The sequence below is a fragment of the Callithrix jacchus genome, chromosome 13 (genome assembly GCF_049354715.1).
Source record: "Callithrix jacchus isolate 240 chromosome 13, calJac240_pri, whole genome shotgun sequence".
Lineage (NCBI taxonomy): Eukaryota > Metazoa > Chordata > Mammalia > Primates > Cebidae > Callithrix > Callithrix jacchus.
The window spans coordinates 99,332,888-99,404,976 of NC_133514.1; the positions used below are offsets into that span (position 1 = coordinate 99,332,888).

General features: G+C 39.6%; 3 long non-coding RNA genes across 3 annotated transcripts; 1 reads left to right on the forward strand and 2 right to left on the reverse strand.

Annotated features, from left to right (window-relative positions):
- The first annotated feature begins 4,756 nt into the window (after window positions 1–4,756).
- Window positions 4,757–17,708, forward strand: LOC144578880 (uncharacterized). Its single transcript, XR_013525340.1, has 4 exons — window positions 4,757–5,798; window positions 12,949–13,183; window positions 15,049–15,162; window positions 17,458–17,708. It is a non-coding gene; the product is annotated as an uncharacterized LOC144578880 (long non-coding RNA).
- Window positions 11,414–17,494, reverse strand: LOC118146905 (uncharacterized). Its single transcript, XR_004733054.3, has 4 exons — window positions 17,343–17,494; window positions 13,100–13,170; window positions 12,000–12,055; window positions 11,414–11,834 (listed from the first exon to the last, which is right to left on the reverse strand). It is a non-coding gene; the product is annotated as an uncharacterized LOC118146905 (long non-coding RNA).
- Window positions 12,682–13,043, reverse strand: LOC144578881 (uncharacterized). The gene is made up of 2 exons (XR_013525341.1): window positions 12,921–13,043; window positions 12,682–12,795 (listed from the first exon to the last, which is right to left on the reverse strand). It is a non-coding gene; the product is annotated as an uncharacterized LOC144578881 (long non-coding RNA).
- Window positions 17,709–72,089: the final 54,381 nt, after the last annotated feature.

Genomic DNA, 72,089 nt, shown 5'->3' on the forward strand with positions numbered 1-72,089 from the left:
TATTCATGAAAAAGTCTCAAGCTAGAACAAAAATTTGGATTTATTTGTTTCTGTTTCCTTCCAGTGTTGTAGTGATGGCTTTTTAAATTTAAATTTTGTTTCATACTTGTGTAAATTATTTACAAAGATACCAAGTCAAAACAAAAGAAAGAAGGTGTAGTCAGATAAGCCAAACTTCTATCCCTCTTTTACTTTTCTGTTCATTGATATGGTTTGGTTCTGTGTCCTCACCCAAATCTCATGTTATATTCTAATAATCCCCATGTCATAGGAGGGACCTGGTGGGAGGTAATTAAATCATGGGAGCGGGTTTTTCCCATGCTGTTCTTGTGATGGTTTTATAAAGGGCAATTCTCCTGCACATGCTCTCTTGCCTGCTGCCATATAAGTGACTTAGCTCCTTATTCATCTTCAGCCATGATTATGAGGCCTTTCCAGCCTAGTGGAACTGTAAGCCCATTAAACCTCTTTTTTTTAATAAATTACCTAGTCTTGGCAATTTGTTTTATTTTTTATTTTTTTGAGAAGGAGTCTCTGTTTCCAGGCTGGAGTGCAGTGGCGCCATCTCAGCTCAGTGCAAGCTCTGCCTCCTGGGTTCAAGAGATTCTCCTGACTCAGCCTCCTGAGTAGCTGGGATTACAGACATGTGCCACCGAACCCAGCTAATTTTTGTATTTTTGGTAGAGACAGGGTTTCACCATGTTAGCCAGAATGATCTCGATCTCCTGACCTCGTGATCCAGCTGCCTGAACCTCCCAAAGTGCTGGCATTACAGGTTTGAGACACTGTGCCCAGCTGGTAATTCTTTATTAGCTGCCTGAGAACAGATTAATACAGCAATTTAAAAAAATGATTGCCCTTTGTTTTTCAAATAGTTCACTTTACGTGAATATTTATAAATATTACTCTTTTATGTGGATGCACCATACTTTAGTCAATCTAATACTGTTGCTGAACATTTGGGTTGTTTCAAATCTTCACTAGTCCATATGATTCTGGAATCAATAGTCTGTAATAAACATCTCTTCAGTTTTTGACAGTGTATTTTTGTGATAGTTTTCTAAAAGTGATATTTGAGGATCAAAGCTTGTGGGCACATAATTTTTCTAGACATTGTTAAGATTCTCTTCCACAAGTTGGTACCATCTTGCATTCCCATCAGGAGAGGGCTGTTTACCCACAGCCTTCCTAATGCAGTGTGCTTGAATGTCTGGAATTTTGCCAATTTGAGACATGAGAGATAATATCTAAATATTATTTTATTTATTTATTACTTCTTTTTCTTTCCAACTTTTATTTTAGATTCAGGGGAACATGTGCAGGTTTGTACATGTGTAAATTGCATGTCTGAGGGGTTTACTGCACAGATTATTTTGTCACCCAGGTCATAAAAATAGTACCCGATGGGCAGTTTTTCAATTCTCACCCCCTCCCAACCTCCACTCTCAAGTAGGCCCTGGTGTCTGTTGTTCATTTCTTTATGCCCATGTGTGCTCAGTGTTTAGCTCCTACTTATAAGTGAGAACACCTAATGTTTGATTTTCTGTTCCTGTGTTAATTTGCTTAGGATAATGGCCTTTAGCTCCACCCATATTGCTCCAAAGAACATGATCTCATTCTTTTTCATGATTGGGTAGTATTCAATGGTGTTTATCTGCCACATTTTGTCACTTTTTTTATCCAGTCTATGATTGATGGGCATTAAGGTTGATTTCATGCTTTTGCTATTGTAATGAACATATACATGAGTGTGTCTTTATGGTAGAATGACATATTCCTTTGGGTACATATCCAGTAATAGGATTGCTAGGTCAAATGGTAGTTCTGTTTTAAGTTCTTTAAGAAATCTCCAAATTGCTTTCTACAGTGGCAGAACTAATTTCCATGCCCACTAGCAGTATGTAAGCCTTTTCTCTCCAACCTTGGGAGCATTTTTTTACTTTTTAGTAATAGTCACTTAATGTAATTTTATTTTGCATTTCTCTTGTGAAGAGGAAGGTCAAGCACTTTTTCATTAGTTTGAGTCATTTACATCTTTTTCCATGACCTGTTTCTTCATTTTTTTAGCTCATTTTTCTAAGGTTATTTGTTGTTTTGTTCTCTAATTTGAGAAACTATTTCTATATTGGTGATATTAATTGTTTGCAATGTCAGTTGTCAATAGACATGGGTTTTCCCCAAGCCCACAAAAAGGCTGACAGTGGCTACAACCAGGGTCCAAGCAATGGAGGTGGGAACAGTGGTGGAATTCTGGAAAACCTTTGAAAACAAAGCCAAGACAATGCCCTGATAGGTTAAAGGTGGGGTGTGTGTGTGACAGAAAGAAGAGTGAAAAATGACTTCAACATTTTGATTTAAGCATTGAGAAACCTAGAAATGAAATGACGAATGCTGTGGGTGCAGCAGATTTTGCAGGGAGAATTACAAGTTTAATCTTAGGCCTGTGAAGTTTGACATGTTCATCAGACCTCCATGTGGGGGTGTCAAGTAGGTTCAGCTGGAGATTAAAATTTGGGAAATTTCTCAAAACAGAGATGGTATTTAAAATCTTGAGACTGGCTAAAATAACCCATAAAGTAGGGTAGGATAAAAAAGAGAAAGGATCCAAGTACTGAGCTCCAGGGCCTTCCCATGGTTGGAGGCCAGGGAGAAGTGGAAGAGGCATTGAAGGAGACTATGTGCTTGTGGGGGAGGGAGAGAACCAACAGAAGGTGGAACAAGTAAGAAAGTGTGTCCTCATCCGTGTCTCAAAGATATACTCCTACACTATCTCGCATTTACTTTATAGCTTCTCCTTGCACATTTAGATTTTTAACCTATCATGCACCCATCTTTATAAATAGTCTAAGGTAGGGATTCTGGCTTATTTTTTTTTCTGCTGCATATGGCAAGCCAGTGTTGCCAACCCTACTAGATAATCTCTTCTTTGCCCCAGTGATTTACAGCACGAATCATACCATAAAATCCTTTTCTGTATATTCATGGACATGTTTTTGAGCTCTCCACTCTATTCCATTGGTGTATTTGTCTGTTCTTATGCCAGTGCGATGCTGTTTTGATTAACATGGCTTTGTAGTTTATCTTCACATCAGGTGGAGAAAGTTTCCCCTCTTTGTTCTTTTTCAAAGTTGATTTAGGAATTTCTGAATCTTTATTCTTCCAAAGGTTTATGAGGAAGTTTATTGAATTACTCCCAAAAAAATATTCAATTTGAAAATAATTAGCGTCTTTTTATATTTTTGTTTCAACCAAGAGCATGAAATACTGTTATACTGCATAAGATTATCATCTATGTATTTTATTAGTCTTAAGTTTTGGTATACAAAAATTGTTTTGATTAATTCTTGCATATTTTATTCATTTTTTCTACTGCAAATTCTATTTTACTTTTTATAACTTTTTTTGCTTGAATATGTAAGTTGACCTTGTACACGGAAACACTGCTCTTTTTAAAAATTCTGGTAAAAAGCACATATCATAGCATTTACTATCTGAACCACTTTTAAGTATACAATTCAATAGTTTTACTATATTCAAATTGTTGTGCACCATATCTCTAGAACTTTTTCATCTTGCATTCCTGAAACTGTACATCCATTGAACAACTCCCCATTTTCCCCTCCTCCAGACCCTGGCAACTACAACTCCACTTTGTCTCTAAGTGGCTGACTTATTTCACATAGCATAATATTCTCAAAGACATGAATACTAATGTCCAGCAAGTTCATCCATGCTGTGTCATGTTAAGGATAAGGCATGGAAAAACTCCAACCTATTGGCTGGGTCTAACAACACCTGGCTAGCACAGTAACTTATATTTGATGGAAAAGAAGATGACTAGAAAAATGGAAGACACATCTTCTAAAGCAAAGCGGTCTAACAGAACTTTCTGCAATGATGACAGTGATCTGTAGGTGCTGTCCAACATGGTAGCCACTAGCTACAGGTGGCTATCAATCACTTAGTGCATGGTTAGCACAAATGTGAAATTGATTCTTAGTATCAGTTAAGTTTTATTAATTTGTATTTAAGATTAGATAGTCACCCATGTCTGGCATCCAGCATACTGGACAGCGCAGTTCTAGAGACAGCTCTGTATGTTAATGAGTTTCTGTGAGGGCCTGTCTCTGGAAAGGTGGCTGAACACAGGATCACTGCAGGGATCCCCCAGTGAGGCTGCCACAGTTCAAAGAAAAAGTGTGAGTTTACACTTTGTTGATTCCAAAGGAAATAACCCAGAATAGCAAAATTTATTTGGGGGTTGGAATATGAAGCCTGATTTGTCTACCTGTATAGATCAATACCCTAAGTCATAGGAGACGAATTGCACTTAGATCAAAACCGTCTTCTCTCTGGAGCCTTGTATAACTCTCCCAGGTAGAGCTGATTTCTCTCTCCTCTGTGTAGAGGTGCAGACCTCTACAGCTACACCTATTGCAAAGCACCAGAGTAAACAATGTCTTTGGCTGCCTTCCTATAAGTTCCTTGAGGGCAGGGTCTGCTTTTGTATCCCCAAAGATGTACATGTCAATGTACATGACAGTAAAAGGACAGGAAAACATAAAGAAGGAGATATAGATGAAAAGAGGAGCATAGAATGAAAGGAAGGGAGAGATAGATATCTCTGTGGGGTTGAATAAAAATACTCTGGTATTAAAGATAGAATCTCCAGGTCCTTAGCTGTGGTCATTCCTTTACATCACGTTAGAATCTTTAATTATTAAAGATTCTAAAAGGACTTTTAGGACATGACCACAGTGCCACTGTTTCAAGTCATGGAACATCATCTGACCATATTTTTTTTATCTTCAATAGCTCAGATATTTATCTCTAACAGCATACATAGTTGGAATATCAAGAGGTTGTGTCTTAAAACATAGGGGTAGCTAAAGAACAAAGAGATAAAGGAGAGCTCTCTGAAGTGATTAGCCAGTGAACAACGGAAGTGACCCACCATTGAGATAAAAAAGCTGATTACTCAATTGAAAATTAAAGGGTCCAAAGTCTGAAGGACTCCATGAAACTGATGAACAAGTCTAATGATGGTAAAAGACCGGGATGGGAAGACAGACATGCAGAGGTTTCAGAGACGAAACAGCGCTGAGTGTGGCCAGCAAAGTGTGCTATTGAAACAAAAACAGGGCAAACCTCTTTTGGAGTTGTCAAAGTGAGTAAAGACGGCGATTAGATGAATTATTTGAAATACACTGAAGACGCCTATTATGATGGTTAGCAGAAATTAAAGGCACAAGTCAGAAAGCAAAATCTGTGGTGTGGGGATAGAGTGGTGATGACTCACCAGATAACAAGAAGGCATAGTATGGAAGATAATCTGGAAGGACGCAGTACTTCTCCAAACAGATGGAGATTTTCTGCAAGGGTGGAAGAATAATGAGAGTGGCGATGAAGGTCAGAGAACATGCTGCGGTCCTCTCTTTCTCTCTCCTAAGTCACTTGGGCTCCAGGGAGTGAACAACCTCTGCTCTTTTGAGCCCCAGAAGGATCTGTGGCCCCAGGGATAGTGATAGCCAAACTTCAGTTAATGTAAGGAGTGTGGTGAGTATTCTTGAAAGACATCCAGGTAGAGGAGGAGGAAATTGAAGAAAGCACAGTCAAGGCTGGAAATAAGAATGGTGAAGATGGGTTCAAGGAACAAAGGGCAAAGAGTTTTGTAAAGGTAGCAGGAGGAAATGCATCTGGACAGATAGTCTGATGATGGTGCCTGGGCAGCCTTGAACTCTGGAGTTGAATTCTATAGTCAACAATGGGCAGTCATCTGGCAGCCTCCAAGTATACAAGTAAGTGATTAATGTGGCAAAAGCTGATGTTTCAAAAAAAATGTTTGGAGTGCTGGGCAGGATGAAATAAGAACAATATTTGACTCGAGGGTGTCTTGGAGCCCATGAACAACCCATTTGACCTCATACACCAGATTTACGAAATAAGAGCCTATGGAGGCTGTTACCTTTAACATTTTCCATACACTGGGTGTGGCTTGAGAAGGCACTGGTTCAGCTCCTCTGAGTAGAATCAATTGTTTCTGACCATCTGAGTGGTTGAGGGCAGAGCAGTGGATCATCCAGTGAAGTGGCCCATCAGCCCAAACGGCTTAACGTCTGAATTATGATGGATGGCCTGATGGGTCGCTGCAGTCATTGACCAGCATGCAACCTTCACACAGCCAAGTCATCGCAGCACATGGCCATGGCATCTGCCTTAAAAGCCTGGAGTGGAGAAAAGGAATCCTGGCACAGGTCAGTGTCGAGGTGAAACCTTTTGTCTTCATCCTGTCACATTATTTGTCATTTCCATATGGGCCACTGACAGCTGTCAGTCAAGCAAGGCTTACCCTGCCGCTGGCTATCTCAAGGCATGCAAAAAAGAGACTAACGAAAGCCTGTCTTAATTAGGTGATAATTAAACATTCCATCCAGAAACCTCCAATCAATCTGACAGAACACACCCGTTCAAAACACGGGTTTGCAGCAATATTCCAACAGACTGATAAGGTTTTGCCTCTCTGGGAATTAAAAAAAAAAAAAAACCCAAGAAAAAACAAAACGTTTAAGTCCCCATCACGTATTTTGCAGATTTGAGGTGAGGATTAAGCACGAATAAATATACCTAAAGGGAATCAAGAAATGGGGGAGGTCACTGGGGAATTGCATTCCTCTTTTCCTGCAAAGAAAGTCAGGTTATAACGAGCATCCAGAGGCGCAATCTCAAAGGTGGAAAAGAAGCTAGAAAGGCCCTGAGCTCTAACAGTGCTGCGCATGCTCACCCATGCGCATGCTCAGAATGAATTACAATAGGCGTGTTGCTCCCACGTTGCCTCCCTAATGGTGTGGATGGGTACAGGGCGCGCTGCCTGTGTATCTGTGAGCCTCAGTTCCTTCTAATTTAATGACACAGCTACCATTCTCATCTCCACATGGTATCGCCTGTGTAACTGTCCAGATCTCAGGCAGTTCAACTCCCACTAAGCCCCCAAGAGATAGCTTTTCTATTTTTAAAAAAGCAAGCCCCCTAGAAAGGGATAGATGGTGCTTCTTTTAAAGAGCTTTTTAAAACTATTAAACTCGAATTTTCCTATCTAGCAGGTTCATGGTATGCAGAGTTAATATAGAAAGAGCGTTTGCACAAAGCCTGTATTTGATTAGTTCCCTTCTTAACTGATATAATTAAATATTGAATTGACCCAGAGTGCTGAATATGACTTTCTGGTGGGACCTGTGCCACCAAATCCCTAAAAGCCTTTTGTTGTTTCCTTACCGTAGTGGATCAAATAAAGCTGCAGTTCCTAGGCCTCATTTGACCTAAAACAATTTTAATGCTGAAATGCTTTTCCAGGTATTTTGCCAGTTACCATTGATCAAAAACTTAATAAGACATCACTTGGAGTTCCAGCAGCAGCCTGTATGGGGCTGAACAGTGATAGTGTTGGCACTTCTGGAACAAATTCCTAAGTTTAATTTCTATTTTGTAGCTATCATTAATAGACACACACACACACACACACACACACACACACACTACACACACACACAATGCCTAGAGAGAGGCATTACATGTAGTACTGGTGTTATTCCTTAGAAATGTTACTACAAGTAACTTAGACATTTTATCTTTACAGCTAAACTCTAGCATTAAGAGGCACATTGAAAGAGGAAAGCTAAAGCCTCTGATGAGCTGGGAGTCAAGGACATCAGGATAGGAGATCCATTAGACTAAAAGTTGCCCATAACATTCAAATTAGGGAGTTTCTGTAGAACCACTTACAAAAATTTAACAATTTCCACCAACATTCCTTCCTTCCTTCCCTCCTTCCTTCTTCCTTCCTTATGTTTCTTTGACATAGGGTCTTTCTCTATCACCCAGGCTGGAGTGCAGTGATATGAACCACCTAGGTTCACTCTAGCCTCAAACTCCTGGGTTCAAGTGATCCTCCTACCTCCTGAATAGCTCCTTGAGATTACAGTTGTGAACCACTATGCCCAGACTGTTTTGAATTTGTTTTGTATATGGTGTAAGGTATGGGCCTAATTTTAATCTTTTACATGTAGATATCCAGTGTTCACAGCCCCATTTGTTAAAAAGACTGTGCTTCCCAATGAAATGTCCTCAACATCTTGTCAAAAATCACTTGGGCATAACGGTTAGCATTTACTTCTGGGCTCTGTATTTTATATTTTATTCCATTTATCTATATGTCTATTATTATGCCAGTACCACACTGTTTTGATCACTGAATCTGTGTAATAAGTTTTGAAAATAGGAAATGTGAGACATAAAACTATTTTTATTTGTTAAAATTGTTTTGGCTATTCAGTGTTCCTTGAAATTCCATATGAATTTTAGAATGTATTTTCCTATGTCTTCAAAAATACCATTGGGCCCTGCCTTAATTTTAACACTTACTATTAAAATTATTAAACACTGTTCAAAATCCAGCTTTAATCCACCACCTGAAGAAGCTTTTCATGACCTTCCAACGTTCTGAAACTGTGATAATATGTATTAATACATTCTTCCCTAGCTGTTGCACAGGGAAATCAGTGATTTAACACAAAAGTTTATCTCTGGCTCACATCACAGTCTGAGGCAGTGTCTTAGTCCATTTTCTATTGCTATAGCAGAATACCTGACACTGGATAATTTGTAAAGAAAATACTTTGTATAGCTCATGGTTTTGGAGGCTGGGAAGTACAAGATTGGGTGGTTGCATCTGGTCAGCTTCTGGTAAGGGCCTTCTGCTGCATCATAACATGGCAGAAGGCATCACAGGACGTTAAAGGTGTATGAGAGCCAAGCTGGCTTTTATAACAGACCCATTCTAGTGAGAACTAATCCTCTCCCATGATAACCCATTAATCAATCCAGGAATGAGTTAATTCATTAATGAGGGCTCTTCCCAATTATGTGTTAGATGCTCCACCTCTTAAAAGTGTTACAGGGGGAATTAAGTTTTGACATGTGTTTTAGAGGGGACAAACATTCAACCCATAGTAGGTAAGTTGAGTGGCTTTACAGGGCACCACTCCTCAAGTGTTGCCTTAGAGATCCAGGATGCTTCTATCTCATTAGGTATGCAATTAAGAACACATGGTCTCCAAGTTTGCCCAAGCAGAGGAAGAGCAAGATAGAGACACACTGGCTATTAAAGCCTCCACCTGGATGATACACACAAAACTTCATTCACATTTTATTGACTAGCACTAGTCACTTGGCCCCTTAACTGCAAAGGATGCTGAGGAATGTGTAGGAGTGTTTCATTTGGTGAATACTGTTGCTGACACAAGCACAGACTGTGGTACCTTTAATTGGATACTTTCTATACTTTTGAAAGACATCTCTTGTATTATTGGCTTGTCTCCCTATTTAATCTTGTGTCTGTCATGGCTCCCAGTTCTACTGTAAGTACTTTGAGAATAGAAACAATATGTCATGCATCTTTGTGTCTCCCTTCTTATGCAGCAAAATGGCTCTTGTATAATTGGTTCATTCAACATTCAGTCAATAAATACTTATTGAGTTCGCATATTGTGCACTGTTTTAGGAACAAGGAGTACCTTGGTGTGAAAATACAGTGAATTCTCCATACCTAATTTACAGAATCAATCAAATATTCACACAAATGAATGTAAAATTATAACCATGCTGAATGTTTGAAATTAAAAGCACATCACGTTTTAAAAAATGCTCTCATAACTAAATTTGAAAACAATGATGCTGTGGAATAAACTAACAAAGAAAAATCCAAATTCTTATATGGATTGGGAAAAATCCTGCCCTGTGGAGATTCCAATCAGAGAGAGCAATGGAATGGGGAGAAGGCAAATACAATGGTGTCAGGCAATTAGCAGGTGCTTCTGAACTCCCTGGAGGAGTGAGGTTTTCAGACAGCATTCCCCAGTCTCCTGTACTGTGCCTGGTGTGATAGGCAACATGTCAGGAGTAATAAAGAAAAATGGCAGTGTAACTACAAACAGAAGAAACACATCTTTGGTGCATTTCCATCCTGTCAGCAGTTTTCTGTCATACCCTAATGGGATCGTATGAATAATTTTGTTTTCTCTAATCGGAACCAAAAATATGTATATAATCTCATCAGTTTGTTTTTAAATCATACTATGAAAAAATGAATACTAACATGATGAAAAGAAGAGATAAGTAATAGAAATACAAGTAAAATGGAATATTTGTGGACATGATTATTTTAGATATTCATATGGCATCTGTGATAAGAATGTTGTTTCTGCTCACTCCTCTGTACTTGATAAACTATGAGTAGTTATCCGAGAATGGCAGGCATCTTTGTCTTCCTATGTTTTTACACTGGGAAAGGAATGTGTCTCTTCGACTTACATATGTTTATTTATTTATTTATTTTGTTCTATCATGTGCGTATGAGCTTTCAGTCTGCTCCCATGGCATAATCTAAATGACTTGGACAATTTGTTATTGTCGGTTTTGGAGATGAGAACATGATGACATCCTGTGGCCCTAAAAACATATCCATTCGAACTCAAAAGAGAGTCATGTAAAATTATTTCAGCAAAGCCGCCTCCATTTTCCCCAGAATTGTTTGGGCAATTTTATTTGTTTTTTGTCTGAGTTATTAGACAAATTGTTCAACTTCTTATTCATAGGCTACGTTGAAATCCAAAACTGGATCAACCAGAATTCACATACTGCAGTGAATGCACATAATAAGCATTTAATAAACAGTGGTTGAAATTAAGTCAGTTGAATTGAACTGAACTGAACTGAAAAATTAAAGACTTGTGTGGTTCAGCAAATTAGAACATTCTGTTAAAAATGGACAATCCAATCTCTTGCCCTACAGTGGCATGCTCTGCCTCCACAGAGAGTGTAGGTGTATGAATAACCACGTGCTTAGCCAGTCGTGTATTCAAGCACCGAAAGCAGGTTATTTGTGTTGCATGATGTCATTGTGAATTTCCTGTCTTTGTAGCTCAAAAAATATGGTCTGCTACAAACCAAGAAGGAAGAAATGAATTATTCAACAATGGTGTTAGAAAAATTGGCCATTTGAAAAAATAAAATAAAATAAAATCCTCAGGTTAGATTGTCACCTCAGATCATTTAACAAAATAACTTTCAGCTGAAATTAAAAAGTGAAGTGTAAACAGTAGAATTATAAAAACTCGAAAGAGCATATGTAGATAGGAATTGGTGGAAGGTGGCTGGTGGGGCACAAAGCAATTTCTTCTTTTACTTTTTACATCTCTGTTGTCTTTTAAAAACAACAAGCAACAATGTCATGAATACTTTTTTAAATGAGGAGAAAACATAGTATTCTATTGACCAATATTTTATTTATCTCAGGGTAATGAAGACCTTTCAAAAGCGATGGAAGAATCACCCAAAGAAGATAAATACATTTGGACAACTTCTGCAAATCAATAAAAACATCATAATATAAAAGAGATGGATGAAAAATTGGTGGAACATTTGACACACATGTTACAAATGTTAATATCTTTACTGTGTGAAGAACGATTGCACCTTAATAAGAAAAGCATGAACCATGAATTCGAAAAAAGGATAAAATAGGTGTTGCATGGAAAATAATGTTTTAACCTGATAAAGTAGTAAGTAAGCATATGACAATTGTACCAGGATATTCATCAGAGTTTCATTTGTAATATTTTAAAAATGAGGACCAAGCTGGGCACGGTGGTGCGTGCCTGTAATCCCAGCTACTCAGGAGACTGAGGCAGGAGAATTGCCTGAACGCAGGAGGTGGAGGTTGCGGTGAGCCGAGATCGCGCCATTGCACTCCAGCCTGGATAACAAGAGCGAAACTCCATCTCAAAAAAAAAAAAAAAAAAAAAAAATGAGGACCAATCTTAACATATAATAAAAGAATACTAAGTGGGCTATTGTTTAAAGACTGTAATAATGTAAGGATATTACAGGAAATGTATCAAAAGGGATATTGTAGGAAATGTACCAAAAATATCAGTAGTACTTACCACTTGATAGTAAGATTACTGTTGTTTTGTTTTCTTATACTGTCCTTATTGTTTTCCTAAAAGTAGTGTGTAGAATTATTTTACACCGAGAAAAAAAAAAAAGAAACATTTATTTTAAGCAAAGGTCTTCTTAAAAAAAAAAAAAAAAAAAAAAAGCTTACATATTAAGTTTAACATCTTTACCCGGATGAAATGCTGTGGAAACTTTGAATGAAAGACCCAACATTATTTCTGTGCATCTAACTTTCATGGACTGCCAGTTTAATGTAGAGCATAAGAGGCAGTGAATTAATTTAACTTTAACCTGACCCATTTAATATTAATATCTATGCCCACGCTCTCTCTCTCTCTTGTTTCCCTGCCATCTTCTTTCCTACTGGTTATTTTTCACTAATGTGCTAGCTAATATAGGACACCTGAGAGTATAAATTGTACTTTCAAAATAGATCTTGTCTCTGTTCATGTCCCTTGGAAATGTTTAAGTGGAGTAAATGCAACAAATAGCTGAAATGTCGGCCTTTAGGGATGTTTGATGACTTCTTCCTTTCAGAGACTCAGAGTAGGCCCACATTGTGAAGTTTTTCTCATCATTTGGACAAGTCCTTCACTGTCAACTGCATTCTTTCTGCTCCGGGTGCAAAGCATCTAGATTATTCCCAAATAAACACAAGTCATCTTCATGCCTTTAGACATCTAATATCGTTCTTTAAAATGTTCACTTCTTGTCTTCTTGGTCCCTCTTTTCCATTGTTGGCTTCCAGTTGCTTTTTTTGTTGAAACTAGAGCAGAAGTATGGCTGTGAAGGGTCAATAAAAAGGGTGATGGAAAGCACAAAATTAAGAAAAGACACTTCTCAGTCTTAGGCTTCATAGTCGGATTTGTAAGTAAAGCAGTAAGCCATCTAATCAGGCTGGGACCTACCCTGAATAAACATTCTCTCTCTTTGCAGTGCCTGAAATGTGATCATTACAGAATGAACCTTTGCAATCATCATTGGCCTTTCCAGATAGTCTCCTTAAACATGTAAATGCCCCTGAAAAGGACTAAAATTACTAACACTTTAATATGAATAACTTCTAATAAATTCTCTTCCTACTCACACAAGAGATGGGTGTTCTTCAAGATTTCATTTGTCATCAGCAAAACTGTGTGGGCTTGGAAGCTGGGAGTTCTAAAATTGAAAGGTAAGGAAACAAATGAGCAACTTCATAATATTGAACTGGGCAAGCCCCATGTGCATTCTGACCATGTGCCCAGTGAACTCACGTCCACCTGTGTCCCAGCCATCAGGAGGGGGAAAGAGAAGAGCCAGTTCACAGTGACAACTGCAAGGGAGTCAATGGGAACTCTCAATGCCCACAGCTTCTTTACCATTAATTTCAGGGTTATCCCATTGATGCTGGGAACCTACAGAGCAGCCAGACATTCATCTCAGGTTCGACTTCCTTATCAGAACAGGAAAATAATCACAATGAGACACCTAGTGAAAAAGTCATACTGTGACTGCCCTGGCCCTGTCTCAGCTTAAACAATAAAATATGAATTGCAGAACATAACCCAATAACAGGAAACAGGACCAGTGCAGAGGGTGCTTTTGGTAAACAGCAGCAGTTCCCCCGACCACAGTCTTGAATAACGCCCTTCCCAAATCTAGAGAAAGGGATAAAGCTTCCATGTCAGGAGAGCTGAGCACACACTCATGCACGGATTTCCATCTCTCTCTGACATCTCTTCCCAAGCCGTAAACTTTTGCCAGAATCATATACCCTGTCCTAGGACAAGTAATGAAATGTAATGACAGTCTTTCCCCATGCCACTTACAGCTGCTTCACAATGGCTGCTAATAAAGACGTATGACTTTATGTTGTCCATCTGTGTTCCAGAAGCAAACGTGCAATTGTGTTTTCCTCTTAGGTCTGCTCTCAGCCTAGAGGAATGGGGCCTGGGAAAGATGAATCAACCTTGAGCTGACCTCTAACTGCTTTCTAGGCTACAGTTCAATACCTCAACAATGTTTCCAGATCTCTTGCTTCCATATGACGTATTTGTTTGTTTATTTATTTTTTTGTGACAGGGTCTTGCTCTATTGCCCAGGCTGGAATGCAGTGATGCCATCATAGCTCATTGCAGCCTGTTTATTTTTCCAAGAACAACAGAACTGTAGTAGTCCTGTGAGCAATCCAATAGAATCAATTCTTGTTCACAGAAAGCACTTGGATTCCAGTGGGTATGATTTTACTCTGTGCTGTTTATTTTTCATTTAATCCAAGGGACCCCAGAGGGTTGGTCAAAGAATTAAAAGTAGGATTTGAAAAGAACTTGAAGAAGTTTTTCTTTGGAAGCCCAGGCAAAAATGAGAGATTAGAGTACAATGTTATTATTTTGAGCATTTACGAGGGCTGGCGTTTGAACATATTCATTCTCTGGGGTATTCATGGCCTAACAATTTGGCATTCATGTTTTTGGGGACTTTTAAACTAAGTAACAGTACTGACAGCTGCCAAAGCAGACAGTATAGATATATGGGCTTTCTGATTCGTGTTTTCAGAGGCTGTTGAGTCAAGTCAATTTCTACCAAGAATCTTGAACAGAGAAATTTAGAAGATACAGTTGACTCTCAGTAGGTGGCCCCTCTCCCCTATTATGGAGGCAGCTACATGAATAATATTTAAGACAAAATAATCCAGTCACATGTGACACCAGAAGGAGATCCTCAGTGCCTGGTGGGCTGTGGCAAGGCCCTTGCTCAGACAATGATAAAATATAGAACTAAAACTGAAGACAGGGTGGCTGCAATAGACAAGTAGCAGCGATAGGCAAAGTGTGCTGGTTGGCACACAGTACAGACATAAAAAACATGTAGCTGTCCCATCTACAGAAACAGGTGTTGCCAAAAAGCTGAAGAGGTAACTCTTTTAGCTTTTTCAAAGTGGACAAAATATCTAGTTCTCTCTGGAGCCACCAAAGTCATAGACTGTGCTTTAGAAAAGCAATGCAAACACTCCCTCCCCAGGTAAAGGTGGTAAGCTCTTCTCAATTTGCCTTGTAGTTATAAATTCATGAAAATGGCACAGTTCAAAGAGACCATGGATACCTCCAGGCCAGCTTCATGGAGGCACAAAACCAACATCCCAACACCTGAAGTTTTCTCAAGGATGCTTGAGTGAGTCTCATTTGCTTTGATTTCAAACCCTTAGAACTCTACATTTGGCTTATTAAGAGAGAGCCTCCTTTATTTAGGGAAAGTTTTATAATCTTTAAATATTGTCCTATTTTTGGTAGGGCTTTTTGATCCATTTATAATACCTATATACACTTGCAAGTGTACTGGTGTGCACATACATATACACACACATAATCTGTAACATAATATGTACACTTGCATATGCAAATAAGTATTATGAACACTGAATATATGTATAAATATACATATGCACATCTGTACATGTATAGGTTTATCAGCCTGTATCCTATACAGAGAGAGTTTATAAGGAGAGTTCATAAACTTCTGCAGTCATATGTCACCTGTCCTGACCATTTCATTCCTGTTTCTTCAAACCCACCTCTCTCTGTAGCTACTGGAAAGGAATAATAAAGTTCCTTATGATGAGACTCCAGTGCAATTTGCATTGAGCTTTTGTTGCTAAATTACATCAGACAAGGCAGAGGCATTGTCAGTGCCCATGGTACTGTCATTTAATCCCTCTGTGCCTCAGTTTCCTTGTCTTTAAACAGAGGCTAATATAGTATCAAACCTATGTGACAGGCTTGTGGTGAGGATCAAATGAAATAATACATGAAAAAAACTTGAGATAGTGCCTGATACAGACTCAACACTTAAAATATTGTACTATTATTAGTGTACAATGCCATAATTATACAGGTGATGAATTACCAATGAATCAGGTCAGAATTCAAAACAAATCAATAAATATGCATTACCTACTATGTGGAATCACTGTTGTAGAAACTACATGTTTATTAGTGGACCCTCAGTTCATACTCCGTTAAACATTTATTGGTTATCTGAGTGAACCACAGAAAAATATCAGGGATAGCTGATTATTCTGCTTTCTGTAGGCTGGAACTGGGATAATTTCAGCAGGAAAAAATGCCCTCATTCTAATTGGGACCTGTCCAGAACATGCGGCTAAACAAACCTATTAATAAATCGTGACTTCAGTAATTAAAGTTACACACACAGACATCATGCATACTAAAATGACATTTTGTTAATAGACTGTCCTGGCAGGTTGGGGTGTTCTTTTAAGCTTTTCAGCAGCAACAAGCTGCTTCCTAGTCAGGAATCTTAAAATAACTATGTCATTACATAAACATTCGACATCCACCTTATGCCAACCCACGTTCTATTTCTTTTGGAAGAGAATGAAATAAGATGAATTGACATGACCCCAGGAGCCTATGGTATAGAATGCTAATGTTTTTGAGATGGTAGACGTTCTAAAAGTTGTGAAAAAGGGCCATTGTTACAGGTGTGGCTGACCTCTGCAAGATTATTTTATTGCAAGGGTTCTTTGGTTTTATAAGCTGACATGTAAGAGTCAACATAAATAAGGTGCTAGGGGAATATTGCCACAGAGGTAAGAGCATTAACTTATGTAGCTATCTCAGTATAGCCAACTGGGCCCTGGTAAGGGGACCTAAGGACTCCACTCAGCCAATAAATAGCAAATATGGCCTGACTAACAACGTTAAGAGAGCACCAGGTTTATTGTCCTCAGAATTAAACTGTATTAGGAATAAACCAGAAATAGTGATAAACCCACTCAGACAGATACAAGATTTAGGCATCTTCAGCCTCTGAGCAAAGCTCTTGCATTACTGGAACTCAGGTAACAGTGAGACAGGTCAGACTGATGATTGGGTACAAGTCAAATAGATCCCATAGGGAGACATCAGACTTTTTGGTGAATAAGAGGAAGCCCAGCAACTAGGGAGTCAGCATGGGAAGAGACAGGAAAAGAGGAAAATATCCAAAGATGGTTTAGGCTGTTTGCATGAAAGAAAAACCTTGGTGGCACATGGCAATCACCAATTAGTGGTACTAAAGCAAAGGGGCAGAGACCAGCAACTGAATCTGGTATCTAGGAAGGACTGAGTCACAGAAAGCAACTCCAGAGACCAGAGACTGGAACCGACAGACAGACAAACTAAATGCAGAGCCTCTTGAGCAATCTCCTCATAAATTAGGGCTTTATTAGTGGAATAAACTTTATTAGTGGAAGTAAATTTGCTTAATATATTTAATAGCTAGTCCCTGAAGGTGTGCCCTAGTGAACCATAGCCTTACCACATTGAATTTGGGTTGGCCCTATGACTTACTTTGACCAATAGCATTTGGCAGAAGTGACACTTTTTATCTTTGGAGCTGGGCCTTAAGATTTGCAGCTTTCAGTTCTGCTGAATTCCACTTACAGTGCTTTCCCTTGAAACTCAGCTGCCATGCCATAAGAAGCCCAAATTCTCTAATGAAGTCATACAGAAGAGAACAGAGGCATTCTGACCAATGGCTCAACAGAATTCTCAGCAAAGCCAGCACCGACTGCCAGCTATGTAAAGAAGCTGTCCTGGATGTCCAACCAAGTCAAGGCTTCACCTGGCCCACATCACATGAAGCAAAAGAACCACACAGCTGAGCCCAGTCAACTCACAGAATCATAAATGATAATAAAATAAGTATTGCTTCAACCACTAAGTTTGGGGACGTTTATTATATAGCAACAAAAAATGGAATTTGTGAAGTTTACAGGGAATATAAAAGCAATTAAAAAAAACTAAGCCTTAATTCCATCAGAGAACATTTGAAATTATGAACTTTAGCCTTTTTTAAAAAATTTATTTTATTCAGCCTACTCTCTTTAGTAAGATAGGCATTTGTATATTTAAGAGGTTCCATCAAAAATAGTTAAAACATGCAATGTTTTATAATTGAAAGACAAACTTAATTTAACTAAAGAATGTACTTCTTGTGTTGTTACATTGATTCAATTAAAAGTAGTATGGGGTAAAGTAGAGAGCTTTGAAAGAAAATTCCGGATTTCCCAGATTTTTTCAAACACATTATCACAACCACCAACTTTAACTATGAGCATCGTATTTTCTCAAGATGTGGCTGTACTTAAATTTGCTGCTAGAGCTAAACATGATTTTTTGCACTGAACTTCTCAACCTAAAGTAAGCCTTCTGCTTATTATGCTCATGGCTTACATGAAATGACTTCTGTGTTTGCTCCAGAGTCCAAAATCTTACAAAATATCACACTGAGCATGAGTTTCAGAGGATAGACGAAAACCAGAAGAATGGGTCATATTTGAGAAGGAGCTAGAAAGAAGGCCTACGTCCCAAATCAGCACACTGAGCATTAATGTCACAGCATTTGCCAAAACATCAAAATGGGCCACAGCAGGCCAACATTACCAAGTCCTGGAAGACAGAAAATCAAGCAGAGGTTAGCATTTCACTGGTTACCTAAGGTCAATAGCCAAAGGTCAGGAAGCCTTTGTACCAAATAAGGAAAGATTTAACTATCAGGTCTCCGAGACCAAGCCTGCCAGGGTCTGAAATCTAGAAATGATGGAGATCAGTCCAATTACCACAGCAGTCAGAGCTCAAAAGTGACCTCATTGCTTTGAATACGTTTGTAAATGGTGACCAGAAGAGGGCAGTCCATGGCCCATAGATATTTGCAGAACTAAATTCTTTTATCTTTCAATTAAAATAATCAGACTGTTTCTCAAATAGAGGGTGATATGATGTTGAAGTACCATTACTTCTTTCTTCTGTAGGACTTGTAAAGTTTGGAAAGAATACTACTTAAATAATCTCGTTATATTTGTGCTCACTACTTGGCGCTCTCTGAGTAGACAGAGCAATCACAGTTGGCACAGAACACGTAACATCATGAGGGAAGTTGTCTTCCCTTTGTGACATGATCATGACAGACATATTTGGCTACACTGTTGTCTTTGATTGCTTTCAATATTGTGTGATTTCAGGAAGTAGGGTAATTGCCTTGAATTGTGAATTAAATCATGACTTGAATCTTGGATTAAAAGTCTCTTATTCCTTTACTATCTGCTTCTCAAAGGAGCTACTAGCTAAAAATAAACACCCACTTGATGTGCAATATTCTCAAGAATCAAGATCAAAAGGACACTTTGGTTGGACCAAATATTGACTGTGTCAGCATGACAAATTTCCCACTGCAGATCCACACCTCAAGTGACAGCCTCAGGTTTTTCACGGCTGGTATCATTGTGAAGTCTTCTGCGATGAATGGGGCACCCAAATGGACACATTGGTGATCTGTTCCTATGAGGGGATTATGATTTGGTCAAATGCCGAACCATGAATACTTCTGCAGAATATGATGGAACAAACCTGCCCTTCTTTAGAAATGTTATCCAGTGAAACCCAGTTCAGTGGCCAGAACAAGAGCTACCAGGTTTTCAAGAGATCTTCATGCCTGATTACAGGTCTATACATGCCTGATTACAGGTCTATACATGCCTGATTACAGGTCTATACATGCCATGTCTTCAGATGATCGTATCATAAAATGTCTTAAATTCATTCCAAAGGGAAGGATGACCAATTTGCAAAAGCTGGGATATTTTTAAAGAAATTAAGCTTACAGATTTCAAATGCATAGAGTAGCTCTGGTCTAACAAAACACTGACATGTGAAACTCATTAGGGATCTGCTTTAATAAATAGAAGGATTAATTTTTAATTAGTATATTAGGTGTTTTCTTGTAAATGGCAACAACATTCTAGCCCCAAAAAACTCTAAATTAGCATAATCCAAATACAGTTTTAATTTAAATAATTCTATAGTATCCGATTCAACAAACTCATTGAGAATCAACTTTACTAGGCTCTGTGGTAGATGCTACAGCAGCAAAGATTAATCAGACATGGTCTCTGCCTCAAGGAGATGACAGTATAGTGGGTGAGAGAAGGATACAATTGGCTATTCCATAATACGATAAATGCTATGCTTTTGAGATGAAGAGTAAGCTTTCAGAGGACAAGGTGGGGGATGAGATTAACTTCACTTGTGGAATGCATACAAATTTCATGGAGGAAATAATAGTGAATTTGGGCTTTTCCATTTGGTGAAGTTAAGTAACAATTCATCAAACCGAGAAGAGTCAGAAATGCACCATAGTAGAGAATTAGCATGAAAAAAAGCCATGATGGTAGGAAGGGGTAAGGCATCTTTGGGAAATACCATGACTGTAACAAGTAGAGCCTGAGAGAGAGGCAGAAGATGAGGCTGGAAAAGAATTAAGCTAGATCACTATTGCCCTAAATCCATTCTGGAGCTGAGACTTCCTCCTACAGACAATTGGAAGTCAGAGAGTGATTTGAGCCAATATTCATGTGTGCAGATAAAAACTCAAGCAGAGGTCCCTGTTGCTTCAGAGAGAATTAGGGTTTGTATAGCAAGAAAGCAAGAAGAAAGAATCTATTTCAACCTTCAACTTTCAAAACAAGAGTGAAAGTCACTGCTTTTAATTTTCAAAAACCAAGACTTTGAGAAGAAAAAAGCTTTTGCAAGTCACAAGGCAAATCCCTGAGAGAGCTGGCAGAATGTAGGAAAACGCAGTAAATTACTGATTACTGCGTCGTCCCTCAGCCTGTATCCCCACCACTCACATGGCTTAAGACCAATGACTTGCTAGTTCTGCATACCATCCTTTTATCAATCCAAAGTCTCACTGAGATGATTCTGAGATAACAAGGAAGAGATAGAAGCTTGGGTTAAGTCTAGAACTTCTAAAATATTTATAGGGCAACCTCAGGGTTTACCCATAAACAATAGACTAAGAAGAGAATTGATGAATAAGTAGAAGAAAGTACATTGTGTAGCCTACCTAGGCATTTAGCAAAGAATGTAGGGTGCCGGAGAACCAGTAGGGACCCTGCACCTAAAGGAATCTTTTAGAGAAGTGGGCAACACCGAGAGATGGCCGAACCTCTGAGTGAGCCCCTCCAATGGCCAGAGCCAGGGAACTTTAAGGGAGCTCAGCTGGCCTCCTCTATCTCTCTTTGAGCTAGCATCACTAGTATCTACTGCCTGAGATGCCCCTTGAGGTGTCCCTTGAGGACCTCTCATCAACAACTGCCTGTACTCTGAAACAGTGAACCATGCCCTGGCCTTCAGACTGCTCAGCTCAGCCAGATCCCCCCGTGTGGAAGAGGTCTTCTTCAAAGGTTTGGGACATTTGTAAGCCTCAAAAAGGAAGTGTGAGGCCTTAACATCCATAGAAAGTGCCAGTACCATGGAAAAGAAGGTATGTCTGCATTTCAACTTGGAGGAGCAGGGTGGGAGGTGGTAATTGAACAAGGCCAGCTTGTGATTTCCTCTCATCTACAACCGTGGAGAAACCACTTCTGTGCAATATCACATTAATGTATTTTAAGACACATCCCCTTGTATCCCTGTCTTGAGTATATTATAATTCCACGAAGAATTTCTATTTGTCCCTGCTACCACAACAAAGCAGGGATTCTGACTGTAACTAGTTATCCCAGAAGGCCTCTATGGGTACTGACAGTTCACAGTTGTTTGTGGAAAGAACAACTGGGTCATGGGGAAAGTGTTACTTCATCCAGATAGGCATGTACCTCAAGGCAACGGGTAACAACATGCAGGTCATATAAAGGCAGTTCTTTGCACACATTAGCCATCGACATTTGAAGACACTCATTCTATTATTCCCCATGCTCAGTCCTGAAGATCACTGACTCCCTAGCAAAGGTTCAAGGCATGTGGAGTACCAAGTAGTAATAGTTTTAACATTTGGATCAGGGTATGGTCATACACATACACCCTTTACTAGATTTCTTTACTTTTACCAAAATGGAGGAATGTGAAAAAAGCTAATAGTGTCTAATTTCAACTTTATAAAAGAGATGCTCAGTCTGTCAGCAGCAGATGAGCACTGAACACCTACACTTTCTTCCGATATTTTGGGGGGTACAAATGCCTACAAAAAAAGGAAAAACAAGACATAAGCCATGACCCTTGTTCTGTCCTCCAGGACTGTATAATCCCACAGGATTTTCCAAATTAAAGCCTAGGGATGTTGATTTTATGGACTCCTTGATATCTAAGGCAGAGAGGAGTCTGGGAAGAACTCCAAGCTAAGGGAAGGATATTTTTGTCTCCATGAATGGGACATAGATGATGTTTAAGGAGAGTAATAATTTATGAAAAAACTGAATAACTCTTGACCTTTCTGGAGGAAGGCTACAGGTATGGAATATGAAAGTATCTAAATCAAGAGAAAATGTATCATGATACAGTAAGAATGACTGATCACTGCATAATCCCTGGCTTACTAGCTCCATCATCCTCATGGCCAAAAGTCAGTAAGCCTCGAGTCCTACATAACATTCTTTCATCAGTCTGGATCCTATCCGAGATGATGCTTAAAAAAAACAAAAAATAACAAGGGAGAGATGATTGGGCTGTCTAGAAATGTTAGTAGACCCATCGGGTAACCTAAGTTAACAGCCTTTCAAAAACTGGGGTGAGTTTTACTGCTGTCCTCCTAAGGGGATGTCAAACCCCTTCTGCTAAGTACCCCCACCACAAGTAAAGGTGCTGAAGGTCTTTCTCATCCACACTGCCAACTTTAGTCTCTCATATCACAAACACTTACACTCTTTGGGGAGATATGCTTGCCCTGTTAGGAAGAGGGGACACAGAGGGCATTTAGGGTGGGCTCAGAAAAATCTCAAAACATAGGTAGGAATTCAATTCTAATGTCCAGAGAGGGACCTGAGGCTCCTGGCTCTTCTAAACTTGGGATAAAACAAGGGGTAACCAAGAAAAAGATTAGGGCACAGAAAACCTAAGACCATCATGCCCGGAGAAATGGCCTCTAATCTGGCGAGACCATTCATAAGCCCCAAAGCAGGTAGCAAGATACTCACTCGATACCCAGCTTCATTGACCTGCTAGTGTGGGACCCTGGGGAAGACATCACCTGCACCGTCATGCGCAGCCCTGCCTGTGGGAAGGTCCTTTCCGGAAGCAGAGGTGCAAGTTAGACCCCAGTTCTCACTACTCTGGAGACTAGGGGAGAGGGGGCCTCGAGCTCTTTTAGGATTCTGAAGGAAAATAAAAGTTCTTTGTGGGGTCATCAAAGATCTGCATAGGAGATAAATTCAAATATCTGGAACTTTGAATAGTCTTACACCATAAATGGGTTTCATCACAGATCCAGTGGAAGGAAAACTTCAAACTGTCTCTGTTCACACCCCCTTGCTCCAGCAAAATCACTGGGGACTTTCTGTCAACAGCACCTGCATCCCCTCCAGATGTCCCAGGCCTCAAGCTTTGCTTTGTGAGGTTTGCAGATGTCCTGATCATTAACTACAGGCTTTTCCACATGGGAATTTGGCTGGGCTTTCTCTGACCTGGGGTCATGATGGCTGCAAGACCAACAAGGGATGGGCAGATGGGTGTTGATGGGATAAGAAAGCACATTGATCTTTTAAGGCCTCTTCCATATCATTGAGAAAGATGAGTCCACACAGAGCTGAGTAGGGGGTGGATTGGAGGTAGGAGAGGCCAGATACAGGGCAGTACGAGAGTTAGCAGCTTCGACAGGCAATGGAGTGGGAACAGAGAGCACCTCTTACGTGTGGCAGGTTGAGAGTGGGAGACACTAAAATAAGGCAAAAAAGATGAGGGAGGAGACTAGGATGACTTTCAGGTTTTAGCTTGGGTGGTAATAGGTGGCAATGTCATGTTCTAAAATAAGAAATAACTTTGCAAGGAAGAAAATAATATGAGATTCTGGAGACAAAAGCCAGATTGCATTGGAATGAAGAATGAATGTAATTTAAAGAAATGGAGGTTTGCCCTACAAAAGTGAGGCTATGAAGGGAAGGTGAGGGATGTGGCACACTATCCAGAGAAATTGACTCTGGTGCTCTTCAGTCTATTCCCCTCTTCCAGCATCTGACAGTTGGAGAGGCATGCTAAGGTCCAGCAGACCCTTCATTAACCTCCCAAGTTATATCTCAACCCTGTCCTGTGCTCTCATTAAGGGAAGTAGGTTACCTTTCTCCCTCACACACACGCACGCACGCACACACACATGCACACACACACACACACACATTTTGGACTCACTAGATATTTTCTACTGTTGCAATTTTCCTCTTCTACCTTCAGCAGAAAAGAGAAGCAGCTGATCACCATCCTCCACAGAATAACCTTCCTTGAAAATCAAAGTTAATTAACATTTACTGAACCTTTTCTGGACACATGGCACTGTGCCAAATTCTTAAAGGGAAATGAGAATAGATATGTAGGTGTGGTACTAGAAACAAACTAGGAGAGAAAATTTAAGCCAGTGTAACAGGTTAAAACCAAGTTTAGCCCCTTTTCCTGCCATGGCTACAAAATCAATAAGCAAACCCATTCATGATAGAAAGCATTTGCATTCATTAATACATGGCAATTAGATTTCTTAAAATCAGTTCATAATCTCAAGTACTGAGCCATCTCTACTCACCTCCCTGTAAATAATAAAAAAAAAAAATAATAATAATAACTAAAAAATGTAAGTTAAATATTTAAAAGCCTCTCTATACTATCATCTGTAAGTCTGAACTAGTCTTTTAGAGGCCACAGCAGTGGGAGGTGATTCATCTGTAGGTATACCCTAAACAACTGTGCATAAAAGATTTTATCTCACATTCATTGGTTTCCCTTTGCTTTGACACCAGTTCTCAACCCAGGCTTCCAATTAGCATGATGGGGTGCATAAAAATAAATATGTGCCTGGGTTTATATCTATGGACGTTGGGCCCACTTAATGATATCTTAGTTATCTTCCAAGAGGATTCTATTATGCGATCCAGTGGAATATACTATATGTCTAGGACTGTCTGTCAAACTGGACTCCCATCAACTTTTCCAAATCTGCCTCTGACCTCTCCCTACAAAGTCACAAGTCCCCATGCCAATGGCCTGAATATCCCTGCTGCCCTGCTTGCTCATGCTGTGTACCTAGGGCACACCCTTCCTTGTTCCTCATTTTCACAAGTCCCAATTCAACCTAAGCAGAAAAGTGAACCTGCTTCTACACAACTATATCCTGGTGCCCAGGCTGTTTTAGTATTTCTGTTTACTGTCACTTGTGAAGCAAATGGCATGACCAGAGTCACTGCTCAAAGAGTTGTTTCTGATGGGGAAAGAGCACGTTAGTCCATCACTGCCTAGGTTGGGATGTGAGGACGTACTGCCTATGCATATTGCATAGAATTCAAAGACACACAACATGGTTAGTCCCCAAATTTAAGCTGTCTCATAGTCTGAAATTTTATGTTGACATCTGTCTGCACTCAAATTTATTCCCACTGGAAGCATGTTTAAGGCCCTTCAAACTGAATACCTCCCCAGAGGACAGCTTGAATTAATGTATAACCCAAGAGAAGTATCAGTCACTGGTCCTTGGGCCAGATAAAGCAGCAGTGGAGTTGGGACAGAGGAATTAAGCAAAGCCTCAGAAGGGGTCTTCTCATCCGATGGTTTCACCAAAGACCCAGATCTGTGAAGGGTTTCCTCTATTTTTGCATTGTTTTACTTTATTTTTGACTTAAAAAAAAAACGATAGAACAAAAGGGTTATACTTTTATCTGCTCTCTTATCTGAGGAGCATATACAGTAGCTACAGGTGGCCAATTTCCAGCAAAATCTCCTCCTACAGTTTCAGGATCCAGTCTGCTCTCTGGGTGGAGACTGTTCTGGAAAGAATATCTCTGGCTGCTGTCTGCTGAATATCTACCCTGTTACAGTGAACAGCATCTAAGCCAGGTTTTTGCACTGTACTTTGAAGTTCTGGATGAATTAGGCATGGGTAGTTAAGAGAGAGACTCAGGTCCTAAGGTGATCAAGCCCACCTTACCATTTCATGGAATCTCTGTGCTTCATCATGGATGAAACAGAGGAAGGACCTGTTGGAGTCAGAATTCTTGTCAGAAGAGCCTCTGGGTGGGGGTTGGGGCAGGACTTATAAATATAGCCCCTGTCAGAAGAGAGAGGTCTTCTGTCTGCCTCTGTCTCCTCAAGTTCAAATACCAAACTTATAATAGTCAGAACCACCTTGGTAACAAGCATTAATGAAAAAATAATAGAAACGTGTTTCTGATGTCAATTCCTCTCTGGAGATTTTTCTTCTGTCATTGAAATGGCCAAGTGTCTGAACACCTGTATACTGAGTATGGCGTTGCCCTGTGGTAGAAAAACAGTTGTGTTTTAAAAGCTCCCTTTCTGTAAGGCATAGATTAGTCCTCGTGGCATCATTATTCCTGAGGACTTTGGTTATGCAAGGTGACAGCACGTGTTCTCAGAGAGCAGACTTGATTTGGCTCTCCTGATGATTTCAGAAACTTGCTTTGGGGAATGTGAAGAGGGAATGGGGAGAGAAATAAAGGTATCAAGAGCTACAATCTAGAAGCCTAAAAAGCCAATTAAAATGCTCTGCATGAAATTCGAAAGGAAACCATTGCAAGAGGATAGAACTTTATTAGCATCAGACCTTTTGCCTGCGTTTTCTCTCTCTCTCTCTCTCTCTCTCTCTGTCTCTCTGTCTCTCTCTCTCTCTTTCCCAAATCTCATGTTAAATGGTAATCCCCAGTATTGGAGGTGGGGTCTGGTGAGGGTGGGAGGGAATTGGATTGTGAGGCTGAATTTCTCATCAATGGTTTAGTACCATCCTTTTGGTCCTGTCCTTGCAATAGTGAATGAATTCTCTCAAGATCTGGTTGTTGTAAAGTGTGGCCCTTCCCCTGCTCTCTCTCTCTCTCTTGCTGGTGCTCTGGCCTCGTGAGATGCCAGCTCCATCTTTGCCTTTGACCATGACTGAGAGCTCCATGAGACTTCACCAGAAGCTGATAGAAGCTAGCATCATGCTTCCCTTAAAGCCTGCAGAACTATAAGCCAGTAAAACCTCTTTTCTTTATAAATTACCCAGCCTTAGGTATTTCTTTACAGCAATGTAAGAACAGCCTAACACACACACACACACACACACACACACACACACACACACACACACACATTTTATTCACTCTCATTTTTCATCTGAGGAAATTGAAGCCAGACAGACAATGTCAAGATCATAGCTAGTTACCGGCAGAGATAAGATTCCAACCTAGCCATGTGCACATCTGTGCTATCCCTACTTGTAGAATTGCTGACACTTCCTTGATGAGCCTGTGTCTTTCCCCTGCATCAATGCACTCATTGACCCTGTTTAAACCAGGAAGAAGTGGAGTGAGCAAGATAAGGGGGAAGCTTCTAGGGCCAGGAATACCTCAGTTCAACATCCAGCTTCTCCCTTTCTAGCTGTGTGATCTCAGGCAGGTTACTTCATCTCCACACGCTTCGGTTTCCTCATCTGTAAAATGGGGATGATGATAATGCTGTCTACTCCATAAGTTATTAGACATATTACCGAAGATAATACAGGTAAAACACTGAGAGCAGTACCTGGTACAAATAAGCTCTTATTAAATGCTAGCTATTTCCTGTGATGATTAGATTTATTATAGCTTGACTCCTGCCTCATTTTAAGCCTCATACTGGCCTCGACTCCCATTAGCCATCTTCCTACAGATTAATCCCATACACTCTCTCAGCTTTACAGGCTCCTCATTCTGTCTACAATAGCCTCCCCCATATTACACTGCTAGCAAATTCCTATTTCTGCTTTAATCTTTCCTCCTGGAAACCATCCTTGACCCATATTAAAGAGAGCTCATTATTCTCTTAGGTCAAATCACCTTCACAAAGATCACACTTGTATTGTGGATGTTACCATATTCTGTTGCAATTTATTTATCCAATTAGTTCTTCTATATGACATGAGCCACTTGAGGACAAAACAGGGTCACTTGATCTTATTATTCAGTGCACATAACACATTGCCCAGCACAAAGCATGCATGTCATAGATGATGCTATGTGTTCACCAAAACCTGTTTCTAACTCTTCCTTCCTAGGGAGGGGCTACATGACTAATTATTACCAATGAAATTTGCACAGAAATGATGTGTGCTACTTCTAGCCTGGGGCAGTGAGAGAGCCACTGTAATCCTCCAGTTTTTCTAGTCCCTTGTTGCAGAGAATGTGGAGGTGTCATAAAAAAAATGGCAGAGTCACAGGACCCAAGCAGCCAAGATTATTGATTCATTGCATTAAGGGCTGTTGCCCTGGACCATCACCCAAACCCACAGTAGAGTTGTGGCAAGAGAACGGTAGGTAAGAGATAAACGTTTACTGGGTTAAGCCACTTTGATCTTGGAGCTGTCCATTTTTGCAGCATTGCCTAACCTCTCATGACCAATACAGCTCAATAAATGACAGTTAAATTGATTCTGATTGAATCATTATGCATAAAAGTTATATGGCAAGAACTATCACTAAAGAAGGTTGTTTTTTGCTTTTATTGTGTCCCCAAAGTCAACCAACTCTCCTATAAAGGATTATGTTCAGTTGTGCTCTAAAGATTCTTTCTGATGAATAGTGTTATCAATCGGTAAATATGTTATTTTATCATCAATGTATTAACATACCACAGAGCATATAATCAGCTCAAGAAATGATTTTTTTCTCTTATTTCCACTTAGGAATTTTAGTAGCTGATGCCAATTGATCCCATTTTTAAAAATAGTAGTGCACACAAGTCTTTTATTTTTAAACCTTCTTTAAAAATATAATGCCTCTAAAGGCAAGACAATGGAGATATCTGAAACTAAATAAAAAATAAATTCCCAAGAAGTCTATTTTCAATAAAAGATAAGAATACAAAAAGTGAGAAAATCTGTGTTAGGGATTCCCATCTGAACTGACAGCCTCATTTTAATTTCCATGAATGTGCCTTACTTACAAATTCCAACATCCCAAACTAGAAGAGAGACTGCCAGCTCTACCCCTAGGTTTTTATTGTTTCTTGGTTGAATTCAGGGAGTTGAAAGCATAACACTTCCTCTAGCATGCAGTTGGCTGTTATAGATTTATTTCCCTCAGCTCTTTGAAGGAGGGAAAACCTAAATGAGAAATTCACCGGATACTAGACAAGATGAAAAGAGAGACCCACCATGCTGCCTGCAAAAGGATTTGTGACATGGGTCTACCATTGTGGCTCTTTACAAACCATAGTAAGCCTCTGTGAAGATATGACACAATGAACTTTGAAAAATGCATATCAGTTGCCTACCCATCCATTTCACATAAATACATAATTAACTTTCTGAATGTGGGTATTTTTGGCATTTAAAAATGTATATTAATTACTTGATATTCTGCCCATTCAGGCTGTTTATGTAAATATTGAGTTGAGAGAATTCTTAAAATGCACAGAATTTACTTGGCCATCTACAATAGTCATTGACTAACTACATAATTAGAGTATTTTTAAAACAGGTATTATAGACTTAGTAATCTTTAATGACCTCTTGCATCATTCTAACCTAAGGTGTCAAGACTTAATTAGAATTTGAAATTCATGGATCATTGACCAAAGCACCATAATTGGCTCAGGCATCCGCACTATTGCAGATCATCAGTGAATCAACTCCTTCAAACAACTACTCAGAATGCTGTTAAAGGTGCACTGATTCATCCACTTGGAATATTTCTCACAAAGAATTAACCATTTGAAATCCTTAAAGGAGGCAATTTAATTTATCCCCAGTTGATGTGGGGAAGCTCCTGTTTACAAATGATTGCCAGATACTTAATGTAGAAGGAATGATAGAAAAAATTTAAATCATGATTTTTGCAATCTGCACTCTCCCCGCCATCCCTATGAAAGCATTGACTCAGACAAGGATCATCATTGGGAACCAAAATCATTGGTTAAAATGTTGTGGAAAGACCTACATGATTCGTAAGGTGTCATGTGTCATTCCATAGAAAATTTGTTAACCGCAAAGAAAAGCAATCTTTACAATGGAGGAATCTGACTGTCTCATTTTAACATCGCTAATAGCGAACTCTCTGAATAATGTTCTGACTTAAAAGATGCAGTATCCAGCAACACGTAGAAGGTCTTGCTATGAGGCTTCTTGTTAACTAGCTTCTTGTTTAACCTTGTTCTTTCTAATCAATTCTTTAGAGCTAACCTGCACTTTGCAGGAAATAGAAGAACGAAGTTAGTAACTTCAACAGGAAACAATCAGGATGATCCAGGATGATGAACAATCCAAGACAATAGTCTAGTCCCTGCAAAAGGTCAATGTAACAAACTTTAAAAAGTAAGGAGCTGTTACAGATTAAAAGAAACAGGAGAACCAGAAAGCAATGTGTGAATTCTGGATTCTAGTTTGATACAAACATGTAGCAGACATGTTGGGAACACAGGTGGATATTTAAATTTGAATCAGTTATTCAATTCTTTACATAATTATTTTCTTAGATCATAATGATCTTGCAGTTAGAAGCATATCTTCATGATGAATGTAATTAACTTTCTTTTTTTTTGAGACTAAGTCTCATTCGGTCAGCCAGGCTTCGACCTCAGCTGGTACTATCTCAGCTCCCTGCAACCTCTGCTTCCCAGTTTCAAGTGATTCTTCCACCTCAGCTGCCTAAGTAGCTTGGACTGCAGGTGTGCACCACCATGACTGGCTAAGTTTTTGTATTTTTTGGTAGAGACAGAGTTTCACCATGTTGGCTAGGCTGGCCTTGAACTCCTGCCTCAAGTGATTTGCCTGCCTCAGCATCCCAAACTGCTGGCATTACAGGTGTAAGCCACCAAGCCTGGACTGAATGTGACTGACTTTCAAGTTGTGCAGCACACAAAGATAAAAAGATATAAAGCAAATATAGTAAAATGTTAACAGTTGTGATATCTAAGTGGTAAATATACATGAGTTCATGATATAATATTTTCAGTTTTACTGTGTGTTGTGAATCTATCTGTCTAGCTATTTAGCTAGCTAGCTATTCATCTATCTATCTACCTACCTATCTACCTATCTCTAGCACTTTTATCAAGTTGGGAAGAAAATAATTCTTGCCTTCCTTTGCACACATTAGATTTCTTGCGTTGCCAGTAGTTTTTGTAAGTGTGTGTGAGCACTAGGGTGTTTCTCCAGAAGTGTGTGTATTTAATAGAGTGTAACACATGGCCCTTGTTTATTTACTATTTGTGTTTATCTGGATCTTATTGAATCAGAACTGATTTATACTATTTAATGATTCCAAAGATGCATTTCCTTTTGCACTACTTAAAAATTATTTTCAATCATTCCAGCTACAGAATTTTATTGAACAGCTACTAGGGGCCAGGCACAATGCCAGGCCTAAGGAAATAGTGGTAATCTAATTTAAATAGGGCCAAGATCTTATAGTCTAATAGGGATAAGATACTTTATATTACTGTGTAGATAAGCAGTAACAAATTGTTGATAAGTGCCATGAAGAACAATCTTAAGGAACTAGGAAATTAATACAGAAGAATCTGGTTTTAGTGGGAAATTCAGTACAAACTGAATATCCCTTATCTGAAATGCTTGGGACAAGAAATGTTTCAGACTTCAGATTTTTTTTCAAATATTTCATATTTCTAGTAAGATATCTTGGTGATGGGACCCAAGCCTAAGCATAAAGTTCATTTGTGTTTTATAAACACCTTATAAGCATAGCCTGAAGGTAACTGTATATATTTTTGATAGCTTGTGCATGGAACAGTTTGCATACATTGAACTATCAGAAAGTAAAGGTGTCACTGTTTCACATCAATGCTCAAAAAGTTTAGATTGTGGAGCACTTTGGATTATGGATTTTTGGATTAGGCATGTGCAGCCTGTACTGAGAGGTGAAGAAAAAGTAGGCATTTAGCTAGAAGAAAGATGTCAGGAAGGAAATCATGACTCCAAGGTGGAAGAGAACATGGCTGGTTCCAGGAAGAGAAAGGCCAGTGTGGCTGGAACAGAATGAACAAGGGAGACAGTGATGCTGATTTGACTGAGGAGTAAAGAGAGGATCAATCACCCAATGCCATCAGACTGTAAAAGATGCTGATCTTTATCTAAAGAATATTGGCTAGTTATAAGTGTGAAAGTGATATGATCTGATTAACATTGAAAAAGATCTCTCAGGCTATGATACAGTGAATCAACTGGAGGGGACCCAGTGTAGGAGAGTAATTTTTAGGTGATTGTGAAAGTCCAGGGGTGAGACAACCGTGGCTTGAAGCAGAGTGGCGGCAATAGAAATGGAGAAAAGCCAATGGATTCAAAGACCTTAGAGTTAAAATTGACAGGATGCGATTGATCAAATGATTAGAGTGAAAGAGGAATTGAGGATGCTCTTGGGGTTCTGTTTTGAGCTACAGAGTAGAGTAGAGAGCTCTAAAGGGCAAATAAGTTCATTTAGAATGATTACAAGGCTGGGTGCAGTGTTCATCCCTGTAATCCCAACATTTTGGGAGACCAAGGCGGGAGGATTGCTTGAAGCCAGAAGTTTGAGACCTGCCTGGTCAACATAGCAAGACCCTCATCTCTACAAAATAAACAGTTAAAAATTAGCCAGACATGGTGGTATTCACTTGCAGTCACAGATACTTGGAATGCTAAGGAGGGAGGATCGTGTGAGATCAGGAGTTGTAGATTACAGTGAGCTGTGAACTTGTCCCTGCACTCCAGCTGGGGTGACAGGGTGAGACTCTGCCTTAAAGAAGAAGAAAAGAAAAAGAAAAGTAGAATGATTACAAGCTGAGTTTTAGATATGCTGCGTTATAGGGATCTTCAAACTCTCAGTGTTAGCACATCGTCCAATGGGGCATTGCCTAATTTTAGATGTTCAAAATGTAGCATTTCCAAAGGAGGATTCTATTTTGAATAGTTACTCTGAAAAATGATGCACTAGGCCTACAATCCTGTCATTGCTCAAAATGCATCTAAGGTTCCTCCTTGAAAACTTCTCTGAGAGCCAGTTTGCCTCTTACCCACCATTGGCCTTGGATTTAAAAGGTGCTTTGCAGATATTCTCCAGCCTTCTCTGTATATACCAACTACGACACTCACTCTAGGCATTGCATTGTTGTTTTATTTGCTGTATCTCTACAACCTGAGCTCTTTTCGTTTGCTCACCCCTGGATTATGGTGATGTATATAGCAGGCTCTTGATAAATATTCACTAATTAAGCATAGAAAAAGTGATCTCGTTACTTTACCAGCTCACCACAATTTTATCCGATGTGGTCCAGTATCATTGACTAAACTGTTTCCTAAAGTGGCCTCTGAACAACTGGCTTCAGTTTCTAAAATAACAAAATCAACTCACAAACATCCAGGAAAAGAAGAGGAGGAAGGAGAAAGGGAGGATAAATAAAAGAAGAAAGAAAGAAAAAGGAAGAGGAGAAAAAGGAAGAAGGACTGCACCTGAACAAACCATGTTGCAGGCTCTGAGGGTTATTGTTTCAGAGATGTTCACTAAGGGATACTGGGATCATTGTAGAGCCCCCCCAGAGTCACTATTTTGAAAAGGACAAGGCCCACTTAAATACTCAAAGCCTGAGATAGTAAAGATAATTAGTCTACACACATCCCATACACAAAACAGTGAAGATAATAAGTAACGGTCACATTAAATAGCCCAACCCATAGGACACAACTCTGAGAGTTCACCAGAAAAGCTGGACCAGCCATTTTATAAATTTGTTGTGCATCGTCTGCACTTGAGACATTTCTTAAAAGTGCTGATTTCTGAAGCCTACTGAGTCAAAAACTCTGTATATACTCTGATGCCTGCATAGCTGAATGAAACATATGGAAATTTCTGGAAGCCTGTGCTCTCTGAGCTCTGGTCATGGCTCTGTCTCTTAATATTTAACGACCTTGGGAGTGTCACCTAACTCCTCTGGCTTCAGAATCTCTGCAAATATGGAAGTAGTTAGCTGATTTCTAAGGCACTTTCTAGCTTTGTGATTCTATGTTAAACTTCGCTGCTTTTGCTCTTCGTCTGGCGCAGCATGCCAAACACCATTCTTAGTCCTTGTGTGTAGATGCTGAACTTCACAACCGTGCTCTGATTGGCTGGGCAGCCTAGGCTCTCACCTCACATTCATTCTCATGATTAGGATAACCATTAAATGACTAATCTGGTCTAGTTTGCCATCTTGCACTTTGTTGTCCCACACCTCAAAATTTGATAATGATTCCACAAAGTAAAATGTCAGGTCAGCTGGGACCATATGCTTTAGGTGGGTCTCTACAGCTGAGTAGGGGACACATAAGCAGAGAAGGGAAGGGGAACTTGAGGCAAGGACAAGAGCATGAGCAAAAGCATGAAAATAGGAGTGGGAAAAGGATGCCTAGGGGTCGCTTCACCATGATCAGAGTGTTTGTGTCCAAGAGGGGTTGGGTCCAAGAGCAGTATTTCAGACTTAGATCAAAGTTTAGTTTGGCGTATTTCCAAAATCAGAGCCAAACAGGAAAAGAGGGCTCCACAGATAATTTTGCAAGTTTGTAAGTTGGAAACAGTGGGCTACAATAGTGTGTTCGAGTAAGGTTTTCTCATAAAAATATAATAGAAACTGTTAAACTCACACTTTGCATGTGCCATTTAAAAATGAATCTTACACATTGGCAAACATAAACATCCATGAATGCACAAAGGAACAAATCAGGGAAGTGACTGTGTGCTTCCAGAGACCGCTCTTTTTCAGAAGTGAGTAGAGAATTAGATTTTGTAGGCAGGAGACATTTGGTTGGGACAGGGCTTCTCTGCCAACTCAGCTTCTGCCATGTCATGAGTCACAGAACTGGCAGGCTCTGAGTACAAGTGCAGTCTTAAGACCCTTTATGCTCGCCAGTTCTACTGGGTAGATGGTACCCAACCAATGCTCACTTCTTATGGGAGGAGTGTTTTGAGTGGAATTTTTCCCTTGGGAAAAAGAAAGTGTATGCCAACATCCTTCATATTAGATTGATAAAATGTTCCCAATATTCAGAAGGGGAAGAGTCTACTCCATCGATGGCTGGATTTTTCCTTTATGCAAGATAATGTAGACTGAAAGGGAGTTCATCGGCTGCCAAGGCTCCCAGGACAGGCTGCTGGCAGCAGGTTCTTTGAGAAAGGCAGCAGATGGCCTCCGAGGGCCATGAGGAGCTGGCCAAGGTTTCCCTGGAGAATCACTGGATTTATGTCCCAGTTCCTTTGGGTACACATCCCCCTAGGCACTAAGCAAGCTCAACCCTTCTTTAAGATTTCAAAACCTGAACTATGTGTGTGTTGGATGCCACAGAAGACAATGGTTCCACCCATACTAGAGGAAAGAATTCCTCTACCCAAAGTCAGCCTAGAAAATATCACTTCTATGTGAAGCCTTGAGTCAAGCATTAAAACCATTTTAGTCAACCTCGTAAGTGGTTTTAGAGGCCTCAGAAAACTGCCCTCCTCATCTCAAGTTGGTTAATTGGTCTGCTAACTTGAACTACAATATTTGCTAATGTTTACAACATTTGCTAACTTGAACTAAAGTGCCATGAGTTTGATTAAATTGGATAACCTTTCCAGTTGCAGTTTTATAGTTCTAGAGGGCATTCACAAAAAACGAGGAAGGTCTTTAGTAGCTTAGACTTAGGATAAATTCTATTTTAACCTTGAGTGAATTCACATTCATTGGAGACTCATTCCTGTAGGGTACCTACCCTGCTAGGATGAAGCAAAAGCAAACAAACTAGAACAAAAAAGAAGAAGGAGGAGGAGGAGAAGAGAGGAGAGGAGAGGAGAGGAGAGGAGAGGAGAGGAGAGGAGAGGAGAGGAGAGGAGAGGAGAGGAGAGGAGAGGAGAGGAGAGGAGAGGAGGAGAGGAAGCAGCAGCAGCAGCATGGTCTCAAACTCCTTTTTAGAAAGTCACCACTAAATGGATAATGGAAAGTAACAATTCTGCTCAACATTATATGTAAGCTATCAAGTGAGGGGGAAGGGTATGTGCTCAAGGATGCTATAATCTGGCAGGAGAAATAGGACTGACACATGAAGTATTATAATAGGAAACAAGACAAACCACCTTTGGATAGATTGGTTCAATTGCCTTTTAATAAACAAAATATTATTTTGTAAAATTTCCACTATGGTGTATGCGCTTTATTGTGGGATTTTGATTGAGGTTTGGCACAGCTGGCTACGCCTTCAATAAAAGCCTTTCACATCCAACTTAGGTCTACACTCCTCAGGGAGTGTAGACACCTGTTGGAGAGGTTGGATGCCATAGAGGGAATCATTTGTCCCTCCCTCAAGACAGGAACTGTTACTCATCTTAGCTGAGCACTTTGGGAACAGTGCAATGCTGAGATGTTCCAATCTGGGCTGTCAGATCATTCATTTTGGAAAGCCTCAGACGTACTGTTCTTTGCTTGATAAATATGAATACATTTTGCATTTTAAGTTTTTATTTTCTTTATTGCTCTTCTACTTTTTAAAACCTCTTTCTAGAGTAGGTAAAGAGATCACGTAACAAGGACAAGAAGAAAAGAAGGACAAGGACCTGATACCTCCAGCATGTGCCTGGCTCTGTACCTAGTCATATTGTTCTCTCTGCCTCCATTGCCCAAGTGCCCACCTCTGGATATCCAAACCTTATTAATAAGTTAAAGCTTCCATCAGATGCCACTTCTAGGAAGTCCTCCAAAATCTTCATCCTGAGCAAGTGTGATGTCTCCTAGAATAGTTACTGATTCTCTCAAAGTGTTTAGCATTTTCTTCCATATATAAATACTGACATATACCGGTTCCTACTATATAAATATATATATTTACCAGTATACACACACACACACACACACACACACACACACACACACACACACACACACATATATAGAGAGAGAGTAGGAAATACATACATACATATATATAATGCATATCTGACCTATTTTAATATACCCTGCTGCACCTCAAATCTATTACAGTGTCTTATAAGCAGTCCACATTCGGTGAATACTTGTTGGAAATGTTTGCTGGATGAATAAATTAATTAAATGATCAATGCAGAAGAGATTTCTACAAAGAATCTAATACATTTACCCTAACAGAGCACAAAAATGGGGATAAAGTCATGTATACAATTTAGGCAGATATACATTCTAGATAAAAAGTGGTCAACACTTCAAATCATTAGTCAGTTCCATTGACTTAGTCTGTCTCTTTTCAGGCATAGAGATTTGGCTAAAGTCAAACAAGGAATCAACATACAAGCTGAGAGCCTCATTTTGGACAATCCATCTCAAGATTATGCTGTTGTAATGAGCATGTTTTCCTTTATTTCCCTTAAAATTGAGGGGATAACTGGGAAACAGCCCTACATAAAATGTAAACATTTATTGGGAATTAGTGTTGGCAAGACTCTCATTCTTCCCTGACTTGAAAGTGAAACCTCCCTTACTGATATATTTTAAAATGAGAGAATGTAAACTATCAGCAAAGCAGTACTGCCCCATAAAATATTAAAAATAAATAAAAGCATATGTTAGTATATGAGAGAAAAGAAACAAGAACACAATCCACCAGTATATTGGCAGAAGAGCATGAGAGTTCACTGGAATGTTTTTTGAGACGGAGTTTCGCTCTTGTTACCGAGGCTGGAGTGCAATGGCGCGATCTCAGCTCACTGCAACCTCCACCTCCTGGGTTCAGGCAATTCTCCTGCCTCAGCCTCCTGAGTAGCTGGGATTACAGGCACGTGCCACCATGCCCAGCTAATTTTTTTGTATTTTTAGTAGAGACGGGCCTTCATATGTTGACTAGGATGGTCTTGATCTTTTGACCTCGTGATCCACCCTCCTTGGCCTCCCGATAACAATAATATCTTAAGAATCACTTTATACCAGGCAAGTGGAAATTAGATTTAATATGTTATGTAATTAATTTATCACACTCCTTCAAAGTCAATATTAATGTTCCCATTTTACAGATAAGGAAACTCAAGGACTTAAGAGGCTCGGGGAGACTGAAAAAACCCTGCCCAATCTATCATAACTAAGAATGTAACTCACCACCTTTGGCTGTAAAAGCAAATCGTAAGATTCTCCATTTCTTCAACACACACAGGCTTTGACACACACACATAGCCCAGCTCTATCTCACCTAACCCGTTTCTTAATTAGGCCTAACTTCAAAGGACAACTTGTGGAGCTGTAACCAAAAAGTGTAGAAAGGCCTGAGAGCTGCTGAAGCCAATACACAGAGTAAATGACCTTCATCATCAGTGTTCTACTTTGATTACAGTATTTATTAATATTCCTGATTCCAATGATCTCTCCTACCATGACAAAGCTGTTTTTATACTACATGAAAAAGGCAATCAAGGCGTGCATTTACCATCTGTATATTAAGATTTCTCCACTATTCAAGAATGCCTAGACTTTGTTCTTTTCCATCTTCACTGCCCTCAAATTGCCCCTCACTGTGTCCCATCCCATGGCAAAGAGCCCCCAGCATTTGGCCCTGAGTAACTAGGAGGCTTGAGTTGTCTTGTAAAAACCCCAGTTGAGTTTTTAGCCTAAAAAGGAATAAATCTGGAAAAGCTTCAGCTAAGCATTGAAATGTCCTGCTCTTTTATCTGCTCTGAGTTTTTATCTCTCACCCATTGTTCCAGCTGCTTTGAAAATAGCATAATTCATCCTAAATCTCCTTGTTGGGTGACATCCCACACACGAAAGGCTGGTGGGAAGAGTAGCCCCTCTACCCCCTGGATGCTCTGAGCTGCCTGCTGGTTGCTTAAAATGCCCCTGGAGCAAGGGAAGGAGGATTACTTCAGGGATAGCGGCAATCACTTCAGCTTCTGAGATCTCCAGTCTCCAGAACCCAGAGGTTCCTAAATAGGACACTGGGGCGGCTGGTATGGATATGAGCTCCATCATCACAACATTTAAGACTTTGCATTTTGAACCAAGCTACTTTGCAATAATCTGTTTTGCTCAACAATACCACCAAAGCATGTTTCCTTATCTTTCTGGGCTTATATTCATAGCCACTTTCTATGGCCCAAATAGAGTTCTAAATATGGTATTTCAACACAACATCAGCAAAGCAAGAGATAGTACATCTCTGGGTGTTTAACTTTGCCTTTCAACATTAGAAGCAAGATTTATCAGGACTTCAGAGGGCAAGGATTAATAGAATGAATCACCTCATTTCCCCTAAAAGGTTTGACCCAGTGTGTGATTTGCGTCTGCTAAGCTTGTATAATGATGAACAATCCCTTTTATTAATGTAGCTAAAAATGGAAACTGTGTTAAGACCTTACATAACCTGAAATGACACATGGTAACTGAGGGTCGCTTCTTCCACAAGTTCTTGGTGCCTGAGTTACGCTGGCATCAAATGGAAAGAATTGCAAATGTGAAAGCATTTATCCTACTATCTGTACTGTGTCTTCATCTAAGTTACATCTTTCAGCTTTAATCGCATAAGAAAAATATAAGCACAGGTTGAAGTCAGGTTATATTAGATACAAATTTTTAACACAGAAATGCTATGTATTACCTTCACTACTGTTACAAATAATAACAGTTAATTTACAAGATGTTTCTCACTTTCCCCATACTTTTAAAAATTAAATAATATTACTTATAGAAACATTTTAAATACACATTATGCTGTGGGATGTTATTGTTTTAGGTTCCAGATAGTTACAAAAAACAAAGTGAGGAGAAACTATTTATATATCATAAAAAGTTATGGGCTTGTATCTAAGTCTAGGGAAAAATATATTTATGAATATATACGAATCCCATTTCAGTTACCTCTGCTCATTTAGAGGGTAAGATGTCTTTTGTTTTTGAAATCTCTGAATGTGTTGTTTCATTCCATGACATTTTAGAACAGATATTTTTAAAGCCAAAGTCTAGTCAAACAGTTTATTTTGAAACACTTGGAACTTGGTTTTGATGTAGTTGCTTGATTGAATCTGACTGATGATTTTCAAAATATCCGCTTGCTAAATTCAAGCTGTAAATTTTACAAACAAATTTCTCTGTCTGGGCCAAAGGTTGTACATCCAGTCTGTAGTCATGTTTTGCCTGTTCAGCACAATTTTATTTTTATTTTTTTAAGTTAATTAGATGCTAGCTTTTAAAAATCAAGAGGTTTTCATTTTAAAAAACCTAACTTCTTGACTTCTTTGAAAGAAAATCATACATCTGGCAGTCCTGGAACTAGATTTCTGCAACAGGCAGGGTTTGAGGATCACGTTCTTGCTTTAGATGGAACACGGATCTTAAATTTATCATAGCTCCTCCTCAGCCTGTTTGCTAACATATATCTATCCCCTGTTTGGGCCCTCTAGGCAGTTCAGTTCACAGCCCCCCATGTAGACACAGTTTGCACAGCTTGAATGTCTTCCCAGAGTTAGAAGTCTTGCACCAAGAGTCTCTGTCACACCTAGGAAGCATGCATGTATGTGCAGTGCATGAAGATAATCAGCTCTCCTGCAGGTTCCTGTTATCTTTCTGCTATGATTTGCCTGTGTCCCCACCCAAATCCAATCTTGAAGCTTCCACAATTCCCTCATGTTGTTGAAGGGACCCAGTGGGAAATAATTGAATTATGGGGCGGTTTTCCCCACACTGTTCTCATGGTAGTGAATAAGTCTCGGGAGATCTGATGGTTTTATAAGGGGAAAACGCTTTTGCTTGGCTGTCATTCTCTTCTCTTGTCTGCCACCACGTGAGATGTGCCTTTCACTTTCCACAATGATTGTGAGCCACCCTGCCCCCCCAATTCAATAGAACTGTAAGTCTATTAAACCTCTTTCTTTTGCAAATTGCCTGGTATGTCTTTATCAGCAGTGTGAAAATTTTCAAACTAATACATGTTCTCTCTCTCTCTCTCTATTATTGAGCATAAACCTATACTTGATTAGGACCATCACAGAGTACAATTGCAGTGTACAACACATGAGTTGAGTTGATACTATATGGGAAAGACTTTGGAATGAGAAAATATATTCATTCCACAATTACTTTCTGAATGTTCACTTTATACCCAGGCTCTGACTAAGGTACTGGAGACACATCAGTACACTAAACAAGCCAAAAGTTTGTCCTTATGGAACCCGTATTCCAGAATCACCCATGCTTTACCGTGATGTGTTTGCCTTCTCCAATAACCTAAGACAGTCTCTAGGTCCTCTCTTCTTTCACATCGACACAATCTCATCAAATCCCTGGAGGTTAAAATTGTATCTGCAGGATGATGAACAGACTTCCTCTTCTTCAACTGTAAATAATTAATAGGAGATTCTTGGATAACTCCCAGTCCGCATCTTGTCTTGCTGGCAAAGAGTGGCATGGTAGGGCACCCCTGGCCAGTAGGGAACATGGAGACTGACAGGTGTGAATTTTTTTACACTCAGTCTCAACTAACCCCTTTATAAGTGAAAACAGTGAGGTTTAACGAGCTAAGTGACTTGCTCAAGGTCACACCGTTTCAGAACAAATAGGAATACCTTGTCCCGGTTTTCTCTGAGACTTCCTATGCTTCTCTTGTCCCTGAACCCAGTCCAAAGAATAATTTCAGCAAGCCACTTAGCTCTATTAGTGACCCAGAGGGGCTGCAGTCCCAGGAATACTGGGTCTTGAGCCACTTCATGTCTTATTTGAAATGACTTCTTTGATCTTTTCCTCTGGAAGCAAACAGAGTTAACAATCCTTTAAGAATTAATTATTTGTTTAAACCATGCTAATTATACACTAATAACAGTAAAACTCAAATTTAAAAAATAGCAGGATAAACTCAACTGAAAACAAATCATTCATTCATTGCTTTTACAACAGGAATGGAAAGTTTATCATGAGTCAAGTGTAGATCTAAGTAAAAAAACAGAAAAGGACACTAATCTCTTCTAATGGAAAGATGGAATAATAAGGCAAATAACCAAGTGGAAAATAAAAGGCTAGTTAGTGGCATGAATCAAAATAAATAAAACTGGTTGGCCACCTCTAATGAGGTTTCACTTAAATTGAGACCTAAATGACATAAATATCTGGGGAAGGAGCATTCCAGACAGAGAGAATAGCTGGTGTCAAGTTCAAGACTGAGAATAAGATTGGGGTAGGAAGGGAGTAGAATGGTCAGTTGGCTTGGGACAAGATGAGTGAGGTACAGAGTTGTTCAAGATGATATCTGCAAGATCAGCAAGGGGCATTCTAGGTGGGTTATTAGCAGTTTGAATTTTATTCTAAGAGTAATGGGAAATCCTTAGTCAATCCTAAACAAGAGAGTAGCATTAAATAATTTGTAGCTTATACAGCTTACACTGAATGTTAGATGAAAACTTATTGAGGACTAGTAGGGACAGAAGGTGGAGATGTATGAAAAGTCTATTGCTGTGCATAGGACATTCAGGTGGTTTGGCTCTGTGTTCCCACCCAAATATCATATTGAACTGTAATCCTCATGTATGGAGGGAGAGACCTAGTGGGAAGTGATTGGATCATGGCGGGTGATTTCCCCCATGCTGTTCTCATAATAGTGAGTGAGTTCTCATGAGATCTGATGATTTTATAAGGGGCTTTTCCCCCTTTGCTTTCTCCCCATCTCCTGCTCCCCTGTGAGTAAGGTGCCTTGCTTCCCCTTCACCTTCTGCCATGATTGTAAGTTTCTTGAAGCCTCCCTAGCCATATGGAACTGGGAGTCACTTAAATTTCTTTTTTTCCTATTTATTTATTATTTTTATTTTACTTTAAGTTCCAGGATGCATGTGCAGAGCATGCAAGTTTGTTACATACGTATACATGTCATGGTGGTTTGCTGCACCTATTGACCTGTCCTCTAAGCTCTCTCCCCTCTCCCCACAACCCCCCACAGACCTGATATGTGTTGTTCCTTTCCCTGTATCCACCTGTTCTCATTGTTGAGCTCTCACTTATGAGTGAGAACATGTGGTGTTTGCAAACCTCTTTTCTTTATAAATGATCCAGTCTCAAGGAAGTTCTTTACAGCAGTATGAAAACAAACAAACTAATACAAACATGATAGTGGCCTGGAGGAAGGCAGTGGTCTCCAGCTTGGATGCATGCAAGGACCACCTAGAGAACTTAAAAAAAGGACAGAAAAACTAAATAAGGCTCTGTCCCTGTGTTAGAGATTGCAATTTAATTGCTTTGAAGTAAGACCTAAACAAATTTTAAAAGCTTGCTTGCCAGGGTTGAGAATCACTGGTATAATGTGATTGCAGGGGAAATGGAGAGAAAGAAACAGTTAGGTCATGTTTTCAGGGTAGATTAAACAAGACTTGTTGATGAGTTAGGTGTAGGCAGGAAAGGAAAGAAAAGTTATAAGAAGTACTTTTCCACTTTGGGCCTGAGAAACTAGGTTAATGGTGGTTCTCTTTTGTGAAATACTGATGTCTAAAACCACATCAAGCTTGGGAAGGGGAAGTAAGGGCTCTGTTTCAAATATGTTAAATTCAGATGCCTAATAAATGTCTGAATGAAGAGATCTAGTTGTCAGTTGGTTATTCAACTCTGGAAATCAGAAAAGAGGCCAGAAATGGGTATGTGTGTATATGGCGCTCGCTCTCTCTCTCTCTCTCTCTCTCTCTCTCTCTCTCTCTCTCTCTTTCTCTCTCTGTCTCTCTCTCTCTCTCTCTCTCTCTGTCTCTCTGTCTCTCTCTCTCTCTCTCTTTGTGTGTGTGTGTGTGTGTGTGTGTGTGTGTGTGTGTGTGTGTGATTCATACATACATGGTATTTAAAGCATTGAGAACTGGAAGAAATTATTTAGACGAAAAATGTTTTGAGGAAAGAGGAGAAACCAATACTGAACCCTGGGAATACGCAAATATTCAGAGTCCTAAGAGGAGAAGGAGTTAACCTGAGAAGTAGCAGCCAGAAAGGTAGTTGGAAAATCAGCATGCAGAGTGTCTCCAAGAGGAAAAAAAATCATATGTTCAAGAAGGAAGAAGTGGTCACTTTTTTCAAATGTGGTTGAAATGTCACTTAAGATAAGGACAAAAGGAGGACAGCTGGATTCCACAATATTAAAATTATTGGTTATATTGACAACAGCATTTAATGGAGAAACGTGAGGAAGGCAGCTAATGGGAGAGAAAAAAGAAAGTTCACTGGGACAATGAGCACAGGAAAAATTTCCTGGGAAGAACAAGAACAATACATGTATCTATTGAAGCAGGAAAGACAGACAAGGGACTAAGCTTAGGAATGGATGCTGGTAGATATGTAGTTTAGTTACCTGCTGCTTGATTTGACTCTCTGAATAAAGTAAGTACTGAAGTCACAGGTGATGGAGAGGGAGAGTAAGGCGGTCTTGGATGTAAGGCAGTCTACAGAGAGAGGGGGAAATGTGGAGCAGTTGTTTTAGAAAATGGTACACTAACCACACCAGGGAAGCATCATAGAAGTTCTGGTTGGGTGCCCATTGGAAGTCTGTGGTATGGAATTTTAAATAAGAACTGGCAGCACAAGCGTGTCTTCCTTTTTCTCAACAATGTTCAGTTGTTTGGGTGCAGGGACAGAGTAGGTTGGTAACTGAATTTCATGAGAATTGGAGTTTGCTAAAGAAATATGACAAAGTGAGAAATGGGACAAAGAAAAATGTTTGCAAGAGGTCAAATTGGACCAAAGTAAGAACGGAGGAAAGTGAGAACATCTCTGGGGTGAGATAGGATGAGGGAGAATGGCAAAGTAGCAAGGTCAAGGAGTGAATGTCTTCATTAATGATATAGTTTGGATCTGTGCCCCTGCCCAAATCTCATGTCAAACTGCTGTCCCCAGTTTTGGAGGTGAGGCCTGGAGGGAGGTGATTGGATCATGAATATATTGCTCATTAATGGTTCAGCACCATCCTCTTTGTGCTGTTCTCATGGGAGTGAATGAGTTCTTGAAGATCTGGTTGTTTAAAAGTATGTGGCACCTTCACTGTCTCTCTCTTGCTCCTGTTCTGGCCATGTGATGTGTGTGCTCCCACTTTGCCTTCAACCATATTGTAAGTTTCCTGAGGCCTCCCCAGAAGCTGAGAAGATGCAAGCATCATGCTTCCTGTACAGCCAGTGGAACTGGGAGACAATTAAACCTCTCTTCTCTATAAGTTACCCAGTCTCAGGTATTTCTTTATAGCAGTAAGGTCTGACACAATTAGTAACATGAAAAACAGAGCCAAGGATTTTTCAAAAATATATCACAAACAATGAAGAGATAGAAAGTTATGAAAAGAAAGGATATTTTGAGTACCGGCCAAAATAAAACATTGTTATGCACACTTGGACAAATGGTGGACACAGCACAGTAAGTATGAGGAAACATCCGAAAGTGATCCAGAATGAAAAAAAGAACTCCCCTGCATAGGAATAAAAAAAAAGATTGACATTTGATTCCTCATTGCTGCTACTGGATTCAAAAGGTCAATGACAGGAGATTTTCAAAATGACTTTCATCAGTGTATTTTAAAATTGCAACCTCATGAATGCAATTCTAGTGCAACAGTAAAAGCCAATCAAGAGTTCCACTTACCTGACTTCCCAAAAAGAAAAAGGAAAAAAAAAAAGAGTTCCACTCACCATCGTGCTATGAGTTCATATAGAATTTCCTTCCCAGGCCAAAATATTGAGATTCCCAGGCCAAAATACAGAGAAACAAAGCAGTAAAATATATTTTTAAAAACCAGGAACTGATTTAAAAAAAAACCAATGAACTGATACCATGGGTCTCTGGTATCATGCAATATGAAATACACAATGTGGTCTTTGACAAAATGCTTACCCTGAATCAAATCAAGTAAAACAATCAGACAAATCCAAATTGAGGACATTCTATAAACCAACTGTCCTGGTTTCTTCGAAAGATGCCATGAAATGACCCCTCGTTGCCCCTTCCCATCCCATCTCTTACACACACACACACACACACACACACACACACACACACACACACACACGTGTCTTGGAAAAGAGAATAAAGATTGATGACAGTGAAGGGGAATTCTTAGCCCACAATAGAGTCCTGGATCAAAAACATGTTTATAATGTATACTTAGGGGAAAATCTGTACATGACATATGTGTTAGGTAATAAATTGTCCGAGTATAATAATCATATTGAGGTTATGCAGAAGAATGTTCTTATAATCAGGAGATGGATGACTGAAGTATTTATGGGTAAAGGTCAAGAATAATTATGTCTATGATTAACTCCCAAATGGTCTGGACAATAAGTAAAAAAGGGAAAAAGCAAATCTTGGGACATGTTAAGAATTGATGAAACTAGGTGACTAATATGTTAATTTGACTACTCTTACCACTTTTCAGTGATTTAAAGTCTTCCAAATAAAAAGTTGGAAAAAATAATAATAAAAGACATAGACTCACAAACAAAGTGAGTCATACATCAAAAATGGAACTCCCACAACAAAAGACAATAATAAGCAGGGAGGCAGAAAAAAACCTATTGGATTCTGGGACTGGAAATAGTTAGGATTGTCCATTCTCCCATGAGATAGGGGGGAGTGAATCTGCTTGCAGTGAAGACAGGTGGCCAGTGCCTAGGAATGTTGTAAAACTTTAGGCAGTGGAGAGCTCAACCTGAAACGAATGCGTTCTTTAAAACAGAAACACAATTCACGACTTGTGATCTTTATTGCATTACTCTCTGAACCGGAAGGAGAAGCAGATAGCGAGAGAAGGAGGATCCGGGTCATACTGCCTACTAGCTTGGGAACTAGATTTGTGATATTAATGTATGGTGAGAGTCCCAAAATAAGACATACTTTGCTATAATGGAGGTTTGTAGGAATGTAATTATAAAATAACCAGACATAACAGGGAATGAACAGTGAACAAGGAAGTAAGAAAAAGAAAAAGGAGAAGGAGGAAGAGGAGAAGAACAAGAAGGCAGAGGAGGAAGAGTGAACAAGAGGAGGAGGAAGAGGATGAAGGAAAAGAAGAGAAAAGGAGGAAGAAGAACAAGAGTAACAGTGGTAGTTGGAATTAGTCTCTCTTCAAGATGAGCTTTCATACTATGATTCAGAGCATATACAGAAAACTAACAACAAAAGATAGACAAAGAACATAACAACAAGAGAATTCACTCACAGAAAACACAATTAGTTCAAGTATCTGAAAAAAAAGTGTCATAGTATATGTGTTTACAACCTTCAATGAGGTAAGGAAGGAATGACGTTCACAAAGAAAGAAGAAATTATAAAATAAAATTCATTGTCATGAGTAAAAAATAAGAGGATATTTTAATAAATAAATAATAAAAATGTAGGCATAAAAATATAGTCATTAAAATAAAAAGCTGAATAGCTGAAATAAATACTAGGCTGAACACAAAGAGAAGTGGAAAATAAGACTGATGGATGAACACAGAATTTTGCCCAGAGAAATAAAAGAATTTTTTCAAATATGAAAGAGAATTTAAGACATTTATGTGGGCTTGCTAAGAGGTTACATCATATGTATAAATAGAGACCTAGAAGCAGAGGATTAAAGAAATGGGAGAAAAGTAGTATTTGAAGAGATAATGGCTGTGGTTTTTTTATGAATTTGAGAATTTCCTAAAGTCTTTTTATACACTGAATGAAGAATGCAACCAAAAAAGAAAAAGGAGAAAACAAACAATACCTAGTTATAGTTTTTAGTGAAATGTGAGAACATTAACACAAATTATTAAAAATTGCCAAGGAAAAACACAGTTTACTTACAAAGGCACTACCAGTAGGCCAAAAACAAAATGATTCTCAGCAACAATAGATGCCAGAAGACAAATGAATTACAACTTCAAGAGCTAAAAAAATGTAAATTTAGAATTCTAACAAAAAAATAATTCATGAGTGAGGGTGAAATAAAGACATTTTTGTACATACAAATGCTATATCCTACCTTAATTGAAAGAACTACTTGAGGATATTCTACAACAGCAAGAAAAATAAGCACATAATTAGAAAAAATACTGAGCAAAGAGAACAGTCAAGTATGTGAATGAATCTAAATATCTATTAAATGCTATAATAACTTATTTATTGTGTTTATAAATTACATAAGTATTTTAATTCTTACCCCAATTTAATCTACAAATGTGACACATTTGCACTGGAACTCTAAGATTTTTTATGAAGTTAAACAAAATAATTTTAATTTATGAAAAGAAAAATGTTTAAGAACTACCAAGTAATTCTAAAAAAAAGGAAAAGAGGAGAAAGGAATTGCTTTAAGAAAAATTAGATTTTTAAAAACATTTTTAGGATCTTTCAGGCAACCTTCAAGGAGAGTAACTAGAATGTTCTCCCCAAATCAATCTTGCCACAAACAGAGCACACAGGCAGGATGAATTAACTCTTTCTCTGACCCAGGAGAAGTTAAATTTCCATGTTTACTTGTAGAACTCAGATTAGCCAGCAGCCAATAATTAAAATATCAACATCTTCAATTGAACTACTATTATATTCTAACATTGTCTATCCTATAGAGGCTTATTGATAATGAAGAAATGAAGGAAGACCTTGGCAGCTATTTCTGTAACATTTTCTCCATGATTCAGGAGTGAGTCTCAGCCCTGGCTGCGTAGGAGAAGCACCCAGGGAGTTTCAGGAAAATATCATTGCCAGAGATTCTGATTCATTTGTCTGGGATGGAGCCAGAGTACTGGCATTTTTTTTTTTATTCCAAGTGATTCTAATGGGTAGCCAGAATGGAGAAAACAGATTTATAGGATCCTTCACGGAAGACTGAGATTTATCATTAAAATGTTAAATAATGTTGATTCTAAGCCACATAATATGGCTTGTGAAGAGGTCACAGGGCAAGAGAAACACTCAATTAGAAGTCTTTGACTATTTCCAGTAATTGAGGTAAATAGCTAAAGTCAACCATGAAGATCCAACTAAGCATTCCTCGTTGTCTCTTTATAAGAATACCAAGTTGAACTAGTTTTCCAGGGGCACCCCACTGAGAGTCCAAACAGAGAGAGCATTTGTTGATTGCATCAGGATACCTGACATCACCTTATATAAGGGAAAAGTTATTATAAAGTTATTTAGTGATGTGGAAATCTTGAACAATTAAAGGACCAATTTACTCTGGTGTGGTAAAGAAATCAATGCCAGAATCCATATTTTATAAACATGAAAAGTGTAACAGTATAACTTTTCTTTCTACATTTTCTTTTCTTACAAGCACAATTTCTTCTTGGGTTTTAAATGGTAGATGGCACCTAGTAAGTAATTGCTGAACATGCGTAGAAATGAAATGTTGTGAAGGGTGAGCATAAGCAGTCCAGGGAAGGTAGTACACCTTACAGTGTGTTAACCACAGCAGTGTTTTCCATGAGCCAGTACATTTATTGAAGACTTAACAGCGCATAGACCCTGGGTAGAGCATAAATCCTGTAAAAGCCTTCCTCCTGACTCCAAGAAGACTATAATACAGTTGGAAGACAAAATGTAAATCTAGGAGAATAAAGTAATTAAAACCATGGGGTGGAGTATTCAGTTAGTGCTAATGAGGAGTCCACCCCTCTCAAATCCACTCTGACAAGGGCTCTGCCCTACAAAGCTTGCATCTCAGGAGGCTTGTTTGACTGCTCCCCACCCCCCTGCCCACCCTCACAGAAATGATTTTAAAATGCCAGACTCTAGTTTAGCGTCTGAACCATCCTCAGGACAGGAGTTTCAGCTTCAACTGCAATTTACTTTGCAATTACCATGGCCAAAGTGACCTGGGAGAATTTTCATAGGTTATCCCTTCCAACCCTCATAGCCTCTCTGAATTGGATGGAGTCCCCATCTTAAAGATAAGAAGAGGCTCAAAGAAATGAAGTGACTACTTGCTCAAGGGGGTACAGATAGTAGATGGGAAAGTGGGGCATTTTTACTATTTATCATTATACATATAATATATGATCCCTTGACTTACAAAATAGGGGAAAGGAGAAAGACCTCCGAAGAGGTGGCTGGAGGAGGAAGTGGAACTTGGTAGGGTTGTGAAGGATGTGTAGAATTTACATAAGGCCGAGATGAGAGGAGGGGGTTGCATTCTAAATGAGGCACAGTAAGAGGAAAACTGCATGGGAACGTGCTGTGTGTTCAGGGACGCAGCACAAGCCTGTGTGGACGCAGAGCAGGGCCTGTTCCACCACACACAGGAGCAAACAAATGGCTCTCGGCGCCAGCAGTGGATGAATTCTTATTTGTAGAAACATTGCATTTATTGGCCGCAGCACAATCTGAGGACATGAATGGGAGTTTTCTCCCTGCTGTCAGGGGTATTCTCCTGGATGATTAATTGACAGTTCTCCAGCCAAGCCCCTGTTCCTTCTGGAGGCCATGCCCCTTGGTGTGCACCTGCCACCACAGAACCGAAGCAAGAAAATGTATTGTCTTCCTCTTTTTCTTCTGAGAGCTGCAGCTGCTGGCCTGCGTTAAGGAAACCTTCTTTACCTAGATATAAACCTGAACTTCTCTGATTTGCAGGGTGAAAACTTTATACTTTCAACAGATTCAGGGAAGTGATTCTTTAGAGGGGCTGATTTGAAAAAGCCCCATTCCTCACATGGCACTTAGGGTCATTCCCTCCTTCTTGCCTTCCTGAGACCCTTGTTTCATTTAGCGGCTTTCTGACCACATTCCTCAGTGTCACACGATGCTTTGTGACAGCTGCAGCAGTTGCCTGGAATCTTGAGGCCACTGACAGGGTCTCTCACGTTCAGAAGCAGAGAGCCGTTACTCTAAAGGAAAAGTAAACCGAACTTCTGGCGCATAAATGCATGATTTGTTCATTCATTCCAAACGGTTCCAGAAAGACAAGGCCAATATGGTAGTTCTGCCTTGTTTAAAAGATTTTTGTGGCTTTCAAAGAATTAAAGTTTCCTTTCCAGCCAAAGAAACACTTAGAGTTAAGTTTGTTGGGGCTTGTTAGCAACATTTGTGGTATCCCCAAATTTGGACTGAAGGATTGGGCATGAAGAAGTCTAGAAGTTGGAGACAGTCGGGAATGAGAAATAAGAGTGAGCATTGCATGAGCACCTACTACATGCCAGGCAATGTCTTAAGTGTGGGGCACGAATCGCTGCAGTTCGCTGTGTTTAATCCTAACTGCAACACTTTTCCGCCATTCATCAAATTATGCCTTAAGTGCCTGTTATGTCCAAGACATACTGCTCAAGTGGCTGAAGACTGAAAAGAAATACAATAAATAAGTATGATACATAGTAAGGTAGAAGGTGACAAGAGCTAGATGATTGATTACTGTACAGAGGTTCAGGAATCCTGGAATGTGGCAAGAACAGATCTTAAGATCTCACTGAGAGGGAAACACTTCAACAAACACAAGGAAGCAAGAGGCACCTGCCATGTCTTAGGGAAAATGCTCCAGGCAGAAGGAACCAACAGTAATGGGTTCGCATAAACAGGGAAAATAAAAATAAGGTGTTGGAAGAATATTAGAGAGTTGACTGAGCCTAAGAAAAAGTGGAAATTAGACATTATTGTGATAAACAAAATGATACCTCTTCTTTAGAGACGATCCTGTCTTTTTTTTTTGAGACAGAGTCTCGCTCTGTCACCCAGGCTGGAGTGCAGTGGCGTGATCTCAGCTCACTGCAACCTCCACCTCCCAGATTCAAACGATTCACCTGCCTCAGTCTCTGGAGTAGCTGGGATTATAGGCGCCCACTGCCACACCTGGCTAATTTTTGTATTTTTAGTAGAGACAGGGTCTCATCATGTTGACTAAGCTGGTCTTGAACTCCTGACCTCAAATTATCCACCCACCTCTCCCTCCCAAAGTGCTGTGATTACAGGCATGAGCCACTGCGCTGGGCAGGCCACATCTTAATCCCAGGACTCTATGACTAGCCTTAGATTATATGCCAAGGGGAAATTAAGGTGGCAGATGGATTAAGGTTGCTAATCGTCTGACCTTAAAATAGAGAGGTGGACTCAATGTAATCATTGAGGTCCTTAAAGGTATAGGAGGAAAACAGAAGAGGGAACCAAAGAGACAGCAGTGTGGGGAGGACTCAGTCCCACATTGCTGGGTTTGAAGAAGGAGAAAGGGGACATGAGCCAGAAAGTATGGAAGCCTCCAGCAAATGAGAAGGACAGGAAATAATTTCTCCCCAAGGGCCCCCAGATGGGAACACAGCCCTGCCCACACAGTTATTTTAGCCTCGGAAGACTTCGGAACTTAAGATGTTCAATTTGTATTGTATTGTTTCTTTCTTTCTTTTTGTTTAAGACAGTCTTGCTCTGCTGCCCAGGCTAAAGTGCAGTGGCATGATCTTGGCTCAGTACAACCTTTGCCCCCTGGGTTCAAGCGATTCTCCTGCTTCTACCTCTTGAGTAGCGGGGACCACAGGCGTGGGCCACCACACTGGCTAATTTTTGTATTTTCAGTAAAGATGGGGTTTCATCATATTGGCCAGGCTGGTCTCAAACTCCTGACCTCAAGTGATCCACCTGCCTCGATCTCCCAAAGTGCTGGAATTACATGCATGAACCACAACACCTGGCCCAATTTGTATTGTTTCAAGACACTAAATTTGTGGCAGTTTGTAATACACCTCAAGGAAACTAAGACAGCCATTTTTGCAAAAGTCTCCACAAATATTCATTGACCTCAGGCCTCTGGAAAGACAGACCCCAGGGAAGACGGTGGTCTGTTCAGATCGCACAGCAGAAGCTCGCTTCAACCACCTCCCTCACTTGGGTCACAGCTCTCTAGCTTCTGATTTGTGCCTGGCCTGCTTTAAAAAAAAACATCAGGGTGAGTGTGGATGGAGCTGAGTGAGCATGAGCAGAGTGGCAGAGTGGAAGGTGATGGGGTCGGAGGGCAGATAGAGGGCAGCTTACCAGGCCTCATGGGTAGTCAGGACTCATACAGGTGGGGCATCTCTAATCCAAAAATCTGAAATCCGCAATGTTCCAAAATCCGAAACCTTTTGAGCACTGATGTGATGTCATATGTGAAAAGTTCCACTCCTGACTTCACATGACAGGTTGCAGTCAAAACTATTTTTCATGCGCATAATTATTTAAAATGTTGTATAAAATTACCTGTAGGCTTTGTGTGTAAAATACATGTGAAATGTACATGTATAAGACATTTCATGATGTGTATAAAAATATTCCAACATATGAAAAACGAAATTCAAACCGTCTAATCTCAAGCATTTTGATCAGAGATACTCAACCTGTACTCAACTGGTAGCTATAAAAATCTCAGATTGACAGAGGAAATAGTGATTAAATAACTCTCCTAAGCTTTAACAAGTGAAAGTTGACTCAAGACCTCTTTGCTGCTGAAGCTCTTGGTTTTATCAGCTCATCCAAACTGAAGATGAATATGAAACAGTGGCTCCTCGTGATGCTGTGGCAACATAGATGTGTCACCAGGTCCCCAAGATGATATGTTAAGGTCGCCCCATTTGTTGATGCCCCGTGGTAGTCAAGAGCATTGCACCTTCCAGAAAAACATGGAAGGACTGTTTTTTTGTTTCAGGATTTTAAGTAGAGCCAGGCCCCACGATGGCACACACTTCATCCCCACTCATTCTCTTCCTCCCTCTGTTTCTCCCTCCCTCCTGTTCAGTCCTGCTTTTTTTCTGCTACTGGGGACCAAAAGGATCCTTTTGACATTGCAGCTACAGGGTTTGTTTAATGAAATAAGGAGCTTCTACATGAGTTAGTCAGACTTGCTCATGGTCTTGTTGCTTTTTAACCACACTGAACTCGAGTCTCCATGCTTTTTCCTGTCCTTTGAGATTCAAGTTAAGCCACTCTCTGTGCATGTAGGTAGTCAGCCATCTGTCATCTCCGCCTGCCTGTGTCCCTGCACCCTTCTCGTGCTATAAGTGTCCTGATTTTACTGTGGGAAACCACCCCACCCCTTGTGCATCTAATCTTGGTAGCTTTGTCGGTCAAGGCACGACATCATCTCCTGGCCAGTGGGTGGGCACTAGATCCAAGTTTAGTTGGTCAGAATTCCTGGAAATTTGAATCTAGAGAGCAGTGACCCAAATATGGAAAATGTATAAATCTAGTTCCTTCTGGAGAATATAAAGAAACCAACATATTCCTTGGTGAATGTCTTTCCTGATGTCATGAATTGTTGGGGAGTTTTCTGTAGATATGATCATATCTGCAATTTTTACTTTTTCTTGGATTCAGTAAGCTCGCTATAAATTTATCTTCCAATGAATTATTTTTTAAATTTCTCTCCTTATGTTAACTCAAGTCAGTGTTGGTTACTTGCAATTTAAAAACAACAAACAACTTTAACTGATAAAAATCTTGCCTCTTGAATAACGAGCTTAGTTTACTTAGGCTTTAATATTTACTTCAAAGGCTCCGTGTAACTAAATATTCCACTCTTAATTAAGCTGTAGATTTAGCTACTTAACATAGAGTATATTCTTCTCTACATGTGTGCTTTTCTCCATTCGGAAACCCCAAGACTGAAGTAAAGTAATTCACCTTGCAATTATTCAAAAACCAGCATCTTACCTACATTTAGCCATTTTTTTCAGGAGTGAGCAAACAGAGATTTGGTCCAAAAGTTCAAGCCTGGATCCCTGTCTTATGTGCTTTAACTTTACAGAAAATTCCCCAAAGTTTCATCTACCTGAAATAGTTCTTTCACCTATTTGTATGGTGTCTGCATAAAAATAAAATTCTAGAGTGAAGGTGCTATGAATCCCAGCGGTCTAATGAAAATCGAAGTGGTACTTGGAGAGAATAATTTATCACGTGTTGCTCTTCTTTCATAGCAACACTTTCAGTGGGATTCTTTCATCATAATAGTGATACAATATAGCTGAAGATTAAGTTCTGGTAGATGTACCACGTATGACTTCCATGTCCTCCTTCTTCCTGCAGAACGAATTTGTATACCATGGCTGAAGTCCAGGCAGCCATCTTTTGTCATGAGATGGAAACCACACCCTGAGCTGTGGGAGCAGCAAGAGAGAGTGAGCCTGTATCCCTATGACTTCATGAAGCTGCTCTGCCAGCCTTGGGCTTCCAAACCTTTTACATATGTAAAATGAAAGTAAATTTCTATCTTGCCTAAACTTTTGCTACTTGGATCTTCTGTCAGTTGCAAACACCATCTTTCTAAATCCTAAGTGGTATAGCTAGGTATATACCAACTAGGGTACTTACCTTTTATTACTCCTGCCTCTCAATTCTGTGCATACCTCCCTCAGCCTCCTTGGGTGATCTTAAATAAGGTAAAGGATGAATCATGCTTAATTAACACAAAATACCGTGAAACATACATAATAAACATGAACATTACATCTGTTTGCTGAGTGTTCATACATAGGTTCAAAATTAAGCTTCACCTCACCTACACCTACCTAAGCTCTATCCTTCTCTGACCTTCAGGGAAAGCTCTCAGGCTGTCCCAGCCTCTCTATTACTGCCATGCCATTTTATTGGTTTCTCAGAACTCTCTAGAAGCCTCCAACTTTGGTCTTGTTCAAGGACATACAATTTGGATCCTGCTTTCACCACTTACCTGCTCTTTGGTCTTGGATGATTGATTGAACTTCTTACTATCTCAGTTTCCTGGGTATAAAATGGGAATAATCTTCTGAAGTTGTCATGAAGATTAAATAAACTAATACAAGTAAAGCTCCTGGTACTTGTCCCATCATAAATCCTCAAACAGTATCAATTGAAATCATGACTGTTATTTCACTCCAAAAGAGAAGACTTGAAAGTCATAAAGACCTTGACAAAGAAAAACTCTGCTGTTTGAGGAGGTGAGTAGTCAGGGGCCTGGGTGGACATTGTCTTCCTAACCATTGCCACAAAGCAAGCTCCTCTTTCACCATAAGAAGAAGGACTATTAGGTGCAAAGGTATGTATCAGCTCAATTTCTCAATTCTTTAACTTAAAATAGCTTTTCATGTACCTTAGGGTCCAGGGAACATAGTGAGGAATGACACAGGGAATTGAAGAGTTTGTTCCTTTCCTTTGCCTCTACTCCACCATGGTTGCTCTGCTCCGAGCTCCCCAGCCTCTCCCAGGTTCTCATATCTCATCCAGCATTTCTCATGTCATCTGACTGTAAACCATAAAAAACAGTGAAATCATGTCTTCTGCAGCAGCATGGATGGAACTGAAGGCCAGTATCTTAACTGAAACAATTTTGAAACAGAAAATGAAATATCACGTTTTCATTTGTGGGAGCTAAATAATGTGTGCACATGGACATAGAGTGTGGAATAATAGACACTGGAGACTCCGCAGGGTAGGAGGATGGGAGAGAGTGAAGGATGAGAAATTACTTAATGGGCACAATGTACATCATTCAGGTGATGGTTATATCAGAAGCCCAGACTTTGCTATTATGCAATATATCCATGTGATGAAGCTGCATTCTTACTTCTTAGATTTATGCAAATCTCCTTACCCAAGTATCCAGGAAAAAATGCACTCTCAGCCTTCAAGGACACCCTTAGAAGTCCTGAAATGAGGAATTTGTCTACAATGTTTTGCTAACGGGTAACATCTTTAAAACAAAATTGCTCTTAAATTATTTCTACCACTTTCTGAAATAATCTGCAGAGATTTATCTTATTATAGATTTCCTTAAAGTGTTTTTTCACAATCAATCACCTGTAAAACTATACATAAGCCATGGCAAATAATTCTCAGTAAAACTATTTTTTTCTAACTAATACAAAACTATGATGACAAAGAAGTGAGAATTTGAAGGATTTGAGCTCTGTGACTTTTTCTTTTCTTAAGGAAAACACAATGCAGCCCTCATTTAACAATGCCTTGTGGTGGTTTTGAACCAGTTCCTTCTCAGTGTTATCTGATTTTGGCAAACATATTGGGAAGACAAGATTACAGTCCCCACACTCTCTCCTTTCCAATCTTTCTGGAACCTTATTTGTATCTCTATGTCAACAGAGTGAAGAAAAGATAGTGTTTCATTTGAGCAGCCCACAGCTACTGGCATACTTCTTAATTAGTGTCTGTGACCAGTTAGCATTGTTTAGATTTCATTCAACACACTTCCCCAGAAACACACTGCTTCGTGGTGGCTGCGGTATGCACCAGCTGTCTTTAATCTCCCAGGACCTAATTCACAGACCAAAAATTCTCTTATGAGCACAAATCTCTGAGTGGGCATTTGTTTATTGTCTGCTTAGTAGACAACTTCCATATATCTCTGCCATTAAAAATAAATCAGTACATAAAATAAATATTCAAACAAATACAACAGATCAAAAGCTGAGTATCTCACTTCCAACTAAACTTAACTAAAGGCTTAGGTCATGGAAGTGGCACCTCTGTTTGGTCAAGAAAATAGTGCTCTTCTCTTAGAAATAATAAACTCATTCTTAAAAGCCAGTTTGAAGACTAAACATACCCATGACAAAGAAAAAAGACAAACAAGCTTATGGCTTCAGGCAAAAAGGTCATTATTTCCATTGGCCAAACCACGTACATTCCATTTCTTTCAGAAGTATCCTACCAAATGGCATCTTAGTGCATCTCCATTTTTCCTAAATGTGCAAACAGAAATGTCTGCAAACAATACTTGCTTATGGACATGTAGATGAGTTCTCCTCATTCTAACACTTGGAAAGACAGAACACATGACTGTCTTGTCAAGGTTATGTGGAAGTTAAAAGCGGCAGTGAGGAGACCCCACACCCCACTGTGTGTCCTGACTCTTCCTCCAGGAACTTACGCACATCAGTTATGTGACCTCATCATTTTCTTGTCCCGGCTCCCAGTACAGTTTCTGGCAAGCAGTGGGATGTCAATAGATGATTGACTAATACTAGGAAACAGCACTTATACACATGTTTGTTATTTGCCAGGCACTATTCCAAGAGTCTTGCAAGAATTAACCGCTCAATCTGTACAATATCCCCATGGAATAGTTGCTATTATTGCTCCATTTTACAGATGAGGACACTTGGACATTCAGAGGCAAAGCAACTAGCCCTTCAATGGCAGAGATGGGATTTAAACTCAGGAATTCAGGTTCAAAAGACATGGTCTTGACTACCACACTACACATTCTCTGCCCACATCCCAGCCTCTCAGGTCCCTTCTAGTTCTTTAGAGTGTGATTCTAGTCTATCCTTCTTGGATAACCAGTGGGGCACAGAGAATTCTCTATTACCTACCGATCTCCTCAGAATATTTCCAGGTCTTATTAAACTCCTGCTAAGATTACATAAGACAGTCATGGTTTGTCCTTTATCCAAAAGAAGAAGCTTTCTGTGAAAATACAACTATTAGAGCAAACAAGAAAACTCATGGGCCATATCTTTCAATATCATTTTAATAGACAAATAGGTGATAGACATGATAATGATTCCTAGAATCCCATTCAGTAGCTGCACAAGATGAACCACCACAGAGAGCTGAGACCTATGACAGCACAAATGGTCTGTAATGCAATGTGAGATACCAGGAAGCGTAAGGCCAGTCCCAAGCTGGCCACTGAGGAGAGCATTAGGAAGCCAAGAGATGAGAGTGAGGAAGTCGAGGCTGTGTGTGTGTTTGTGTGCATGTGTGTGTGTGTCCATGCGTGTGCACGTGTGTGTGTCCCAAGAAACTAGACCGTAAAGGAAAGCAGAAAGGGACAATGACAACAATGAGAACACAAAGAGGAAGACAGAGTTTTTTTAAAGATAAGAAAAACATGTCTATAGTTTACAAAGAAGTAATCTGTTGATAGTGAGAGGTAGAAAACACAGACAGAGAGAGAATGGGATCATGGATAACATGTGAGTCTGGTCCAGTTAGAAAGGTGGGTGTGAAATGGAGAAAGTAACCTTGAAGAGCAGCAAGGGCACCTTTTCTTTTCACAAAGCTGAGATGAGAATGGGTCCCGTGTGGCCTCTGCTGATTCACTCCTCACTGGAATCTTAAGGTAGCGGGCGCAGGAAATTTAAACTATCCTTGGGGACTTCACTGATTCCAAAAATAGCTTCTCTAAGAAAAGTAAAGGGAAACCTAGTTGCCACATGTTGGTGGCTACGGCGGGGGTATTAAAATTAGGTGCCAATAGCTATGAACAGGTATTCATAGGTAGAAACAGAGAAGTCTGGGGCATGGGGACCCAAACAGCCAGCGTTTTCCCCAGTCAGTTGTCCAGATCCCTAAAGAAAATATATGTGGGGAAAAGAAAGCAAACCAAAATGACATTTTCTTTTTTTATTCCACAAATGTGTATTAAATACACTTTATGCACAAGGCACAGGTGCTGGGTATATAGCAATGAACCAAAGGCCTGCTCTTAAGAGATTTACAGTCTATGTCCAAATTCATCAAGAGAAGTTTGACCTCAGATTGTTAGCCCACATTGCCTGTGTGGCCTGCCTCCAACTCAGAGACCACCCTGCCATGTGAGAATGGCTACACCTGCCAGCAAGGCACAAAAGAAAGTGAAAGACACAAAACGTTTGCCCCAAGAGTGAAAGCAGAATTGGTGAAGGCCACCTGCCCCAGAAAGGGAGAGAGGAGAAAGCTGCCGAAGGCCTAGAGATGGCCGGGGTGGGGGTGGGAAGTAGGTGACACAGAGGAAAGGATGCTTCTGGGCCTCATCCCCTGGGCAGTAGCCCTGACACTAGTGTCCTCTCTGACCTCAGAAACCCCAGAGAGAGCCATGAGAGTCCACACCCAAGCATGTGAGGACCTAACTCAGCACAGTGAAAGTGGAAGCCTCACTGGACAATATGAGATTCCTTATATTTTACCCTATCCTTAGGGATGATTTCCAGATCATCATTTAAAGGAAATGAAATCAATCTTCAGTGCTGTTAATAATCCTGACCCAATCTCTCTCTTCAATCTATTGTTTGTCCTATGTACACTTTTTACACAGTGGTTTTCTCATTGGCTCCAGATCCTGCCTTGACCTGTGCATTCCCTTTGTCTTTGCTTCAAAAGTATAATCTCCCACCTGATCTGGCCTCTCTTCCTTTTAAACCTATGGACATAGTCTCTTCTTCCATCCCAACTATTCTGTGTACTTTCTCCACCAACCTCAGCCCATGTGGCTCTCTCCTTTCCCTGAGCTATTAGGATGCCCATTATCTATGGCTCTCCCTAAAATTTAGCATTTACTGCCATGTGTATATGTCTTGTTTCCTTTCATAAATAATAATTCCATAAAGAAATCCTTGACAACCCCAAAGCATCTAATCCAGCATTTTGCATGTGTTTAGTATGCGATAACCATTTTAATTTTTAAAACTCCTTACACTGTGGTTACCTTATAGAGAATTTAAATAGGTGATTGCAGTATATTTTGGTTGACGGATGGAAGAATCAGCTGACTCATTAAATATATTGCTCACCTGTATTTTAAAAAGTGGGGTTCATGCAGTGTGAAAGGTCCTCAGTAAATGAGGGAGATCACCATCACCAACTTGCTTGATGGTGAGATGTAAGTTATCTTTAAGTAAATTACAATAAGCATATACCTTTTGGCTGTGCAGGTGTGAAATCTGGGGTTAAATTTCCTCCTGCACCTACAACGTACATAATGAAACAAATATAGAAACAAATAATAGGGAGGTAAGTTGTAGATGGTCCTTTAGAAGTCAATTTCATCTGCGCATCTAACCATAAAAGCAGCATCTGCTCTGCTAAATACAGGTGTTTTATATCCTTGTCATTAATTGGAGGGGACATTATGTCATCATACATCAACAGTTAAGGTTGGTTAAAGTGCCACTTATCTCAGGTGCTGTCATTAATCAGGTTCTTTTCAGCTTGGTGACTCCAGAGGCTGGCTCGAAGCTGCTCTGTGAATGGGTTTTCCCTGTAGGTTTGAGGTGTCTTTTTATTATCATTTTGAATGAAAACCTTGGGACCCAGACCTAAGTGGCCATTAAAGGAGCTGTTCTGATGCTTCAGATAAGAGAAACATTTTCCTCCATCACCTTCATGGCCCCCACTCCCTGTGTCTCCACCAAACAGCCATGGTGGAGAGGAAGGCAAAGCAGCACAAGCTGTTGTCTCATCATGGTTTAACCCATTACTGAATTTCAGCAAACCAGTGCATCCGGTGCTTCAACAGAACTAGAAAGCAGCAGAGTCCTAGAAGGCAACACCATCTCTTTCCATCTGACACCAATGTCATCCAGGTGCCTTCTTGGCTACCTCAAACCCACAGTGTGGTGTCCATTTCAGACAGGATTCTGGGACACATTCTTCTTTGTCTCTGTTTTCATTGAAAATATTTGTCCTTAAAATGTCTGCCTTTGGCCAGGTGCAGTGGCTCATGCCTGTAATCCCAGCACTTTGGGAGGCCGAAATGGGTGGATCATGAGGTCAGGAGATCGAGACCATCCTGACCAACATGATGAAACCCTGTCTCTACTAAAAATGTAAAACTTAGCTGGGTGTGGTGGTGCACACCTGTAGTCCTACTTACTCGGGAGGCTGAGACAGGAGAATTGCTTGAACCAGGGAGTCAGAGGTTGCAGTGAGCCAAAATCATGCCACTACATTCCAGCCTGGTGACAGAGTGAGACTCCATTAAGAAAAAAAAGTCTGCCCTTTATCCCATTCATGCAAGGCCACTAGAAGTGGCATAAGTTGTCAAGAGCAATAATGGCAGCCTTTTTAAGTACTGATGTTATGTTTTCAGCACCTTGACCCTAAGAATTAAGATAAATATGTTCGGTTAGCAGCTTGAAAATTCACATGAGGAATCAAGTCATTTGATCGACATCAAATTCTCACTCAGAGAGCTTCTATTCTGCCCTAAAAATAGAACCTTCTACCTATCCCACTTTGGGTTCCTGACTGTTTCAACCTGTGCAAGAGACTGAAAGAATAAGATGGGGAGTGTGTTTGTGATTCATTGGTTTATTCTTCTATTTAATAGACACGAGTTGAGTGTGAGGCGCTGTGCCAGGAGAGGATACAGTGGTGATCATGAACAGACACCGTCCTTGTTCTCAAGGCTTTATAGTGTGGATAATTGGGATAGAAATGAACCAAATAGCAATCAAAAAAATGTAAACTCTAAAGTGATAACTGTGATTAGTTCTCTAGAGGACAGCATTGTATATCTGGTCAAATATATGAACATATCATGATCTCGAGTAGGAAGAGAAGTTGATCAAGGGAGGTGTGGGGAGAGATGAAGAGTGTCCCTAGAAAGGGAACAACAAACACCAAGTGCTGTGCTAGAAGGAAGCATGAAGAACTCCAGTAATTGAAGGCCCTGATGGTGGGAAAAATTTTAAGACCTGGCCAGGAGTGGTGGCTCATGCCTGTAACCACAGCACCTTGGGAGGCCAAGGTGGGTGGATTGCTTGAGGCCAGGAGTTTGAGATCAGCCTAGCCAACATGACAAAAACCCCGTCTCTACTAAAAATACAAAAATTAGCTGGGCGTGGTGGCACTTGCCTGTAATCCCAGCTACTCAGGAGGCTGAGGCAGAAGAATCACTTGACCCCGGGAAGGCGGAAGTTATAGTGAGCCAAGACTGCACCACTGAACTCCAGCCAGGGTGACAGTATGAGGTTCTGTCTCAAAAACAAAAAAGAAGTTTAAGATCCCCCTAAGTCCCCCTAGTTTTTGAGACTGTGAATATGATGGATTTTACTCCCAAGGGTTAGGTTATATCTGATATGGCACTGTTAGCATTTAGAAAGAAAGACTATCTGACCTCCTGACGTAATCCCAAAAGCCTTTAAATCTGAGTCTAGAAGTCAGAGACTGAGGAAGTCGAAGATTCCAAGGACAAGACGATTCAATTGGTTTCTGGCTTAAAGATGGAGGGAGCCCCCTGGCAAGGAATACGCGTCACCTCACATAGCTGAGAGACATGCCGGCTGGCAGCCAGCAAGGAAATTGAGTTTTTCAGCCCTCCAAGTGCAAGAATGCAAGAAACTGAACTCTGAATAGAAGACTGACTTTGTGTATCCATCTCTTAAGGCTGCTATACCAGGGCACCACAGACTGGGTGGCTTAAACAACTGAGATTTATTGTCTCATTGTTTTGAAAGCTGGAAGTCCAAGATTGAATGGTTGGCAGGATTTTTTGCCCCTAAAAGAGGGACGCACCTGAGCCAGGTCTTTCTCCTTGGCTAGTAGACAGTCTATATCATCTTGTCATAGTCTGTCTCTTCACATCATCTACCCTCTAAGCATTTGTGAATTTGTGTCATAATTTCTCCCTTTCGAAAGGACCAGTAGTGTTGGATTGGAGCCCATTTGATGAACTCATTGTAACTTGATTACCTCTGTAAAGTCCCTGTCTCCAAATAACGTCACATTCTGAGGTTTTTGGGGTTATGACTTCAACCTATGAATTTGAGGCGGGGGCATAATTCAACCCAGAATTAAAGATGAGGATTCGGGCTGGTCAGTTCCTTGATTCAGCTCTGTGATACCATAAACAGAGAGGCCAGCCATGCCATGCTTGCACTTCTGACCTACTGTGAAGCTAATAAAGGGTGTTGTTTTAAGCTGCAAAGTTTATGATAATTTGTTGTGTAGCAATCAAAAAAACATCACAGAAAAGGTTGTCAGGGCCAGGCCACACAGGGTCATGAAGGCAGGGGCAAAAATATCCTGAGAACAATGAGAAGCCACCAAAGGCATTAGGAATGTCATGCTCAGATTCTGTTTCTCTTCTGGGCTTCTTGTTTTGCTCTCTGGTCTCTTTCCAAATAAAAATTCCAAAGGAGTGGGTGGCTGCAGAAAAAGATGGGAATTTCCTAGCCCCACCTTAATCCTTACAGCCTATTATTAAACAACAACAACAAAAAAAGTGGGGGGAAGAAGAGGAGGAGAACAAGATGGAGATAAATTCCATTTTTTGAAGGCACATTCTGAGTCCAGTTACTATTCTAAAGCTTTTAGTGCATTTTCAGATTTAATTCTCACTATAAGCCTTGTCTTACCCATATTGTAGTAACATTCCCAAGGCTTTCAGCTAGGAGGAGTGTAACTGGAACTTGAATCCAGGCCTGGCTGGCTCCAAAGCTCATTTTTAAAGCCCATTGCACTCATTAAAACCATCCCCCTACCCTGTCTCACCAGTGTTATTTTAATACAGCGTGGCATACCTTATCCAAGTCTTAGAAGAGTTCCACAGAAAAGGCAGCATGGGTATGAGCACAAAGAATGAGAATGCCATGGTGGTAAGGGTCAGACAGATGGGCCCAGCTGAAAATAAGCAGCAGAACTTGTACAAGAGCCTGGTCACCTACCTGTCTGATCCCTTTTATTCCCCTTCCTTTTCTTGCCTAAATAAAGTCAGTGTCTGAGGACTGAAGTGGCATAGGCATAATAACTCTTCCCTTGGGCTTTAGGGAGAGGTGAAGTGTTTTTATTCATTTTTTATTTTATTTTTGTACAGATGGGGGTCTTGCTATGCTGCCCAGTCTGGTCTCTACCTCCTGGCCTCAGGCAGTCCTCTCACCTTGGCTTTCCAAGGTGTTGGGATTACAGGTGTGAGCTACCACGCCCAGCCTAGAGTGTTTTTAAAACTCTTCTTAAGAACAACCAAGCTTGGAATAGTCCTTAGCGTGCCTAAGGGCATGCTAGAAGAGTTCTACAGATTACGCGGAACAGGTATGAGTACACAGAATAAGAATGCCAAGGTGGTAAGGGTCAGACAGATGGGCCCAGTTGAAAAGGGCATGCTAAGGGCATTGCACTTTTCAGCTGGCCAGCACTGAGGAATGTGGGATGCAGTGCTAGGAAGAAATCTGCGGATCCATCCCAGGGCACTTGTGAAGATTTGAAGGATACATACTGGTCACCCATCAACCAATCTGTAGTCAGTCACTGAAAGCATAAGTTAAACCTATCAAAACCCCTTAAGGCAACTGTGAATGTTCTATTTTTTTTCTTTCAGTGAATTACAAGTAGTATCTAGCTTATTATATTTCCTAGATAATTATTACATTTTATATTCTTTACCTTCTTTTAAAAAGAAGGATGCGCTATTTTTCCAGCATTCATTTGCATGCCTTTGATAAATTACTATAACCAGATTAAGGAGATAAAATAACCAGTCTATTAATTACAATGATTATTATTTAATGGAAAATAGGTTTCTAGGCAAAGTGTGTAGTGAGAAGAAAGCTTAGCAATGCATTATACAGATGTGGTATTTTATCTTAAAGAGTAAGATAAGTGTCCAGTCTGTTCCACAATCTAGAGAATATGTTCATTAACTCTGCAAGATTTATATGTATAATTGACCATAATATTTTAACACTATTTGCTTGATTTGGAGGTACATGAAGAACAAGGAAAAACTGTAACTTCAATTAAATTGAATAAATTCCTCAACAAACATATTAAAGGCCAGATCTACCCAGCAATGTCAGAAGCAGAGGGATGAACAAGAATTCAAAACTATTTCTTTAATTAAACAATACATTATTCTAACTTGAAGTCATTGGGAATTTATATTTAAAAGGATAGGGGTCGAAAGGCGAGCTTCCCCCACATCAATTATCCTCATAATTAACTTCAAAAATAACCAAAAAGGTAACATTTGGAGAAATGTTGGTCCTTTCTAAGAAAGAAACATCATTAAGGCCAAATCCTGAACCAGTTACCAAGAGACATTTGATCTTGTCTCACTCCCCTCAACTATAAAAAAAATAATATTGCATCTGCCATCATGAAGTTACATGAATTAAAGCAGGCTTCTCGCTACAAACTCTGGCCAAGTCTAGCCAGCTGATGTTTTTGTGTGGTCCTTGACCTATGAACAGCTTTTATATTTTTAAATGGAAAAGAAAATCAAAATAACAATACCCTTTTGTGATGTGAAAATTTTATGAAATTCAAATTTCAGTGTTCATAAATAAAGTTTTATTGGAACACAGCTATCCTCACTCACATATTGTCTGTGGCTGCTTTAGTGCTATAACAGCAGAATTGAGTATTTGTGACAGAGACCATATGGCCAACAAAGGCTAAAATATTTATCATTTGGCCTTTTACAAAAAAAGTTTGCTGACCCCTGAACAAAAGGAGTAACACACAAATTCTCAATGTTTGTTACACATCACCTGGGGAGCTTTAAAAAAACCTACTTGCCCATGTTATACACCAAACCAATTAAATAAGAATCTCTGGGAGTAGACTCCAGGCATCAATAATTTTAGAACTTCCCAGGAAATTTCAATGTGCAGCCAGATACAAGAACCAGCAGGCTTACCTGCTGTGTATAATGTATAAACTTAACACATAGTAAGACCCTGATTAATTGTTAGCTGATTTGATAAAATAAATCCTCCTTTTAAATTCCTCATTGTATTTCAGTAAAATGTTATTAAATATGCACTGGGTGCAAAATGTTTTGTTTTTCTTCCCTCACTGTTTTCTTCCTGCATACCTCTATTCTGCCCTACGTGTAAGAGTTAAAACAAGAAGGAAAACTAAGTTTCCCTGTAGGACTTGAGATTCTAAACATCGATACACTTGGTATTTTATATTTTCATTTATTCTTTCCACAGATTTTTAATGTGTAGTATCAAGTTTTATATAATACTTATGGCAGATAAGAGCTCCCAAGATGTGCTTTCAAAGTTCTGCAGAGTGTCCAGTGTTCTTGTAAACAGCCCTTCAAATCTTCTAGAGTTCTTGTAAATAGTCCTTGCTATGGCTTGGCTGTGTCCCCACCCAAATCTCATCTTGAACTGTAGCTCCTATAATCCTATCTCTTGCGGGAGGGGCCCAATGGGAGGTAATTGGATCGTGGGGGTGGGTCTTTCCTGTGTTTCTCTCCTGATAGTGAATAAGTCTCATAAAATCTGAATGTTTTATAAAGGGGAGTTTCCCTGAACATGCTCTCCTGCCTGCTGCCATGTAAGATGTAACTTTGCTCCTCATTCACCTTCTGCCATGATTGTGAGGCCTCCCTAGCCATGTGGAACTATGAGTCAATTAAGCCTCTTTCCTTCATAGTATACCCGGTCTCCAGTATGTATTGATTAGAAGTGTGAGAACAGACTAATACGGTCCTATATAACCTGACTGGTTTAAGAGTAGGCTTAAATTAATAAATGCATGGCATCTTCAATAGGCAATAACTAAAAAGAGCTCTTGAAAGCAACTAAAATAATTGATTGGCTGGCTATGTCCACTCCACATGTATACAACCCAAGGATAGTTCATTTTTTGTCACAATCTAAATCTTCTAAAATGAGAACAACCTCTATATCTTCCCAAATGAGAAATGATATGGACGGAGATAAAGATACAACTAAGACAGCGAGATTATGTGTATGGATTTTGAATTCACACCACCAAGTTCAATTCCAGCTCTATTAGTCACTAGCTTTGTCATCTTGGGGCAATTACCTCTCAGGGCCTTGATTTTCTCAGCTATAAAATAGGAATAGCAATTCCTATCTCATAGAAATGAAGAAATTATTTTCTAAACACATTTTTTAAATTGTGAGATTTTCTCCTCATTCTTAGACTGTGAAGCTCAAAGATCATCTTCATAGCATAATGCACAGAGATCGACCCCAAGATGAGGAGACACTTGGGTCTCCTCATCTGAGGTCCTCCCTTTTTTGTTTTGTTTTTGAGACAGAGTCTCACTCTGTCATCCAGGTTAGAGTGCAGTGGCACAATCTTGGCTCATGCAACCTCCGCCTCCTGAATTCAAGCAATTCTTGTGCCTCAGCCTCCCAAGTAGCTGGGACTACAGACACGCACCACCACACCCAGCTAGTTTTTCTATTTTTAGTAGAGATGAGCTTTCACCATGTTGGTGAGGCCTTAAGTGATCCACCCACCTTGGCCTCCCAAAGTGCTGGGATTACAGGCCTGAGCGAAGACTAAGCTAAGCATTGTTCTTTATGGCCAAATATGAACTCCTTGAGGGAAGGAATTGTAATTATACAGACACTCACAAATTACACCATAGTCCCATTCAAGAAGGTCTTGCAAAGCATGGATTTGGTGTCCATTGAAAATACATAGACTTCACAAAGACCTTAAAATAATCCGTAACTCTTCGGAGCAATAAGCATACAACAGTTCCTATTTGCAATTTTCCAGGACGATGGCCACAGGGTCAAGCATATCTTTCACAGCCTTTAATCCTGGAATTGGTTTTAACTCTTGAAAATGTGTATTCTTAGGTGCATGTTTTCTCTAAAGTCAATCTCTTTTCATTCATGTAAGACTTTTGTGCTGTGTCATCTCCTATATTTCTGTTTAATACGCCCACTTTTTTTGTGTTTTTTGCAGTCTCAACACGCAGTTTTGTATCATGTAAATTTTGACATGACCCATGCTTCAAGAGTTCATGGCACTTTCTCTTTCCTTTTTCTGACTTCTAGACTTTGCTTAAATCCATTAGGCTAAGTGGTATGCATTTTAAACTATGATTCACCATCTTCCTTGTAAGTCAGTCCTCTATTTCTATAAGTAACTTTTCCTCCTGAACCCTGCTTTGTTAACCCTGTAAATTCCAAAGATGCAAAACATCTTTCATGCTTGTTTTTCTTCTTCTTTTTTAGACAGAGTTTCATTCTTGTTACTCAGGCTGGAGTGCAATAGCACAATCTCAGCTCACTGCAACCTCAACCTCCCAGGTTTAACTGATTTTTCTCCCTGAGCTTCCTGAGTAGCTGGGATTATAGGAGCCCACCACCATGCCTGGCTAAATTTTGCATATTTAGTAGAGAAAAGGGTTCACCATGTTGGCCAGGCTGATCTTGAACTCCTGACCTCAGGTGATCTGCCTGCCTTGGCCTCCCAAAGTACAGGCATGAGCCACCATGCCCAGCCTATATTTCATGTTTTTGTGCATAAATTACCATAATTTAAAAATATTTCTCAAATGAAGTTTATGAGATTTAGACTGGATGCGTTTGTGTTTCTTTAACATTTTTATTTTCTATTATAAATTCCTCTTCTTAAATTAGAAATGGATCCTCTCTTTTTGCTTTTACTTTATCAATTTTTAGTCCTGAATAAAATAGAGCAAAGAGAAAATAAAACTAATAAACGAAAATAACACAAGATAATGCAATGAGAACACACATGGTACCAGAAACCACATGGGACTGAACAGAAGGGCCTTCCCTCTCATGTAAGTGCCGTCTGGCTTTCTCTGTTCCCTATATCCATCCCTGCTTGAGACACTTTACATTTCCATAGATTACACTAATATTTTCACGTCTCTAAAACTCTATTCTGTCCCTTATGGAACAACTTACAAAAGGTTGATGTTATGCAAATAAAGAGTTGCACAAATATATATATGTGTGTGTGTGTGTGTGTGTAAAATATCTAAGAGTCTCTAACCTCTGCTTTGCACTTTTTTTTTTAGTTTAGGAGCAAAGGTTTAATAGGAAAGAGAAAGACAGAAATAAAAGAAAAACAGCTCTCGCTCTAGTGAGGGAGAGGGGACTTCAGAGAGGAAAAGACCCTGCTTTGCACATTTTATTTATTTAGTCAGTGTCAGTTGACTGATTGCTCTGTAACAACAGAGCTTAGGGACCTTAATACCTAACCACACAAACCAAATAGAAAGGACTGACAAATGTCCTAGAGATCCAATCATCTATTATATTAGTTGTCTATTGCTGTATAACAATTACCCCAAAACTTAGTTGCTTGAAACAGAAAACACAAATTATGTCACGGTCTCTGTGGGGCAAGAATTCGGGCACAGCTTAGCAGAGTGCCCTTAGTTCAAGGTCTCTCACAAGTCAAAGTGTTGGCTGGGCATGCGGTCCCATCTGAAGGCTTTTCTGGTGGCTAATTTGTCTCCGATTCACTCAAGTGGTTGCTAGCAGGATCTAGTTCCTCTGCCACATGACGTATGTACTATGTGCATGTCTCCATAGCACATATGGAGAGGTGTAGGCTCTTTGAAAAGACCAGTAAGATAAACAATGCTTGGGCCAGTCCAAGGATTAAGATAGGAGAGAGGGAGGGAGAAAGAAAAGAATAGCATTAATGATGAGAAAGTATATATAGCAACAGATACTATTACTTTACAAACTACCAGAGAACTATATGTTGTTCCATTTTACGACATTGAAAATTTCAGCCAAATGGATTATTTTCTAGAAAAATATAAATTACAAGACTTACTTAAGAATTAGAAAACTCAAATAAACCAAAATTATTAAAGAAATGAAGGGCGGCCAGGCAAGATCAAGAGATTGAGACCATCCTGGTCAACATGGTGAAACCCCGTCTCTACTAAAAATACAAAAAATTAGCTGGGCATGGTGGCATGTGCCTGTGATCCCAGCTACTCAGGAGGCTGAGGCAGGAGAATTGCCTGAACCCAGGAGGCGGAGGTTGCGGTGAGCCGAGATCGCACCATTGCACTCCAGCCTGGGTAACAAGAGCGAAACTCTGTCTCAAAAAAAAAAGAAATGAAGAGCAATTATTAAAACGTGATCCACACAAAGCGCCCATACCAATTTCTGTTACAAAATTAGCACAATAGTAACTAATCCTACACTTATGCCTATTAGATAAAAAATTGCTAAATAAAACCTTGGTTAACTAAATTTAGATGAATAACATAAAGGTTATGCATCAAAACCAAATAGGGTTGATTCCAGGAATGCAATGATGCTTCAACTTGGAAAGTGGATTAATGTAAATTATAACCTCAATCGGACAAAATAAACAATTCATATAACCATCTTGACAGTAAGTAGAAGTAAAGTATGGGATAAAATTCCCTGTCAATTTTTAAAAAAACGATTAATAAAATAGAATATAAGAATTTTCCTTACCATTATTTACAGTAATGTCTCTCTCTGACCAACTTTTCCAGTACAATCAGAAGCAATATAAGAAAGTCAGTCACCACCACTTCTATTTAAGATTTGTCTGCAATTTCAATATATGCAATTAAAACCAAAAACAAAATATTGTGAAGGAGAAAAAAAAATGGCCAGGAATTATAGATGTTATGGTTACTTACCTATGAAAGATATTGGAAAAAGGAGATTTATCTGAAAAAGTATTAGAACTGACATCCCCATTAGTATTCAGCTGTTATGTCATAGAAAGTTTGTAGAAACTGTTCAGTGCCAGTATCTGAGCCGATTGGTTGGTTCTCAGTCTGTATCACTAGCATTTTGATTTGTGGCTTCTAATAAGATATATTATTAAGCAGGCTGGCAATAAAACAACAGGTAAATCAGCAGCTTTCCTACTTACCAACTGTGACCAGTTTTTTAAAAAACAAAACATAAAGGCAAAATGATCCCTATTCATAGTAGTAAAAACATAAAATATCTAAAAATAAGCTGTACAAAAATTATGCAAAATCTTAATAAAAATGATTACATTTTACTGAGGGCCATATAAAAAGACTTACATAGAGACAAATTGTATTCCTGTAGTAAGTATAACTAATATAGTACAAATGCTCTGCAAATTAACCTACAAATGTAACTCAATCCTCCTGAAAATCTAATGGAATTTCTTTCCAGACCTTGACAAAATTCTGGGAGAATAAACATGCAAACATGTTTTAAATATCCATTTGCAGATATCCAAATTGTTATACAGCCACAATATGTACAGTGATTTGACATAGGTGCCAACATAGACACATCAGTGAAATCAAGTAGAAAATCCAAAAGCAGCCCAATATATATTTAAGAATTTAGTGAGTGATAAAGATGGCATTTCAAATCTGTGGGGAAAAGATAAATTATTCAATTAATAGCTGAGGAAAATAGGGTGACTAGTTTTTATAATCTTGAGGTTGTGAAGGCCTTTCTGAGCATGGCACTACAGGATGAAATCGTAAAAAAAAAAAAAAAAAAAAAAAAGGTACTTTTGACCTCCAAAACATTATACTGACAAAAATTAATACTGGCCATTAATAAATTAGAAAATAATTTTTTAAAGGCAAGATTTTCTTGTTTATCCTTCTATCCCCAGATCATGGACAGTGTGTGCCACATAGTAGGCATTTGAATGAGTAGATATATAAACAGGTCTTGTAAGTCAGTAAGGGAAAAAATGAACACCTTAATTTTTACAATGAGCAAAAGACACAGATCAAAAAGAAGAAACATGAAAGGTCAGTACAAAAAGCTCAAATAGTAT